Here is a 64,882-nt window from a genome sequence, read left to right as displayed (position 1 = left end):
CAGTTGTAAGATTAACTCGGCTACGACTTTTATGATCAAGCATAAAAATAGCATTGAATTCAATGTCATTCTAAAACTTGAGTTTTCTTAGTTTAAGTTCTGTTTGGTATATTGTAAACATTGGTTCATATTAACATGACTTTTATTTGTGTTTACCAGGCTAACCAAGCACCAAAACAGGGTCCCAGTGAGGAGGCTAAAAAAAAAAGAAAGAAATGGCAACAAGTATTAATATTAATGATAATTAACTGGTGTTTTTTTCTGAACTTGCACCTCTGGAGGTAACATCTGGAACAGATCATTTGTTAGTCAATCGGTGTCACTTTGCACAACAACGTTTAACTCTGCAAATGCTGCACTGCATCCATGAGGATTCGACCAGACCTGAAGACTCTTTTTGTGTTTTTGGCCCGGGTGCGAGTGCATGCAGGCTGCAGAGGAAGGTGCTAAGCTCGGGCCCTGCGGCTGCCATGCTTTCAGGCTTTGACTTAATGACGCCCTAATGCAGAAACCAGCAGCCGCAGCATTCCGACCACTGTCTGGCTGCCTGTTATTTCACAGCTTTAGCCAAACGTGTGGAGGAGCACTGAAGCGGATGAGGAGGATGAGAAGGAGCAGGAGGAGGAGGAGGAGGGGTAGCGGTGGGCTAGTGACCACATCCATTAAAGCAAATACGCTTTTTTTTTTTCTTAACAAAAAAAAAAGGCAACTGGGGCAGCAGCTCCCTCATACGCTGCAAATTCTTTTCCAGTCGGTGCTTTTCATCACGGGCCAGATGGAATTCTTTTAGCTCCCCGTCGCTCCCGCTCCCTCCAACTCCCCACTTTTTTTCCTCCTCCTTTGACGTAAGCCGCTCAACGTGATGACACAAGTAAAAAGGCCGCGCTTTGGGGCTCCAAGCACCGCAAGTGTTTGAATTGGGGCAGATATGTAAAAGAAGTCGAGGCTTTGGAAGGTTTGGGGGGGAAAGTATAAGTGCAGAGTGCCGGGATCAGTCGGTCGGACGGCCCTTTGAAAAACTTACTTAAAAAAGAGGGAGGAAGGACTGAAGCCAGGCGGAAGAAGAAGGAAGGGGGGGGTGGGGGGGGGAGGGGTGACCGAGCCGAGGAGCTCATTTTCTTTTTATCCCAACATCATGCGGCTGGGTGTACAGTATATGAAAAAACTCACTATCATAACCCCAAAGAAGATCTGTGCTCCTCATGTATTTTTTTTTCAGTAGAAGGAATGGAAAGATGAAGCCCTCAGAGGCGTCGCTGTTATAAAATGTTCTCCAAAATCTGCAAATGCAGCAGTGAGAAATGGCTGGAGGGTGGCGGTGGTGGTGGTTCATTGATTTGCAGTGAGGAGATAGAGAGGTGAGCCAAAGCCGTTGTCAGCAAGGCACTGTTCCAGGCATGTTCTGTTATTCTTAAAAAAAAAAAAGAAAAGAAATCATATCAGTAAACTCTCGGCACACTGACACAGCTTTTTATGATCTCCTGATTTACCAGCGCACGGAGGACAAGGTATAGTCCAAGCGACTGTTGTGCACTCCTGATGTGGAGCTGCTAGGTGTATTTATATAAGGGGCCCTGTGGCATTATAACCTAATAGATTCCATCCCTGAAACACTGACCTTGGAACCAGACAGCGCATGTCTGCTTTAAGGGCCGATTGGCTGGCTGCTTTTTGCACTCCACTGCCTGACGTAGTGTCAGAATATGTGGAGATGTGACTGTTGGAATGATTTGTCATTTTTGATTATTTTTGATTATTTCGTTTTGTTTGGCTTGATTAATATACCTTTAGTTTGAGCATAACATTCAGCATTGTTTGAGTTAATGCGAAGGCTTCTTCATTCTTTTATTCTTAAGGTAATATGGGTCTGCCAGGCATAGGGGGCAGCAGTGGGAAGGGTTCTGGTTTATTCACCAGGGCAGGAGAGATGGCGGCAGCCATTGTTCTGTTTGAAATGGAAGAATAAATCAACAGAAAACTTCAATTCTTGGCCTGGACGACGGACTCCGTAGCCTCCCTGCATGAATTCACTCCCTCGGTGTCTTAGTGGCCGTTTGATTTGATTTTGATTCATTTCATTTTGTTTGTTGTTCAGTTTGGATATCAAGGACAAAAGCAGAGAAAAGGCCTAATGGCCACTACAGTGACTGTTGATGCTGATGTTAATCTTGAGCCTTTCTTTCTGTCCCGAGATTTCGTGAGAAGGTAAATCCAAACGTCAAGGTCGGCTCTGCTTAGCAACCAGGTTGGTTCTGTGATATTGCGACTGGCTGAAAACTCTTCACTTTGGATCTTGGCGTGATGGATTGACACCGTCTTGAGACTCGCACTGCATCCGCTTCTTGTGTTCCCTGTGAAATTTATGCATCAGGAGTAAAATTTCAAGTCAGGTACCGAGCACCTCTGCATAGGAACCCCATCGTTACATCATTCGTGTCTTTATATCTGACTGAGCAGCAGTAATTGAGTCATTTGCCCTTCAGGGAATCTTCCAGAAAGGCTTTTCCTTCCCCCAAACCACAGTGACATCATTTTTTCTTTTTATTGATTTGTTTCTCAAAGAGTCAAACAAAGTCAGATGCACATCAACCCTAAATCGCTCTCGTTAGAATTGACGCTTCTTGCATCACGCCGCTTGAACACCTGGGAAACACTTTCTTTCTTCTGCAGCTCGCATATCAGAGCTGATACGATTATGCGGAGCTTGCAGCGCTCTGTCCCTGAAGAACGTTTGTGCATTTTTTCTTTTTTTTTGGTTGCACTTCTGCCGAGACTCTCGTCGGCCGCCTGCAGCCTTGATCGGTGCCAAGAGAAAATGGTTGAGGATTAGGCCTGGAGCTGTTTAAAGCCCTGGGCCCTGGCCTCACTGTGCCCATGGTGGAATTATTTCACATTCTACAACCGCTCCCATCTCACAGCATGCGGCCAAGGTATTTCTGCAGGCTCTGGTTTAGTTGCACAAATGACGAAAGGAGAGACGGGGAGATAAAAAAAATAAAAAATAAAACATCTGTGTGAGAAAAGAAAATAATCACAGGGCCTTTAAAAGCATCACCATCAGAGAGGGAAATCTGAAGGAGACAAACAAATCACATCAGGGTGAAAAAATAAAAAAAATTACAAATCCAAAAATAAACACAACTGGAACTAATTAAACTGAACCTTTGAGAATTAAGCATCAGCTCTTTGTGTGTGTCCATGCTTGTTCATTCAAACTAATCTTTTCATCTAGAAACAAGGGACTCCATCGTGTCCCATTGTTCAGGTGTCAATTACAGACGCTTCCCTTCATCGGAGGTAATTAAAATCAAATACAGCAGAAGAAGCAGCTCAACGTGGAGGAGATGATGGGAGTTAAAAATGGCTTGAGAGAAATCAACACACACCGAGCCAGGACCAATTCATCTCTCAATTTATCTTCTCAGCAAGGTAGGTGAGTCTCACCGTGCCACCCCCACCTCCCACACTGAAGCTTGAAAGTGTCACTTTCAAGCCTCTGCTGCCAGACGTTATCCGACCTGATTGTGTCTCTCTCAGAGGCGGAGAGCCACCAGCAGGAGGAAGAAGGTAAAGACCCAGCTTTCACGCGCATGTACCATCTTGTTCTGCGCCATGTCTGCTGTCAGCGATAAAAGCCCCGGCAAACTAGTCTTGCCTGGTTGTTTTCAGCTCCTCTCCTTTTCAGATGTGCCTCATCCAAAGAGCCGGAGAACAGCCGGAGAGACGACAGCACAATGGCAGACGTGGCAGAGCAAACAGATGTTACGGCAGGACTGAACAGCATTGCGGGCCGTTAGGCCTTGTAGGTGCAGGCTTGTAGAATGAGGGTTTTATTGTGTTCATAGTGTACAGCCTTTAATTCTGAATGGATGACCTATATTATGTTTATGCAAGTGGAATGTAAATAAAGTAGACCTTTTAATCAGTCAATTGGCTAATAAGCTGTGACAAGCAGGATGAACAAGTTGTTAGAAGCTCCAGACCCCCACGTGTGGAGAGGCGTCTGTATTGGTTCAAATATTCATTTTATTACTTTAATTTACTTCAAGTGAAATTCTGCCTTCATAAGCCCAATCTATCAAATCGTCACGTGCGCTTGTATTTTTAGAGGTTTTGTTTTCATACATCACAACCGTCAAGCCCGCCACAAAAAAAAAAAAGGGTTCAAAAGTGAAAAGCGCAGCAGCCTAAAAGCCAAGGAGGCTAATAACTAGGGAAATTCATATTGAATTTCTTTAATGCAGACATGGTAATAAGAAAAGAAAAAAAAAGCAGCAAGAACCCTATGTGAATTTGTGTCTTTGGTAGATGGTATATTGTATAACAATTTTGATGTCAGGCCAGGACTCAAGACCCAGCTCCTCAAGACAGGACTCAGACGCAGAGATCTTAGATAAATCAGTTTATTAGAATAACCACTGACCTCTTCACTGAGTGACAAAATAAAGGGCTATGAAAGTCCAACACTAACCTGGCTGGCTCTCAGAATAATGCAATAAGGATGACAGAAAATCTCTCCAGGAGGAAGACAATGGCTTATAATTTAAAGATAAGAAAATAAAGCAAACAGAAAACACTCCAACAGGAGTAATAAGGCTAAAGGCTATCGCTAAGAAATAAAATAAAAAAAATCAAAACAGGAAGTAAACCAGACTAAATGGGAAATATCCTAAAACAAGCACAAAAAACTCACATCTGAAAATGGAGGACCTTAGGAAGACTATGAAACTTTAACAATGAAATCAAAATCACTTGAGGAAAAAGAAACGGGCTATGAAAAGAAACTAGGATTTGAAATCTAAACTAAGCTATAAAGGTTTGTTTTTTGTTTGTTTTTTTTTCTAAAAACCCAAAGAAATTTTTGAAGGAACATTGGCTTACTTGCAGTGATCTCACTGGCTGTGACCATGTGCTGGGGGTGACCGACCAAACAGACACTCTGGCACAAGACGCAGACTATTTAAGCACATGGAGGGTAATGGGAACATGTGAAGACAATAGGTAATCAGGTCAGACACACAGGAGGAGAAGTGCTCTGAAACGAGAGGAGAGTTAGTTACTTTTCAAAATAAAACAGGAAATGACAGGACTAAATAAGAAAGACCAAGACAAGACAAGCCTCACCACGGTGTGGCACCATACAAATGAGGCATACTTCAAATATATCGTAGTAATTGCAGGCACTTTTGAGTGTCATGTAGTCACAAACCTATGAAAGTTATCGGTGAGGTGACAGTTCTCTCTGTGACATCACAAAGGGCTGTTTTTACGAAACAGCTTGTTGTTGTTTTTTCTGAAGTACAAGCAAGTACAATAATTAAAAGACCAACTGTTATCACTTTGGCTGTTTCGTTGACATGCCAGTGACTATTGGTTTGTTTTGTTTTTGTTGTCTGTTTTTTCAGTGGCAAATAGGCTTGCAGAATACGGGGCATCAAAAAAGAGATTAAAAGTATTTAATCACTATTCATAGTTGTGAAGAATGTAACAATGTGACACAGACAGTATTGCCCTGCTGTCATTTTCACTGAAGCTGGGGGGGATAAATAGAGAAGACAAGGCAAAGTCAGCCAGAAGCGGCTGATGACATCTGCCCCCCCCCCTTGTTGTTCTGTCTTGTGTCAAGGCGGCTGCTTTGATTTCTGACATGCTGCAAACAACTCTTGGGCTGCGTGTGTGATCCCAGGTCGTTTGCTGTTTTACAGCTTAGTTGTGAATGTCAGACACCACCACATTTCAGTTCCAGTGTCTCCAGAGAGCTGTTATCACATCTCTGAGAGTTTGACCAAATCCCGGCGCCGAGCCGGTGGCCAGACTATTATTGATCGGCTAATCCTTGTTTTGTTCACCCTGTCTGGGAGCCTCTCGACGTTTTTTGCTAAGTTAATAATTTGTTCATAATTATAGCTTCCTTTACGCTCCTGTAGTTGTTAGGAGCATAGCGTGCAGGTGATATATTCTCTGTTGGCCTCATTAATTTGCACTATGTTGCTTTTGTTTTGTAGGAGAAGCTCCAGGCGACATAGAATAACTGAGTGTTCCTCTCAGTGAGATTAATTATATTTGTTCAAGTAAAGGCAAAGTTCTAGTCTTACCCACAAATATTCAGTTTTGCAGTTTAACTATGTATACTGATGAAAGGATATACACAAAAAATGTAATTGATCTCTACTAATCAATCTCTTATATCTCAGTCATTCTAAAGTAAGTCACTGACATTGTAAACACTCTGACACAGTCCTCTTTGTATTCTCTCTCTTATTATACTGAGCTTTTGATTTTAAACTGCAGAGATGTGCCGTCTGAATATGATATAATAGACAGTATATACTTGCTACCCTGCTTTTGCCCTACAAGAGCTGGGATAGGCTGCAGCAGACCCCCATGGCCCCTGGATGGATGGATGAATTTATATGACTGGAAGTGCTTTTGCTTTAGTCAAGTTTAAAGTTAGAAAATACACACTTAGCTTATCAGTTATTTACGCTTTTTTGGTTTGCTGGAAAAAATTTAATTGTCCTTGATTCGTGTCACAATATGGTTTTCATTTGCCATCATGATAATTGTATTTCCATCATTTCAAGAGGAGGAACCTGCTGCAGAAGAAGGTAATGAATGAAAGATGATGCAGTGTTGTTTTAAATTTTACATCTGACTGTAATGCCACAATTTGATTTCAAGGCACAACTAAGGCTTTATTACTACGACTGTTCCGTTTAAAGAGCACACACATAATAATAATCTCAAATGCTGTTGTGCATATCCAGTGCAGCCACAAATACAGGGGGTCACAAATCCCCACATTTACACAGATGCAGATTGTATTGTATTTGCACAGTGCAAATCTACAAATGCTAAATGGGCCCACGCTCTCTTTCATGCACTGATTATGACTGATGTCGCTGCCTGTTGCCCTCGCAAAGACCCTACAGAAGAGGGTAACACACCTTCTCTTCTGCTCCGACCGGCCTGTTTGTGACTCACCAGCACAGGTTTGTGCACCGACCGTGTCGCACAGCTGCTTTGATGTGTTGGAGAGAGCAAGGCGCTGTGGTGTTTCTCCAAAATAATAGCAGTGATTTCAGATTGTTGCAGAGTCCTGTTGTGTAAAATGCCCCATAACAGTATTTGGACAAAAGAACTGTCTTTACTGGATGCACTCACTCCAAAGTAATGCTTTTTTTAATGTAGGGTAGAACTTGAACGCTCCCGTTCTGCCCATTTTGTGACAAATAAGCGCACCGCGCATGTGGAACCCCTCTAAAGGATCAGGATTAATAGCATTATTCGAATAGGAAATCCTACTTGTGTGCCACCGTATTCTCCATATACCACAAAAGTGCCCTCCCGGATGATGAAAGATAATTAATTGCACTATGCAGTGTCTCGGTGTGCAACAAATGTGATGAAAAGTCCCCCTGGGTGCACTTACAGGGGAGAATACACTTGTCTTCTCTATTTCAGACACTTATAAGAAGACAATTTTAATCGTGGTAGCATTTCCTTTTCTCTTTTTCTTTTTTGTTTTTGTTAAAAAGCTGTTGCAGAATCCCAGCTTGGTGCAGCTCCTCACCCCCAACTGTGTGAGTGTGCCAATATCCTGCAAGATCTATGGGGGGCAACGGTTGAACAGGGACAAAGTGCATCTGTCACTGTGCGTGTCCAGTGTGTTTGTCTTGTGTTGTTCAGCTAGTGAGGCTCATTAATTAATTACTGGTCTTTTGCTTCAATGAGTGGTCTGGAGTGGGCACTAGCAGTGCACTTAATCCACGAAGGCTAAGGCCGAACAAGTTTGACACAGTGGTAGTGAGACAAAAATTAAACCAACCCAAAGTTGTGTATGTTTTTTTTTTTCCAGATAACCCAAAAATGTCATTTCAGGACATTCAATCCACTGTGCCAAAGATGCCAGAGGGAGACAAGGTAGATTTCGATGTGAGTTATAGATTCTATTTTTGCTGCAGAGAGGCCTCAACAGTAAATAATGTCTGCAGCCACCTCTGTGTGTTTGTCTGTTTTTTGTTTTGTTGACAAAAATTGGGCTCCCAACTCTGTTTTGTTTTGAACCCCGAAGGACATCACACAGGAAGTGTCGAGAAAAGGGATCCGACTGAGCTGCAGCCTCTGACTGAGGCTCACTTCATCCGGAGGAAGAAGGACGAGGAGGAGCTGATGGCTCTGGTCAACAGGATCGTAAGTCTCTCCCGAAAAGCTTGTCCTCGCCATGATCAAGCATCCTGTGACAATTTGTGTGTGTGTGTGTGTGTGTGTGTGTGTGTGTGTGTGTGTGTGTGTGTGCAGGAGAAGTAGCATGCTGAGAGGGCCTAGCAGTGCCAGATTCGTGCTGAGAAGGAGAGGCAGGCTTGTCTAGCTGTGAGTTTCCTTTAATTATTGTTTTATGACTCACCAAACAAACAAAAAAATCAAAAGGGAGCCTATTACCACACAACAATGGATAACGACTTAAATTGGGGCTACCTATCCACCTGCCTTCATTGGATCTAACAAAGTAAAGAAAAAAAAAATAAATATATATATATATATATATATGTATATATATATATATATATATATATATATATATATATATATACATATATATATATATATATATATATATATATGTATGTATGTATGTATATATATATATATATATATATATATATATATATATATATGTATATATATATATATATATATATATATATACATATGTATATATGTATGTATGTATGTATATATATATATATATATATATATATATATATATATATATATACAAATATATATATATGTATATATATATATATATATAAATATATATATATATATATATATACAAATATATATATTTGTATATTGTATATATATATTGTTTGTTTAAAACAATACCTCCATCCCCACAATCTTACCTTTAATGTGCATTAAAGCGCTAATGCTGCTAAATCTGACTGCAGTCAGTGATGATGCCCCTTATTCAGCTACAGTTTTTGGTGAAAAGTTCTTCATCCACCTGAAGTGTATTTCTGACGTTTGTGACAGACAGACAAAACACACAGACTGCAAAAACGTTCGGGTAGAACGAACAATAACGATGTTAGTCGCGTTATCGACATTCGATTTAAAGCTTAAGCGTGTAATATTTGGAGATTTTGAAGAACGGCGACATCAAGTGGTTGCATTTTAGATTGCAGCGTCTTCCACTCGCTCCCCTTCCCGAGCCATCCCCGTGGCCTGCGCAACCAAACCAGGATACCACGTGCACTTTCTTCTTTGTTGGTTTATTTGAAGACGCGAGCAGTTAGCCTGATCACAAAACACGCTGCCAGGCTGCAAGACGGCAGCTAACTCGGAGCAACACCCTTGCTATATATTCTTATGCATACTCTATATGACACTGTTCTAAGGGTAGGAAAACCAAATTACTTTTATTGTACTGTAATTATACACTTTTATTAATGTATTTAGAGGCAGTATATTAAGTTTTTACCGATATAAAAATCACATATTGAAGCCAAATATTACACACTCGACCATTAATCTTTATTATTATTATTATTATTATTATTATTATTATTATTATTATTATTATTATTATTATTATTATTATTATTATTATTATGTATCAGAATACAGTAAGTGCCAACCAACAATGGCTTGTTAGCATATAGTCTTCTTGCACTTTGCCTTTTAGTGTTACATTATTTATTGCTATTTTATGTCTCTCTTTTATCTTTTTTACTTTTTTTCTTTCTTACTTATTGATTCTGTTGTGGCTGTATTAGTGGGGGCAACAGACGACTGCATAATTTCCTTCGGGATTATTAAAGTATTTATCTATTTATCCATCTATCATGGCACTCTCCCCAATGGATAGATGGACAGACTGTCTGGAAATCCAACTCTCATCATGTGCAGTATTTTCAATCCACGTCAGCTGGCTGCAAACTCGAGCAAGAGACTTTGCTTTCAGTCTTGAGTTGAGCTGTTGGAAGGTCAGAGGCAGGCAGGTGGTGCGTTACTTCCCCCCTTGAGCGCTCACTGTCACCTGTGAAACACAGATGTGGAGGAGAGGAGGAGGCAGGAGGACGACGCCAAGGAGGACGAGGCTCTGAAAGACATGACTCATCAGCGCGATGGCTTCCAACAGAGGCTCAGTCAAATATGGACACACACACACACACACACACACACGCACACGCGCACACACACACACACACACCAATGCAATATGAGAAGCTGACGTCGAAGACTGGAAAACAGTGTCTGTGTTTGCACTAATCTGCACTAGGGCCAGAGTTGAGGACTTTATTGTGACCTCTTTGATGGATTCCTCCGTTGTTTCAACACTTTCTTTTGGATCGTCACTCACCCGGCGAGATGGAAGGAGGGGCGCAAATAAAGCAGAATGAGCTGAGGTCCTGGCAGAGAGGAGAAACACTCTGAATATGGAACATCAGGGCGAGGATGAAGTGAAGTCAGCGCACTGTTCTATCTTTTTTTTTCTCCCTCTCTCGCTTTACTCTGCGACGTGAAAGTTCAGCAGACGGCCGCATATCCACATTTATACTCTGATGCGGGTGATTTGTTTGTGAATACACAGTTATCTACTTTTCATTCCCTGGGTTTGGCAATTTCTCACATGGCATTTTTAGCTTGTGGCCCATGACACACTCCTTCCTTCTTCTCAGCAGGAAGGAAGCAAATGAGCTGTGGCAGTGGCTGATGACAGCAGAGGCGGAGAAGCCCAAACTCATCGACAAACCGAGGAGATGGAAACATGGCGTGAGCGTTTTTTCCCCTGGTGTGCGTTCGCTTTGGCGAGCGCCCAGCAAAATGAGTGGGTAAATAAAACTTTCCAATTGTGTTTGACTTTCATCATTCCTTAGATTAGATTAGAAGACTGACAACATCTACTACTCTATTCTGTATTTTGCAGCTGTGAAGAATGATCTATATATCTCCATATTGACATCAGCATCAAACACAATGCCAAGCGTTCAATGAAAAAGCAGTTTTTAAAAGGCATTCATGTTAACTGTCTTTTTAAAGACTGCTAATTGACTTGAAGATGTATATTTGTATTATTTCTAATAAGATTAAAAGTTTATTCAAAGTGTTGGTGGGTTTCAGTCTGATTAAAGTTCTCTTTTTTTCCTAAAAAAAAAAAAAAACCCAGCTCTGTTACTTTCAGGATGAAAAAGTTAAGCTTGACCTTTTTCATTTTAGAGAAGACCGTAGCCTTGTACGACCTTATGGAACATTCCTGTCTTTGACTAACATTTAAGAAAACATGACTAATCCATCTTGAAAACATTCCCTTGAAGTGTTGTAATTGTAATGTGACAGCCAGCACAACTTGAAATCTGCCCTCTTTCCCACATTGACAGTGATTTAAAAAAAATTTTGCTGCTGATTCTGCATGTCTGATCATGATGCACTTGTTATGTTAACTAAACTCTTAATAAAATAAGAATAGATTTAAAAAAAAAAAAAACATGAGATTTTTTTTTCTGCAATTACCGCTGCAGTTCACGTGGTGGCGCTATTGAGCTCTTCGGCGAGTGAACCCAAAACAGATTAAATCCAACGAAGAAGACTGATTGACCAACCACAGGACTGCAACACTGTTTCGCTTTAAAATGCAGAGTTTACCCAGAACAGCAAAGGCAACAACGGTGTTCTTTTTCCTTTACTCTTTTTCTCTATCATGACAAGCGTTCGTACTAGTTCGTCGGCATTAAATCTACAGGGCAGCATGACTTGTTGGTCAGTTTTATGGCCGCAAACTTCAAAAAGTACGTGCTGGTGAACAACCACAACAAATGAGACGTGCCAGTCGTTTGCTCACCTGTAGCTGTGTTTTTAGAAAGGTTCATAGGGAAACATTTGCGTTTCCGAACCCAGCGTGAGGTGAGGTCTACTTTTCGCCTTTAATCGCTCGGGTTCGCTTCTGCAAACGGATGCTGTACTTAAATTGTTGACGCTTCACGCCGAGATTTGTGTCTTCCCTGCTAAAAAGAAAAACAACAAACAAACAAAAACAACCTCGGGACGAAAATGGAGGTGGCTGCAAAAGGTCAGTACAATGTTTCTGTTGTTGCTGTTGTTGGTCTATGGTTAATTTGGATTAAAGCGCCATACATTCCTTCTGTATTGTTCCGAGGAATGTTCGCTGCTAAGAACAGAATGTGGCTAGTCTTGCTGAACAGTTGTGATTGGAACACTCATTGCTGCTTATTTGCTTACGACCGTATTTTGCCTTGGTCACTAACGCATCAATTGGTCAGTGCCTGGTTGAATCAACACAATTGCATGTGTGGGTTCGACAGGGAAGGCTAAAAGGAGGCACTTGAACGCGACGGAATGTGTCGAGCTGGCTCAGAGTTCAAACGGCACGGATGCCCTCACTTGGCCCCACGTCGTCGACTCTGTCCGGGGCAAGCGTAACCCCGACCGCGGCCTCTACCCCAGGACACCCACCAAGCGACCGAGGCCAGGTAAGAGGCTAATGCCACCGACATTACACACTGTTTATGTTGTCAATCAGAATCAGAATTCCTTTATTAATCCCAAGGGGAAATTACTTTTTGTTGCGACAACAGCTCCAATTCAAAGTGTCCAAGTTAAAAAACAAAAACAAAACAAAAAACACAAGTATCGAAATATATGATAGTCAGTTAATGGTGCCAACTGGATTTATTATTTGCTCAAAAGCCTGTCACAGGAAACACTTCCGCACAATATGTAAAGTGTAATGTACAGAAGCGCATTGCATTCACTGGATAAAAAAAAATGAAAGGCACCTTATCTCGTAATTATGAGATCACAATCTCGTAATTACGAGATGAAATAATGAAAAAGGAAATGTCTGTAAATCCTTCAAAGGTGGGCGCTATCACAGGTAATCTGCTATTACTACCTTCTTGGTTTGAGACACTGGGAAATATTTGCATTTCCTAAAACGTGAGGATGGTATTAATATCAGTATGTCAACACTGCGCAGGCATCTCAAATCGTTAGGATTGTTCAGGCGGAAAGCCCAGTGTGACATGCTGGATGTCAGTTTGGTAGTGTGCTTCTTTTGAGTGAAGCTGTGGCCAATGTGGCACTTTTCCTCATCTTGAAATTATGAGATAAGGTGCCAATTATTTTTTTTTAATCCAGTGAATGCAATGCGCTTCCGTAGCATGTACCACGAGGAGGCTCATCCATTGTTTTCCACACCCGTTGACCGATTTAATGTTTCGCAAGGTTGATTCAGGGTGATGTACAGCCCCCGTTGAATTTGGAACCAGTTCACATCAAAGTCTTAAAATGGAATTGGAATTTGTTTTTTGTGGCCGTCAGGAACTTCCTCGGCGAGTCCTTCCAGCCAACAGAAGGGCATCGGCGACTTCTTCTCTGTGGCAGGAGTCATCCGTTCCAGTCCGACCAAATCCTCCCGGTCCTGCTCAGCGGCCCAGCCGAATACGGTCGATGTAAATTCTTCTCTCGAGAAGCGGCAAGCCTTTATGGAAGAGGATGACGATGACGATGATGACGTGAGCCTGTTGGCTGCAGCGGACGAGAACGACGACATCGACGACGAAAGCCTGTTGGCTGCAGTGGAGGACGACGACGACGATGACGTGAGCCTCCTGGCCACCGAGTCCGCAGCCAAGCAGGAGATGGCGGTGGATCACCTGGAGGGAATGACACCAGAGATGTTCGGTGCAGATGACGTGTTCGACGACGAGGACGATGACGTGGAAGCGCTCCCCGACGCCCACTACGGGCTGCTGGGTCGCAGAGAGGAGCTCCTGCAGCCTCAGGGCTGCATGGACGATCTCCCTGAGGAGATACTGAGGCAAATACTTTGTGAGATCCCCGCGAGGGACCTCTACTGCAACGTCAGCCTCGTTTGCCAACGCTGGAGGAACCTCATCCAAGACCCCAAGGTTCACACGCACCAGAAATTGCTCTCAGCGTGTTTTCATTTCGCATTAACGCTCACAGGCTAATGAGAAGCTTTGATTTGTGTGTTTCCATGTTGCAGTTTCTCCCCTTCAAGAAGCAGTACTACCGCTACGTGATGAAGGAGGAGACGACGGTGGCGGAGATCGGCCGCGTCCTGACTGACAGTCACATCCTTCATCCCACGACGTCACAGCACAGCGTGCGCAACCTCATCGCGTAAGTCTGCACAGCGTCCTTTTTGAGACTGCGGAAATGTTCCTGGGATGCTTGCAGGACAACAAAAATAAGCTGAAATATTCCTTCTCCCTGGAAGTGATATGTTGTGGCTGATTGTATTGGTCATGCCCTTTTTTCTTTTACAGCAAAGCCATTTCATAGTAATAACACAGGCGTACTGCAGTAGTTCCCATTTTGATCCACACTTTGCATTGAGTGCAGTTTGGATTTCAGTTCACTTTTCACGTCACAGGGTGGCAGTGTTGCTCTGAACATCCTTTATATAAAAAAAATCATCCTCTTTTTTTTTTTTTTTTTTTCTTTTTTCATAAATCCCTTCCTCCTTGTTATTCTTCCCATGTGATATTTATTTGCCTCTGCGTGTTTGGGTCAGTTTGATGGCTCAGTACGTCCCGGGAGAGCGAGTGAGGCCGGAGGACGTTCTGGAGCGCATCGCCAAGCACCGCCTCTTCCCTCACGCCGCGGCCTCCATAAGGTTACACATCCCGCACATTCAGAAGAACTTCAGCCTGGGCCTGCAGGTATGGCCCTCACTCACTCACTCACTCACTCACTCACTCACTCACTCACTCACTCGGATCCAGAAGCGAGCTATCAGGTTTTGTGCCCTCCTCCACCCTGACCCCACCCGCTTCGTCTCAAACTTTGCAGGGCCCGAACCCGTACGCCGCCATGGCTGTCATACTGGTCCTGAACGAGAATGTCAGCGACGTCCAGGCCCTGGTGTCCCTGCTCAGCGGGTGCATGTCGTCAACCGCCATCAAGGAGTACCTCAGCCGCATGGCCACCTTGCTGCTCGCCCTCATGAGGAACGAAATCAGAATCAGCAACAGGTGGGACCTTCGCACGCCGCCGCCACCGTCGCCTTCACCTCTCCCTCCTCGTCCCTCACCGTCCAGCCATGTGTGATTCTTCCCCCCACCAACTCACTCGCTCTTTTTTTCTTAGATTGCACTACAACATTTATTACGTACTGCACCTGATGGAAAACGGACCCTTCTGTGTGAACTCCGGACAGAGTGGCGGGTAAGAACCAAAATCTGAGTTCCAACGTCATTGCTGTGAAACAGGAAAATGTCTTTTTTGAGAAATGTATGTTGTGTGTATCAGAGCAGCTCCGCACGGCCTGATAGGAAGAAAAAAAAAAAAACAATAGGTCTCCACGACTCAGCAAATTTGACCGGGTGCACGAAGACCAGCTGTGGGTGTTGACACTGCCCTTCGTGACATCACAAAGAGCTAACCTCACAAACACCGCGTGTTCTCTGGAAATGGGGAGCAAGCAAAAGAAATAAATAATAAATAAGAGTAAAGGGGCAAGGAAGGCACGGAGCCTGGGAGTTATAGGCCCAAAAATCTATCACCAAAGTTTTAGCTAACCGATTGGGAATCAATCATACATCCTGATCAAACAGGTTTCATCCCGGCTAGATTCTCATTCTGTGATGTGCTTGGGCTACTTAACACCGTACACACTGACCATCCTGAGGACCCAAGCTAGAGCAGCTGTTTTGTCCTTAGATGCAGGCAAAGCATTCAACCAAATAGAGTGGCCTTTTATGTTTGAATCACTCAGAAGATTTGGAATTGAGGATGCTTTTATTACATTGGTTAAGATGTTATATCTCTGCCCAAAATCCTCCATCCTCACCAATAGTGATAAATCTGGACCTTCCAGGTGACACCGCAGGGTCAGACAAGGTGACCGCTTGTCACCTCTACTCTTTGACATTGCCCTAGAGCCTCTTGCAAACAGACATCAGGAGTCATCCTCTCATCAAGGGCATCCAGATAGGGGACATGGAAAGTCGTGTGGGGCTTTATGCAGACGACACATTGTTATATTTTGCGGATCCGGTGGTGTCTGTTCCCCCTTTACTTGACTTTATTGTATCCTTTGGCAAACTCTCTGGTGATACAATGAATTGGGGAAAAAGTGAATTCACGACCTTAACAGACAGACAGACACTCTACCTTTTACAATAGCAAAGGATGACTTCATATATCTAGGGCTTAGAATATCCCATGATCCTAAACATTTATTTAAATTTAACTACGCTGGCGCGATTTCAAAGCTCAAACTTAATATTGAGAAATGGAGAATCCATGGTAGGGCGTATTAATGCAATGAAGATGGTGACTCTCCCTATGTTTCTATACTTATTCCAAAACCTGCCACTTTTTCTCACCTCAAAATTCTTCAAGCAACTAGACTCAATTGTTCTTCCATTTGTTTGGGGTTAAAACTCACCTATAGAAGCCTACGGAGGAGGCGGGGATTCTGCCCTCCTGTCTTTAGGAATTTTTACTGGGCAGCCAATGCCAGGGCCCTGATGCACTGGCAGCAGGGACAGCCTGGTGATGCGGTCAACAACTCTCCTCAATGGCTAAATGTTGAAGCCGCAGCTGTAAAAGGCCCCTCCCTTTGTACTTTACCTTTTATATTTACATATAACTTCTCATCTCTCAGATAAATTCACATTTCCAGCAACTGAAATGCTTAGAATACAGGGACATGCATAAAAAGCAGTGCTAAAATTGATATTATGTCCGTAAGGCATGCGAGTTGCAACACTTAGTCATTCCTTCAAGACCGACCCACTCAATATTTGACCTTCCTGTTGTGTCCCGACCTCAGGCAGCCTCAGATCCACCTCACTATGGAGCAGCTGCAGATCCTCAGCCACAACATTCAGCTGCAGGACGTCATCAAGATCGTGGCATTTGCAGGTGCGCGCAGCCTTCCGTCGCTACACAGCTGGCCTTGTGCAAGCTGCAAGATGAGTTGCAGCTTTTGCAAAAGCTTTTTGACACTTCTGATGATCAGATTTTGTTTGTTTTTTTTTGTTTGTGCCCCGCAGGCACGGGCAAAACCACCACGCTGGTGAAGTATGCCGAGCAGCGGCCGCACCTCCGCTTCCTGTACGTGGCCTTCAACAAGTCGGTGGCGAACGAGGCGCAGCGCCGCTTCCCCAGCAACGTGATCAGCAAGACCGTCCACTCGTTGGCCTTTGCCGACATCGGCAGGAGGTGAGTGCCCTGGCGAGCGTCCTTAGGGGGGACTTTAAAAAAAACCAAACGGTCTCTTAAAGCCGAGCCGACGGCGGAAAAACCGATGTTGCGCTTTGTCTCCCGTCCGCCCGGCAGCTACACTAAGAAGTTGACCTTCTGCCTGAAGCCGTTCTCCGTCAGCAAGGTTCTCCCCGAAGGACGCGGCGGCTTCGCCAAAGCCAAGATTGTGACCACGACCCTCAACACGTTCATGGCATCTGCCGACCCGGAAATCTGTGATCGCCATGTCCCCCGCTACCGAGTGGTCAGGAAGGAGGGACCGCCAGTGACGCCTAATGCTCACTGTCTTCATCACCCCCCCATGGATGTCAAGGAATATGTCGACCCGAAGGAAATACCGGTATGGGCTCATTGAATGTATACACACACACACACACACACACACACACACACACACACACACACACACACACACACACACACACACACACACACACACAGACGCACACATGCGTGTTCAATAGTTTGGGGTCACTGACTCATTTCTGCATTGATTATAAGCAGCTTCATGAAATGATGTACTGGAACCAGTGCCAGTGCATACCAGTGCATGTAAATCAGTGGAGATGTGCTGAACACATTATGGGATGGCTGTGGGAGTTGCTGCCTTGATGTCTAATGGAATGTGATTTTAGAGAATGAATGTCAACTGTGCAACATGTGGCCGTCATGACAAGCTGAAAGATCTGATTTTGATTTATAGGAAGAAAAAAAAAGTAAAAAATTCTAAATCAAAGCTTTGCATTATAATCACTATTGGTTGTGTGTGCTACACAATCAAAGAGTAAACTAGCCGCATGGTTTATATTTCTTTGGAGACTTTGGAAATGGTTTTCATTAAACACTGGACTGTTCCCATACTTGTTCAGCACATCTTGACTTATGCTTTCACGGAGCACAATGCAAAAAGCGAGTGCAGTGACCCCAAACTTGAATGGTGGTGTTGGTGGGATGCTCTTGCGTGGAATTTTCATTGGAATTGCATTGAAATTTTCTTGCAGCTGTTTGTCCGCGATGCCAAAGACATCTGGAACAAAATGAAGGACCTTCATGAGAAAGAGAAAGACGCCCACTTCATGACCCACGACGGTACGTTCCGCCGCCTCCGTAGCACGTGTTCAGCCGAGCCACGCTGACACAGAGGCCAACTGTCCTCTGTCCCCAGGTTACCTGAAGCTGTGGCAGCTCCAAGACCCGAAGCCCCAGTTGTCTGACCAGTTCAACGCCATCATGATCGACGAGGCTCAGGACTGCAATCCGGGTAATTAGAGACCCACCCACCCACCACCACCACCATCACCACCAACCCCCCACTTCGGCGAGACAGAGCGGAATGGTTCTCACCCCGTGGCTTCACTCTCTGTTATCAGTCATCATGGACGTGATGCTGTCGCAGCACTGCAGTAAGATCCTGGTCGGAGATCCTCATCAGCAGATCTACACCTTCCGAGGAGCCGTGAACGCCCTGAAGCAAGTGGAGCACACGCACATCTACTACCTGACGCAGGTAGGAGCCAGTGGAGGAGCAGTAGTCTGAATGTGCTGACCAGGAGTCGGGTCATTCTTTCTTTGTTATTATATTAATATTATCCTGGGAAGGACAGGGAGAGAAATGGAGCATATAAAGGGGGATCTAGGTGAGGGTGGGGGGACGCAGAGAGCAACTGGCAACAAGATGCAATACTGTGGCAGACATTAAAGCACCGTTTCATAATGAACAGAATTAATAAGAAAGAATAAGAGAAACACATACATAAATACACAAATAAATAAAGATAACCATGAATAACTAAGTAACTAAATGTGTGTGAAGGCCAAGGAGTCTGATGAATGCAAAAATGGAATTGGAAAAAGTTTGTTTCGTACGGTGGCCGACAAGGGCCAAACACAATACCTAATGCGCCTTAGTCAGCGTAAACAGCTGCAGGTATGGAAACGATGCAAACTCACAAACGCAAGTCTAAACCAGGTACAGGAAGAGTCTGGACCTGGAAAGTTTCCAGCAATAACTGGCGTAAAGTCTACGTGAATAAAAGTCACATGACCGCGCTGAGCCACCTTCCCGGTGATGTTTGAAACACCGTCAACCAGCCAGCCGTCCTCACTTCGCCTGTGTGTCTCTCCATTGAGCTGTTCCGCTAAGAGCGCCGCCTGCAGGTTTGGAGTGTTGTGTCTGAAAGCCTCTTTTACAAAACGTCCTAAGCCATGGTAAATATGAAAACAGGATTAAACTGCAGTTAATCATGCCGTCTGTGACGGTTACTTCTAGCCAGAGGAAGCAACAATGTAAACTTAAAGGCAGAGGTTTCTCCAGCGTCCTACAACAGACAATATGTTTAACATTTCTCATGTATGTTCTGTGAGTTACCCCATCCTCTCTGTGACAGCCACTTGTACTCCCTTAAAAGGACACATTAACATCCGTTTGCATAAAACTGTGATGCTGGAGCCGAGCTCCCTCGGCCAGACCTGGGTGCCCGATCGATGCCTGACTTCTTTTTATAATCAACTTACTTCTATATACCGTATTTTCTGGACTATAAGCCTCTACTTTTTTCCCACACTTTGAACCATGCGGCTTATGCAAAGGTGCGGCTTTTCTGTGGATTTTACTTCACCAGCCAGGGGGCGCTTTAGCAGGAAGTGCAAAAGCGATGAAGTGATGAACAGTGACAGGTGGTTTCTGGGTTCAGTGTTCATGAAGCCACTTTAATGGTTCCAGTGCACATGAAGAAAAAGTGACAGCGGTTCGACATGTGTTCAGTGGGTTCAGTGCGCAACTTTTCTGTTTTGGCTCTCGTCTGTATGTTCTTTTGTCTTTATGCGCTCTGTCTTTGTGAGCTCCGGTGTGTCGCTGCCTCGAGTTTTTTTGTTTTTTGTTTTTTTTTCTCCTTTGTCCGGTCTGGCCATAATGACAGGCAGAAGTGTCTCTGAATGTCTATGATGGCTGACAGATTTTATTCTCAGAGGTAGATCTTGAGAGTGTGAGCCACATGGGTGGTTCCAGGAGCTACCTCTTGAGTGGTTTTATTATAATATTCTTGGTGACATTCTGGCCATAACCGGACTGAGGGAGGGATAGATAGGGGGGTGAGAGGAAAGTAGAGAGGGGAAATGAGTGTGTGTGTGTGTGGTGGGGGGGGGAGGGGGGGGGGGATGATGAGAGGGTTAGAGAGAGGAGTAGAGGAGGCAACTGGCAACAATATACAATTATTGTGTTAAAAGAGAACAAAACAGATCGTAAATTTGCAAAGCTAATTGTCAGATAGTGCATATATACCCATATAAACATACATGCGAGTACATATGATGATGATAATAATAATAGCGACGATAATAATAACAACGTTAATAGTAATAATAATAATATACCCAGCCCCTTCACCCACCGGGAGGTTCCCTTTGTGTTTTGTAAAAGAAGAAAATAAATAAATACATAAAATAAAAAGATAAAATTAAATAAACAACCTGTGGACCCTCACCCACCGCTGTCAGACCCCCGTGTCTCGGGTCGTCGCCGCCCAGCCGCCCCCGAGCGGCGCAGGGGGACCACCTGGGCAGCGGCCCAGTCCCAGGATTGGGGGAAGGGGGACCCCGCCGCAAGTGGCGAGGTCCCCATAGACCCAGCCGGTCACGCACCCCGGGGGCACCGGACTGCACAGGGCCCATCCAGGGTGGGAAAGATGTCAGTGGGTCATTGACTGCGTGGGGGCCAGATCCTTGCCAACAAAGGTGCAGTCGGTGCCCCATAGCAAGGGTGAGGAGACCGTACCGGGGGAAGGCCCACCGGGGACCCGGTCGCCGCCCCGCCAGAAGGCCGGGCAGCGACCACCCTAGACACAAATCCCCTGAGACAGAAGACAATAAATTAATAATTTAGGAAAGAAAAAAAAAAAACACCTATTATGTGACCAGGGGGGACTCCCGGTCAGGGCGCCCCCTCAGCGACATCGGGCCGGGGACACCACAGGGATCCAGGAGCCCCGCCCGAGGGCCCCGGGGCAGCGGCAGCGACCAGGGAGACGGAGGGCAAAGGTGGGGCAGAAGGCACCACCCGGGCCCACAGGAGCGGTAGCCGCCGGCCGCGCAGCCCCACCCCAGGCATGCGACCCCACCGCGTACGATCCAGCGCCAGTCCCCAGACACAAGGACGGACCAGCCCCCCCACCGACAAGGGGGCCCACGGCCCAGAGCCAGGCAGTGCAGGTGTTGTTTTGTGTTCCAGTTTGTGAGGATTGTTTTCTTAGCGATAGATAAGGAGGTGATCAGCATGCGAGATTCTGCCTTATCTGATTTGATATCACTGAGGTCCCCTAAGAGACAAAAAGAAGGAGTGGCTGTGATGGTGTAACCAACCTGTGCTGATAGATCATTGCATACTATCTGCCAGAATTTATTTACTGGTGGGCAATGCCATACAGCGTGTAGGTAATTATCTGGAACATTAACTGTGCAGTGTGAGCAGGTCTGAGAGGCGGTCATGCCCATCTGAAACATCCGCTGTCCAGTGTAGTGGATCCTGTGGAGTACTTTAAAATGTATTAATTGTAGATTAGGTTGTTTTATCAGTGAAAAGGTGTTCAGGCAAACTGTTCTCCAGAAATTAGAGTGGGGCTGGAGAGACAGGTCTCTTTCCCACTTAACAATGGGGATAGAAATAGTGCGATCTGTGTTTGTAAGGATTTTATATATCTTGGAAAGTAGTTTAGGAGGTGAGAAATTAAGGACCGACTGTACAGCCGGAGAGACCTCCATGTGTTTGTTCAAGTTTGAATCTTTTCTTAATTATGGACTTAATTTGCATGTATTCTAAGTAACACCTACTGTTAATTCCAAACTGTGTCACAAGCTCTTGAAATGGTCTAAAATTATTATTCTCTCTTATGTGTTTTACGTGAGTTATACCTTTATCTGCCCAATGTGTGAAGTTAAGTGCTTTTTTATTTTGTAGTAAATCAGGATTGTTCCAGATGGGCATACGACCGCACGGGAGAAGGGAGGAACCTGCGATTTTCAGAAATTCCATCCAAGCCGTCAGAGAGTGACTTATATTAACACTTTTCATGCAACTGTGGTGCTTTGGTGTGCTGATAAATGGCAAGTCTGCTAACTGAATATCACCACAATAGGCCTGTTCTATGACATGCCAGGATACATCATGTGGGCTAGGGTTGAACCACTTATGAATATACTTTATTCTGTTGGCAATATAGTAGTAATAAAAGTTTGCCAATTCTAGTCCCCCAGCGTCTTTCGCTTTTTGAAGCGTCTTCAGACTGATACGGGGTGGTTTGTTTTTCCATAGAAATATTGTGACGTTTGAGTTCAGGGTTTTAAACCACTGAGCAGGGGGTTGATGTGGAATCATTGAGAAAAGGTAGTTTAATTTAGGTAAAACCATCATTTTTACTGTTGCAACTTTCTCTAAAAGAGATATGGGTAAGTTTCTCCATCAAATTAGATCGTTTTCTATTTTCTTTAATAGCGGGATGAAATTGAGTTGTATTAATTAAGTCTGATAGGTTGGGAGAGAAGTTGATACCTAAGTATCGTATATTACCGGCATGCAATGGTGCTAGAGAGGTTTGTTTAAATGTACAATTAAGCGGTAGCACTGTGGATTTTGCCCAATTTATTGAATAGTCAGAAATACAAGAGAAATTGTCGATAAGGGTGATAACTTCAGCAAGTGAGGATTGTGGTCGGATGTTGAAGTTTGGACTCCTTTGATATTATCATTTTGCCGAATTGCAGCTGCCAGAGGTTCTATGAATATTGCAAATAGTGAAGGGGAGAGAGGGCAGCCCTGTCTGGTGCCTCGTTGCAGATTAAACCTTTGAGAGGTCTGGCTGTTCGTTCTAACTGAGGCGCACGGAGAGCAAGATAATGTTCGTATCCAGGATATAAACGAATTCCCGAAACCAAATTTTTGTAGTGTTGAGAATAAGAAACTCTAATTGACCCTGTCAAATGCTTTTTCTGCATCTAGCGAAACAATTGTTGTTTTTAGATTGTTGGCGTTAGTATAATCTATCAGATTGATAAATCTACGTACATTGGAGGTTGAGTCTCTACCTTTAATAAACCCTGTTTGGTCAGGGTGGATTATATATGGAGTAATTTTTTCTAGTCGTCTAGCTATTGCTTTACAAATAATTTTAAGATCAGTATTGATTAGCGATATTGGTCGGTAGCTAGTCGGAAGCGATGGGTCTTTGTCCGGTTTGAGTATGATGCTAATATTAGCAGAATTCATGTTTGATGAGAGAAGTCCAGTATTTAGGATCTCTCGAGCCATTCTATAATAGGTCGGACCAATAGTAGGCCAAAGTGCCTTATAAAATTCTACTGGGAAGCCATCAGGTCCTGGGGCTTTATTTACTGGCGTTTGTGCCAAGGCTTCTTCAAATTCCTCCTGAGTGAGATCTGCGTCCATTGTAGTAGCCTGTTCCTGATTTAATTTAGGGAGCACAATACTATTAAGAAAGTTATCTATTGAGGCTTCTGAAGGGTTATTATCGGAGGAATATCATTTTTTGTAGAAATCTCTGAAGCATTGGTTAATTTCTTCTGGGTTATGGGTTAGTTTGCCATCCAGGTTTTTGATGGAGGAGATTGTTGCTTTTTCTCTGTTTGACTTTAGCTGGTTCGCTAAAAATTTGCTAGAGTTATTATTGCATTCAAAATTTTCAAGGCGTAATCTTTGCATTTGGAACTTGGTTTTTTTATCTGTGAGTTTAGCTAATTCCGTTTTTAGTTTGCATAACTCTTTCCACACGTCTTCTTCCTGTTGGATGGCATATGAAGATTCTAATGTTTTAATATTATTAACTAATTCAGACTCCAGAGCTAGTTCCTTTTTTTTCTTGTGGCATGAATAAGATATTATTTTGACCCGCATTACTGCTTTAGCTGTTTCCCATAGAACATGTACAGGAGTTTCATGCAAGTCGTTAATTTGTAGGAATATTGTCCACTCCCTATTAAAGTATTTTATAAAATCTGAGTCTGTGAGTAATGACGTGTTCAGCCTCCAATTCCAGATCGGTGCTCTAGGTGCCTTTGTAGAGACGGAGATAGAGACAGGTGCATGATCACTAATAGTGATGGAGTGGATCCGGGCTTCCCGGATATCTGCCAAGAGTGAGTTGCTGGTGATAAAGTAGTCCAAGCGTGAGTATGAGTGGTGAACAGAAGAGAAAAAGGTGTACTCTCTGTGAGTTGGGTGGTTTGAACGCCAAGGGTCTGATAAACCAAAATCACTCATATACTGTTTTAATGTGTCTGCAGCTAATGAGTGTCGTTGGCTAGCTGAGGTGTTGGATCTATCAATATCAGAGTTTAACACTAGGTTGAAATCACCCCCTACTATGAGTGTTGTGTTGTCATGTGCAGAGAGTGACAAGAAAAAGGCATGATAGAAAGAGGGATCATCCACGTTTGGGCCATAAATACTAGCAATACAGTAATCTTTATTGTCGATGTTAGTGTTAATTATTATATATCTTCCATTAGGGTCAGATATTGTACTATTTATAATGAAATTAAGTCTCTTATTGATCAAGATAGCCACAACTCTCTGCTTCGAGTTGTAACTCGCCAAGTAGATGTTTGGAAAAAGGGTCGATTTTAGATTTTCTGCTGTAGTGTTTGTTAAGTGAGTTTCCTGTAGTAGGGCAATGTCGGCTTCAAGAAAATTCAAATGATTGAGAATTTAAATTTTCTTGTCCCTGGTACCTATACCCCGCACATTCCAAGTGACAAACTTAAGGGAGGACATGTTTACTATATAGACCTAGAGTGGCGTATGTGTGTGCTGCCTCGAGTTCTGGTCCGACTCCATGCCAATTAACCGAGGTGACCAGCGGAACCCCGCAAACAGGATCCGCGGTGCGAGTCCAGAGTTGCAGGCTCGTAGCCGCTGAACCGATCCGCTCCGCGGACCCGTTTCCTGACGAAACACCTGCGGCTTATCGTCCTTTTATGCAGCCTTTTATAGTCCGCTTTATGCAGCGGGTTTTTTTGTTTGCATGTGTTTTCTTGGTTTGCCTCCTTCGTGTTTTGCATCGCTTCTCCGTTTGCAGACCATTTGATGATTAAATATAGGCTTTTATGTCTTGCAGTATGTTTTCTGTTTGTGTTTGTTTTCGCACCTTCAGCTGTTTCCGTTCGCCAACCACGGCAATAAAAAATTCAGTAAAACCAACTTTGTGGTCCAGCTAGATTTCCTGTCCCTCCCTCTTAAACCACCGGAAGGAGAGAAAAAACAGGAAGTGACAGCAATTTACAAAATTAGAGTGGATGCTGCAGAGGCGACTATCTTTATCAAAATAAGTCTGCATTTTTTTTGCATTCACATCCTTTTGGTGATCATCACATCTCGGCTTGGTTTCCGACTGGCCTTTGCAAGAGTCTCGTTAAAGGGGAAAGGTAAAGACGGTCCGGTCATTTACTGTTCAGTTCAAAAACCCTTTTCTGACTTTTTATGGGAAACAAATAAAGTCATAATAATATCCTTCAATGAACGTCCATTCTGGAATTTGGACCAAAGTTTGACAGCTGTGGTATAGGAAATGTGGAAATGTGTTGGGGACACTGTATTTGGCATCCACTGAGATGACATTATTTCTTGGTTGCATTTAGTGTTCATTAAAGGAAATAAACCCACCCCCTTCCGCAACCCCCCCTGCTCCTAATGCACATGAACAGAGCTTTCGGTTCGGTGCCGAGATCGCCTACGTGGGGGCCACCATCCTGAGCGTGTGCAAAGGCGTGAACAAGATTTTAGTGGGAGGAAAGCAAAAAGGTAAAAAAAAAACAAAAAAAAATCAATTCAAATCAGCCCTTCTATCCAAATAAAAGGGCTTTGAGACTAGAACAACGCGGCTCCTCTCATCCCCCGCAGGCGGCGTGTGCGACCAGGCGGCGGACGACGTGCGCGCCGCCGTGCTCAGGGGCACCAGCCCCAGCCCGGGCGACACGGCCATCCTGGCCAGGAGCAACGTGACGGTGTTTAGCGAGGCCGTCCAGCTCACCATCAGGAACCCCAAGACCCGGATCCATTTCGTGGGGGTGAGCGAGTTGGAGACGGATGACGGCAGAGCAGTCTTCCTTTTTTTTTTTGTTGCAAAGAAAACGAGAAAAAGTTTAACCGTGTCCTGCATGCAGAGGGGGACAACAGTGCTGAATGGTTTGCGCTTTCTTACTCATCGTGTCATAATAAAAAGTGCGCCAAAACCAACCCCAAGAGAGCCACCTGAAGCTGTTAACTCCGACTGGAAGGGAAACATACTGGGTGTTTTTTGTAACTGCAGGGTGTGGAAGGTATTGGTCTGGACAGGATCCTGGACGTCTGGACTCTGTTCATGGGAGCCAAACAAAATAGATGTAAGTTGTTTCTTTTTTTTGTCGTCTGTCCCCTCACGTGTCACGTTCCACTTTTCCAAACAAATTCCGACGCCGACCTCGGCACCCCTGCAGACATCAAGGACCCTCTGCTTCGGGCCTTCGCAAAGGGCGAATGCCCGTTCAACACCCTGAGGTGCTACGCCGAGCAGACCCAAGACAACGAGCTGATGTCCAAAGTCGAGATCGTCAACAAGTACAAGTGTCACATTCCAGACATGGTGGCGCGTCTGAAAGAGTGCGCCGAGAGCAACCGCAGCAGGGCAGGTTTGTTGTGAGAAGAACAAGAAAAAACGTCTTGGTTAACTTCAGTGTTTTTGTGTGTAATATCTGCCGCTCTGCTTCAGACTTCATAATTGGGACGGTCCACAAGGCCAAAGGCCTGGAGTTCAACACCGTCATGGTCAGCGACGATTTCATCAAACTCCCCCTCGCCGGAGAGCCGCCGTGCTATTATTACAGACCCCAGTTCGGTGAGGCATCGCCCCCGGCCCCGTGGAACTGCAGTAGAACAGGAAGGCGGCGAATGAAAACAGGCAACAGTTTGTGTCAATCTGGGAGGTCGCATTAGGAAATAATACAAAAATATTAATTAGCTTATATGTTGCCTACACCCATTTTCCTTTATTCACAATGCCACACCAAAACAAAACATAAAGATGTAAAAATGAAGCAATATATTTACACCACAGTGCATAAACCAAATGCAACACTAACATAATGAGAGAATTTAAAAACAAAAAGACTTCATAAAGTGTTTCATGTCTTTCAGGTGGCATAAAGTTGCTGGAAGTTATAAAAGGGGGGGGGGGGTGCTAAAAACCAAAAACAGAACAGCTGCTAAAAACTCCTCGAGGCTTGTAGTTATTAGATCAGGTTCATAATCACGCTAACCCTAATCTGTTTGAGGACTTCCTCCAAAGTTTGATGAATAAATGAATCCACTTTGTCCAAGGAGGGTTCGAGCCCTGAGGTTGCACTCAGCCATGATCTCCGCCCTGCAGGTAAAATCCCAGAGGACGAGCTGAACCTGCTCTACGTGGCCGTGACGCGCGCCAAGACCACGCTGATCATCACCAAGAACATCCGCCGCATCCTGACCCTGGCCGGGGTAAGACCACCCGTTGGCCCCGCTTGCGTTCAAACACATTTGGAAACTCGGATCTCCGTCTCTGAGCTGCCAAATACTGACAGACCTCCCCGACCCTCTGAACTCATCCTCCCTTTCCCACCCCGTCACATGACTCCTGGTCAGCTCGGCTGTATCCCCCCCCCCCCCACCGCCTCCAACTTGACTTTTGACTCACTGAAGCGGTTTGACGATTTAGAAACTGGAGTTGGGAAGCTGCCTCACTGCAGAAGAGCACAATGCAGAAACCACTCGTGTCTCACCACAAATAGCTGGAAAACAGGTGTGAACAGCGTTTGTTTTGTTTTTTCTGTAGATGGTGTTGACTGATACCGCAACCGTAAATAAATAGCCCTAAATAGTCTCACAATGTGCTAGATGAGTGCCGCTGAAGCAGAGGGCCGTTCATTTCATCAAATTTGTGACCAGTTGATTTTTTTTCAAACAATTCAAAATCTAAAATTCTAAAATTTTCAACGCACATGTCCAACTGCCGCAGTGTCCCAGCCCTCGTTGCTCGACATGCTTCCGTGACACAATGCCGCCATAACATGAACACAAACGTGCAAATCCCACCAAAGTTGAACATCTCATTTCTTTTTGCGCGTCGCGTGGAAACGCCTGAAATACCAAGATGAGATGATCGGGTGAGCGCGGCGCTGATGCGGCCCTCAGTGGAAACAAGCACCACCCTCGACGCTGATGAATTATTTCCAAGACGCCTGTCACTTCAGCTTTCATTTCCCCTCAGTTTGCAACGCTTCAGCCAGCCACATGAAGGAAGAATGTCACTGCTGGCTGCTTAGCTCTCTGGGAACTTCCATGCAGGGAGAGATGACGGCCACGGTCACGCAAGAAGGCAGAGAAACAGGTGGCAGCAGAAATCCAACTCGATTAGGAGTTTCTAAACTTCTCTGTCTGGGTTTTTTCCCTTCTTCGTTCCCTTTTTTCAGCGGATGTGTCATCCGCTATTACTAGCCTCTTCTCCACTAAAATTAGAGCATTGACACTGTTTGTTTTTTTTTAACGCGGGACAACGCTCAATCGATCGGCATTTAGTTCCCTCCTGCTGGCCAACCCCGGAAGTGACGTTTTCATAGCATCAAGCTAACCATTGGTTCGCCATCCAACGATGGCGTTGGGTGTTCAGATAAGTAAAAACCCTAGGTTAAAAACACATTACTTTATGTGAAATTTGAATACTTAAATTTATACGTCATGTCTTTGCCAGTAGATGCTGCAATTTGAGCTGACTTCCCAGGATCCCAGGATGCTTTGCATGCTGCAAAGCATCCTGGGATACAGAAGGACGCAAAGGGTACTAGCGGTGTATCCTTCAGGTGAGCACTTTTGGCTTACAGTGTCGTTCACGCCAGACTTGAAGCGGCGCTCGCCGTGCAGCGATCCTTTCGCTGTCTGGTCTATTTTGTGCACGAGGCGCGAGCAAAAGCCAGAGGACCTCCGCATCAGTACGTGATAGACGCCGCGACTGGCGTGATATTATGACTTAGCGCACGTAGCGCTGAGCGTCATCCCGTGCAGCAGGTAAAAGATGTGACGTCGTCGCGGGTGTCCCAATTCCACCGCAAGCCGATTGGAGCCGATTTCAACCCAGGTCCCAACACGGCAAGGGAGCCTGCTCCACTGCCACCAAAGTGGGCAATGATGCCGCTATCGCAGTTAAACAGATGAATCTTGACTGACAACAAAGAATGTCAATATAAATGTGAAACCAAGTACAGAGAAAAGCGAGTCTACAGAAATGACGCTGACGAAAACATCGTCCCGCTTTACCGCATCGACTCCGCCCACGGTCTCGTAATCACAGAGCCAATGAAAACACAATCGTACCGTGGCGAGGCGAGGCGAGGCACTGTAAACACGCCCCTAGTTTCCCTCTTGTGCTCAGTGATTACTGTAATGCTTGGTATACACAGAGCAAGCGGAAAGCGAGCGCCTGCTGGCTCGACCGCTTTTGCCAAACTGTTGGTTGTTCTGACAACAGTTCGAGAACGTCAGAACAATCCTAACTATTTGAGATGGCTGCGCAGTGTAGACATTCTAATATTAATACCATCCTCAGTTTTCAGAAAAGTATTTCCCAGTGTCAATAGCAGATTAACTGCGATAGCGAAGAGTTTTAGCAGAAGAGTGCTGATTTTATCTTTAGTATGCAAATTCAGAATACAAGTATACAGAGCTCTGGATCGAGTTCAAGCCTAACATCAACAAGTGCTATCAGGTCCTGAAGTCGTCAGTCTTTTTAGATAGAGAAGATCCAGCTCAGATTACGTCCTCCTCTGATTGGCTGTCTGGTCTCCGCACCCGTCTCATTGGATGTTGCCGCTGCCTTTGTTCCCAGATGTAGGCTGAGGTCCGAGGTATAGATGCTCGGTAGAGAGATGCTGGATGCTCTCTCGGCCTGGTACTACAGGTCACCTAAGGTCACTGTTTTACCATGGGCGCATTCCTGTCTCTTCTCTTAGGTATCCTGTTACTCTGCACAGAATCTTATAGAGTGTGTTAAGCATAGATTGCCCATCTTTAAGAATACATTGACTTGTTTAAACATATTCATATCAATGATGATATGATTATGCATATTTCTATCGTGAGGCACAAGCATCAAGATTAAATGTAATATTACATTCACATGAAAACAGTGTGTTGGAGGGGTTTTTTGAGCTTTTATGCTGGACTTTGTGTTTTCCAGTGCAGTAATAAATCCTCTGTGTTCTCTCCTGACTCCGCCCCCGCCGTGTCCAGGAGTACTTCCTCAAGTCGGAGCTGCCCGCCTCCTTCACAGCAGTGGCAGTGGGGGCGGAAGCGGCGGCCAAACCTCCCGCGTGCACCACCTCCAGGTGCCCCAACAGAGTGGCGCTCGACTCGGCCTTCGTCATGTGCAGGCGACGCATGAAATGCGTAAGCAGCACCGTCCGTCGACCTCGTGATCCGTTTCACCTCGAGAAAACACTCCGGTTTACACGATGTCCCTCTTTCCCAGACCGATGGCGTGACCAAGGAGGGGCCGCTGTGCAGCAGGTGCGCCTGGTCCTGCGTCGGACCGACCGCCTTCCTCATGTCCGACAAACCGCTCTCCCTCCCAGCCATCCCCCTGCCGCCAGAGCTGCGGGTCTGGCCCGTCTACCACCACGTATTCCTGGACATCTTCCAGTATTTGCACTCACGGAACTGAAGGGTTTTAGTTCTAATGTTTGTTACTTTGTTTTTGTTTTTTTTTACTACTGGCCAAAGAAACGCAGTTGTTTACAGTTTCCATTTAATCTGCTGTTGATGTTTGTGTGTTGTTCAAATTGTATGCCAGATAAACCTGTTGAAAGACTCTAAATGCGATTGACGGGGTTTCATTCCCGGAGACATTCGTCACGAGCCGCTCCCGAGTTCATTAGCATTTTGGGTTATTTCACAAGAGGTTCAGTTTCCCGGAAGTGGGTCGGCGCCAAACAAATCCGCCACCTATGTTGTATCACTGTTGGGAGTTTCTCCACACACTGGCCGTGCTGCATCCCAGAAGCAGAGGAGTCATCGGGAGTCATGTGCGAGATTGCACCCCAGGAAACCTGCGTTTTTCTCATGCGACAGCACCGAAAGGGAAGGCCAGAAGTGTCACAGGAAGTGCGTGGGCCTCTTGGAAATATTTATGAAATGATGACGTTTGCATTCAAGTGCGCTGAAAAACAGATTTTTAATAAACCTGGATCGACCACGGGAAGGAGGGGCAGAGAGACAGAGACTGGAAGAACACACAAGGGGACTGACATGGCAAACAATACTGACAAGAAGATTTGACTTTTTCCTTTTCAAAATAAATTACATTCCACACACACTTGCACACAATTTATAAATATTTCACAGGAATTTTGTAAAATAAAAAATTCAGGGTAGGGATTTTAACAGTGCTGATTGACAGCATTCTTCATTGTATTTTTTCAAAGAACAGAAACTTGTGTTAATTTTTCACAAAACGTTTTGATAGCAAGCAATTACACTACAGGTCTGTTTAAAAAGAAGGGCATAGGCAGTCATTTAATGTCATAGGCAGTGCAAATAGACATGGGCATTCTTTGTATTTTAATGTAAAACTGACCTTTTTGGACAGATTACACAATGATTCACATCCGCCTGATTGGATCAGGGTCTGACACACAGAGGCTCGTTCACGAAGAGGCTGAGTTCATATTCATATTTATCAGAGTACATCCTGTTTGACCTTCCACACAGCATTCAAGAAGAAGGAACAGTTCAAGCACTTGTCCTCAGAGGTATTGGCTCGCTCTTCCACTGCACTCTTCAAGTCCCTTCAGCTGTTGTTGATTCAGCTTCACACCCACGTCGGCGTCTTCCGCCCCTGCTGCCTGAGGCTGGCCCCTCCCCGCTCTCCTGAAGCATTTGGAAAACAGCCACGACATGAGGGAGTTGATTTGACGTTGAGTGCCTCTTTCAACGCTCCCCGCCCAGCTTACCTTTTGTAGCAAAGGATGGCAAGTCCGATCAGTGCACCGGCGACCAAAATGCTGATGACGACGGGGATCGTGACGCTGACGTGATCTGGAAATCAGAGCAGCCGCCTGTCAGGAAAACGCTGGAGGAGAATTAAGAGATGTGACCCCTGAAAATGGTGACGTGGTTTTTGGATGTGCGGTTACCTGCTGGGCTTTGCCCTCCGTCTCTTTGGCGGTTGCCGTGCCACTGATTTTCTGTTCACGTAGGACACAGAAAAAAAGGGCTCTTCGTTAGCCCAATAATTCAAAATAATGTCTATTTAAAATACAAAATATGAAAAATATAACAGGAAACCAAAGAAATGCCCCAAACTGCCTTTTCCGACCTTTTTTTCTCAGCGTGACATCAAAACGATAAACTGTCGCACTAGTGTGACGAGGTTATCGGATGGATTGCCGTTTCCTCTTCAATACTGACAAAACCCTTTTGGGTCGGTGTCGTCACTTGTGCAACCAATATGCAATCTTGCTGTCTTCATCTGCTGAAACCGTTAATACCACGGCCACAGAACGACCCTGAAGAGCCCAACCCATCTTTCCTCAGAGGATGCAGGAAATAATAATTTCATTCCGTGCACCGTTATTGTTTCACTTTCACTGGCCAGGTTCCCTTATTTATTTATTTTTAATCGCTACTCAATAATATTAGCCACTGGAAAAAAAATGGCACCAGTGAAGGGGAGATTTATGCATTTATGTGTTGGTATTGTTTTTTTTCTCTCGAATGTATATCTTTTTTGTGTTTAAAAAAAAAACAACCTATGCACAATGGATGAAGGTTGACTCACAGAATCACAGGATAGATTTGAAGGGATTTGAAGTGAGTTTGGTACTTTAGGCTGCCTCGCGAGGTGAGCGCGATGGCAATGAAGCATTTTATTGGGGCTTGACGAGAGACATGGCTCGAAAGTCCCATGGTTTTCAAATGTTCATTATCATTATTATTATTCTGTTTTCGAGCCACATCTCTCGCAAGGGTGAAAGACCCATCGGTTTTCGAATGTTTATTATTATTATCAATCTGTCTTGAATTTGGAATCTGGGGGCTGAGGAGTCGGGCTGGGAAACTGGCACAGTGCCAGGAATGCTGTCCAGCAAACGCTGTACCAAGAGATTCAGGGGGTACTCAGTTCACACTACTTTATAATTTGAATTTAGTCTCAATATTTACTGACACAGAGACAAATCAAATTGACTCAAGTTGTCCTTAGATTGAGACGCATTTGTTTACTTCTAAGTATGCGACCGGCTCACGCGAAGCACTTGAAATCTCAAAGTGAATACGTGTACTTGCCTGGAGGCGGGACACAGTTCTTCTAAGATTTGCACGTGTGTTAAAAATGCAATCCAAATCAGGTCAGCTGATACGGATCAGCCACGGACAGAAAGAAAAGCAGACATTTGGGCTGCACGTGTGGGGACTGCAAGTGGTTTACCAGTTGTTTGATTTGGTTGTACGGGCTGGCTGGTTGAGGTCGGGCTTCCTCCCCCTTTCTCTCCCGCAGTCGTCGAACCGTGGTCATCCCCTGGTGCAGTGGGAGCCGCAGCTGCCAGGAGGAAAATTCACTTATCGTTACACTCGCAAGCACACAGCTGTTTTTGTTTATCTGCCATCAGAGCGGCCATGGGAATCCTGATTCACCAGTCCTCTGCACAATGAGCCGAGGTTGTGGAGAAAGAAAAGCCTACATGTTCTGAAAGTTCTGTTTGCAGTGGATTAATACTGATTCCTGGTGAACTTCTTTCTGTTTCATTTGGGATTTATGGCTGTTTAAGTGCATCATGATGAGAGACAACATTACAAGGTCATGCAATGAAGCAATATATATCTATAGTAATAGTCAACACACTCACGTTTCGGAGTTGCTGGCTGCGCTGGCGGCACACTCGCGTTGGCTAAAACACAAAGCGTGGTCTTTAAAATGTGGTCATCATCATTTCAGTTAAGTTCTAGCTTCCCAGCTAATCTTTCAGATTTATATATAATAACAATAATAAAAAAAAAGAAGAAAAAGGAAAAAAAACAAAAACAGAACAAAACCACAGAGCTGCCAGGCATAAAAAAGTGTTATGTCTACATACAAGTTGCTGTTTACAAGATGAGGTATTACAGAAATACCACAAGAGTCAAAATGAACTTTCAAAAAAATGATTACTTTCTAAGATGGTCAACGAATGGGCCCCAAGTGTCCAAAAATGTGTTTTCTGCTTTGGAGCGTATCCTTTCCATTTGGATAATATTTGTCATTTCCTTGAGCCATTTTCTGAAGCACGGGGGTTTCTGGGGGTTTTCCAGTCCAGAAGAATAATCTTCTTTGCAGCAACCATACCAAGCATTAGCGTCTATCGTACCACAGATGAATAACTGCGAGTCGACTCTGAGCACGCAAACAGAGCCAGCTCTGTTTCAGGGTCAATGTTTAACTCATATGCTGCACTAAACCATTGAATTATTTCACACCAAGATGGTGGAAATGAATGGTTGTGGCATATAGGAGTGAGTACAGATACATCTGGCAAGTTGTTCACATTTCTTATCTGGTTCAGGATTCTGAGTTGAGAGTTTCTCAATACAAAGTTGTTACCAATTAGTTCCTGAAGTGATTCTGTCCTAGAGGAAAGGTAATGCACAAAGGGAGGAGCCTTTTACAGCTGCAGCTTCAATGTTTAGCCATCACCAGCCTGTTCCTGCTGCCAGTACATCAGGGCCCGGGCATTGGCTGCCCAGTAAGAACCACAAAGCCACAAAACAAAAAACAAAAAAAGGATAAAGTGCAAGTTCGAGAAGGAGCTGAAAGAAGCAAGGCTTATGATAATCACCTCCTTCAAAGAAGGAACTATCACTATTGGTGAGGATGGAGGATTTCGGGCAGAGATATAACATCTTAACCCATGTAATAAAAGCATCCTCAATTCCAAATCTTCTGAGTGATTCAAACATAAAAGGCCACTCTATTTGGTTGAATGCATGAGCTGTGTAGAAATCTGTGTAGAAATCTTTAAAGCGAGAGTTTATTTCTCTAGGATTAACCAGCAAATCTCCCCTTCTGGATTTAATTTTACAAATGGCACAGTTTGCCTGAGCACCTTTCAACTGTCTAGCAAACAGCCTCACTGGTTCGTTCAAAAATTCAAAGTATTTTTCTTTGACCTTTAGTAGCAGTATGTTAATGGTTCCTCAAAGAATCTTGACAGTGTTTTTTAAACACTTGTGATCATCAACCCAATCTTCTGAAAATATTTTCGTTTTGGAGCGGGGACAAAGTGGTCAGAGTGCATTTTGTTGACATGATTCAAAACAACTCTTCAACGACGACAGAAATCAGCTCTTTGTTGAAGATTCTGGACTTTCAGTTTGTCACTAATGAACCCAGCATGCTCCTCTCTGTAATTGAGAACCTTCTCCAATGGCCTCCTGCGGACAGTGGAATTTGAGCATGTGGTCGTGAGCCGCACCAAAGTGCAGAGCTACAGAAACGCTCCCTTCTTTGTTCCTTACGCTACTTTGTTTTCACTTCAAAGTCATTTTTCAATTCCCTTTTATTTTCACCTGCCGGTCATCAGTTCACTGCTGCTTTTTTTTTTTCTTTTCTTTTGTTTCAAAAGACACAGACAGTACCTTCACATTAACAGAAAACTTAACATAACATAAATATCAGTGACTAAAGATGGAACATATTTCTGTCAGCACATGGTATTTGAAATAAAAAATCTCTTCCAATCAGGTGGTATTGCCAGCAGCAGCTAGATTATAGACGCAAAGCATCTCATACTGATAAAATTTCAATCCATCCATTTTTTTCATTTAGATTTTTCATTCTTGTGAAATATTCCATGTCTAACATTGTTTTATAAGTCAAATAGGAAAGTTCCCATCATGACCACCGCCGCCCTGCACTAGATACCAGCTGCCGTGTCGCGTTGATGGTGACTGCTTTTTCCCCCTCTGATCTGATCTGAATCTGATCTGTTTCCTCAAACGTAAGCAGGGCTGTGCCTTTATACACAAATCTGTAAATGTGCAGTTGGCAACTGGTTTGCTGAGCCTGTCAAATTCACAGGCGTGGCTGCTGAAGACGCAAACCTCTGAGTAGGAGCCCTGTCACTCAAGTATGTACTGGGTTAACATGTTTGTCTGAAAGACGACTGAAAGACAGCATTCTCATACCTGTGGGAGTACTGTACTGCAGTTCTTTTTTCTTTTTTGAAGAATAAGAGAAATACTCACGTATGCACTGCAGTGTGGGTGCCGACCACTTGGCAACACCGTCCTGTCGCACACACTTGATGAGGTTTGAGGTCCCCGCCTGCCTCAAGTAACCCACGACACATGTGTAGCGAAAAGTGCCCCCAATTGCACTGCATCTGCTTGGTGGGGGATTGGTACGGTTCATAGGTGGGATTTGTAGACAATCACAGCTGGTGGTTGGGTCTGCAGGGGAAGACATGATGATGTGATGGGGACGGGACAGAACATACTCAGGGGATTCATGCAGTGATGGCAATTGAAATTAAACCTGCGAGCAGGATCGATGGGGCTGAGGTGGGGCTGTGCGATTCATCCATTTGAAATCAAAATCGGATTTATGAGACAAGCCGATGTTAAAAACTTACGAAAATCTTCAAGTCAATTTTCTTCTCCCTTGCTCCCCCTTTAATTTCACAAAATGTGAAAGTTTTGCACTTTATTCATTCATCGTTGTTCAAGACGTTTTACTTTTGAAGTGATGTTTGGTGGAAGACAGTTAAGGTTGTCACTTTATCCACAGGGGCATTCATTTGTGTTTGCTTCTTTTAATAAAGATGTATTTCTTTATTCCCAAGTAAGGGAACTTCATCTTTGTTTATGAAGAACCTGTTCATTTTCAAGTGAAGTTTGGTGAAAGTGAGGTTCTCACTTCATTAATATCAAGGGATTCATCTTTGTTTGGTCAAGAAGACTGTAAAGCCAAGGAGCCACGGAGGATTTACAGTACAGTTGCACTTCATTCTCAAAAGAATTCTCAAAAAATAAAGATTAAAAAAAATTCAAATAATTTATTCCGCAGCGCATCCCACCGCGTGCGTGTGCAGGTGTGCGCCTCACACACACACGCGCGCGCGCACACACACACACACACACATTATTTTTCCTTTGAATTAAACTAAGTAAACGGTTTCGGAAGGGGGTTCAGAAAGAATGGTGTGGTAGTTACTGCTAGGCGGGGGGGGCGAGGAACAGGTTTCCACTGGGGAGAGTCATGCAGTAGAAGAAGTGGTTGGCACGGCATTTCACTCAATCAGTCAACCAACTTTTATGTATTTATTGATTTATACTTTTATTTATGAAGCAGCGAAACACATTTAAACGTGTTTCAAGGCGAATTGAGTTCAGTTTCGATGTGCTACCCACCACCACACACACACACACACACACACACACACACACACACACACACACACACACACACACACACACACACACACACACACACCCTTTTAATGCACCATCGACGTTTCTATTTTGGTCAATGTCAACACAAATGTAATCATTTATGCTGCAGTACATGTATATAGAGAAAATACTTTTCCTTAGTTTTGTTATTACCTTAAATGGCATGTTAATGAGCAGCGGGCTGAGCGAGGAAACACTCACCTCCGTAGGGAAGCGGCGCGATCACCCCCGCGCAGAGTAAAAACGAAAGAAATCCCAGATCCATGTGACGGCTCGGTGCGACACCTCGACTGGAATATGTTGCCCGGAGAGACGACGGTCGTGAAGGGCGGACGGTCCATTCCCCTTCTCACATTACTGCTGTGCGGGACACTTTCTCTTTCATAGATGGTCCATCCTTGATAGTGAGTCACGTGATGTACATCTCACCTCACGCGTATCCGGCTTGAATTGTTCTTTTTGTTTGTTTGTTTGACAAGGTAGAAGGAACCAACAACTGGATCCGCATGGCGTTTAGAGTGGAGAACAAATGTTCTACATAGCGTGATAGTTTAACGTGAAAATGATACGGAAATGACGTAATAGTTCCACGCTAAATGCAAAATTATCCCCTAAAACGTGAAACTTTCACGAAAACTCGTGGTAGTTCCGCGGTTTAAAGCGAAAATTATCACGTAAAACACGAAAATTTTACGTTATAACGTGATACTGACTCGTGTTCACATTAAAGTGTGGCAGCAATGCGCTTCCGTACTTCCGTGTGTAATTTTTAATCTATAAAACGTGAGACGTAATTTATAGGCAATAAAGTCGTGTTATTCCGCCACGACGCTAGGCGGCGCACGGGCCAACAGTGTGGCCAAGTGGGGCCGTGTTCAGTTTCTCATGTTGTACTTCCTGCGCTCGCATAGTAGCGAGGGGCTAATTGCAGCAAATGTGCCGTGACAGTCGTTAGTGCTTTAGTTTGTTATATTTTATTCAGGGTGTGTTCATAATTTCGTTCAAAGGTAACTTGGCAAGTAGCTGCAACAGAATGTTTTCTTGTCTCATTCTTCATTCACAGACGCGAGTGTTTTCTAAAGTGGTATTGTTAGCATGAGCAAACGTTAGCCAGATTCAATATTACATAGGTTCCTAGGACTAAATGAATTGCAAACTTTTTAAAACTGAAAGCGCACTGCTATGTAGGATAAAATAGGGGCCATTTATTTACGTAGTCAACAAGGAGTAATTATTTCAATGTATGATTGGATGTAGCATAACGAACAATTGGAATTGAAATAGTTGCGTCTGTTTCGTTTACGTTCAGGAACTACAATGTCGTTGTATGATGACCTCGGCGTGGGTGCAAGTGACACCAAGACCGAAGGCTGGTCCAAAAATTTCAAGCTCCTACAGTCCCAACTAAAGGTGAAGAAGGCAGCTTTGACCCAAGCAAAGGTAGGACAAAATCGATGGTACACTGTTATTGATAGTGGGTTTTTTTTTGTGTTGTTGTTTTATTTAGAAAAATGCTTGTAAGTATGACAACTCGATCAGGATTCTCATTTTTATGTAAAACGTGTATCTGTACATAATCTATGATGTGTTTTGTGTGCTTAGACCCAGCGTATGAAGCAGACCACTGTCTTGGCTCCTGTGATTGACCTAAAGAGGGGTGGCTCCAGTGATGAGAGACAGATCTCAGACACTCCTCCACATGCTGCTGCTGGAATTAAGGTTGGTCATCTCTAATGTAACTTTCTGGTCATTACCCCAGATTTTCACAGTCTCTCAAGAGCTTAAACTCTAAAGGAACAAGTTTTTCTTTTTATTTATCGTGTCACAATCAAAGTGAAAAGATCTATTTGCAGGACATGTGCATTTCTTCATCTGTCCAGCAGACGCCACATGTGTCTGTCCATATCCATATGTGTCTTTTTGTTAACATTTCATGTATTATTCAGGACTCGGTACCCAGTGGTTTCTCCTCCGGCGACGTACTCATCCCGTTGGCAGACGAGTACGACCCAATGTTCCCCAACGATTATGAGAAGGTGGTGAAGCGACACAGAGAGGAGCGGCAGCGACAGAGGGAGCAGGAGCGACAGAAGGAGATTGATGAAAGAGAAAAGTATGACCAAACTTACTTATTTTAAAAGCAATAACATTAAGTGGACATGTAGAAGGGTCAAGTTGCAGCAACTGGACTTGTGCTTGCGATCTTGAAGACGTTTCGCCTCTCATTCAAAAGGCACCTTCAGTTCTGAGTGGGCTTATTATTGCAAAAGGAACGTGGCAGTATAATATTGGAAAATATCTCCCCTGAACACAGGCCGTTCTTCAATCTTGGTCTTGATCCCATGTTGCAGGAAGTGGAAAGACAGGCACGAGACCGCCGCTCCCAGTGGGTTTTCGCGCTTCCCCGCAGCAGAGGGTGAATCAGATGATGAAGACGACTACGAGAAAGAACGGCGAAAACGAAGTCAGTAGAGTTGCTGTTAATAAATTATTGGGTCTTTTTTATTTATTTATTTATTTATTTTTTAACCGGCCCTTAATATTGACAGAACATATATAAGCATTGCAAGTATTTTGTAATGGCAATAAATGCTATATATCTTACATCAATACAGACTTCATTTAACAATGCAGACACGTTGGTATTGCCAATGCATTGTATTCACGTTTTTAATATTGCAGTAACAATCAAATTTGGATATATTGTGCAGTCCTAAGTTGTATTTTCATCGTTTCTGCACCAAACTGGAGCATTGCTCAGTGGTAGAGAATTTCAGAATTGGATGAGAATTTCACAGTAAGAGGTCAACCAGGAGATGACCTCAAACCAAAAATGAAGAAACTTTACGACTAGTAATTCTGTTGTTCTACTAATAACTTTAAAGCTAGGCAGGATGGTTAAGATTTGCTGAATTAAGGGATCATTTCTAAAGTGCCAGTCCAGGCTTTGCTCATAAGTTTGGGACAGCTTGACCATAAAATGAAATATAAATACTACAGCAAGGTATTGCACTATTTAAACATTATCTTTATCACTTTGTCATAGCTATTTTCTCATCCCTCTTTTCCTCTCCCTCCCTCTCTCTCACTAAGGCATGGGTGGAGCAGCCATCGCGCCACCCTCGTCACTTGTGGACAGAGACGGTAGGTGTTGCGATTCATCAGTCTCCGCTCTTTTGGTTTTACCCCAGCAGCAGGATTAAAGCACAGTATGAACAGCTGAGAAACAGCAGAGTACCTGTTTGTTGAAGATTTGGAGGGAAAAAACAAATCAGATATTTATTTATGAAGAACTGATCTGGCAGCCAAGTTTAACCTGCGACAACTCCTCTCATGCCCCAGTACCTCAGCGTGAGGTAAAAAAAACAAAACAGTTTGGAGTAGGATTCCCAACAGTTCTGATTTGTAATCTGTCAGCAGAACAGCAGGGGGCAGCATTGATTCATCTCCACAATAGCTTGCTGACCTACCACATGTAAAAAATAGTAGAAGTAAGATCAAAAACAAATACCAAGCTGTTTTTCTTTTTGTTTTTTTTAAAGCGCCATTGCTATTATAACTGTGACAAACCTGCCATTATGTATCAGCAGCAAAAACGAGTCTCCAAAAACATCCCAAAATAATAACGGGCTGAAATATCGCCATGTCAGAGTGAAAATGACCTCACAAGTAAACGGCCAATGTGGTCGCGCTCCTCCCTCTGCACACTTAATGACAAAGTTAAATATTTTTTTAGGTTCAGCATCGTTCAACTATGAAGATGATGCTCGCCCAGCCAGAGGATCGAAAGCCGCCATCCCTCCGCCCATGTTTGAAGACTCCGACCGGCCGCGTTCTCCGCCGGCACCAACCAGCTCCTTCCTGGCGAACATGGGGTGGGTGTGCAGCGACAGTGCACAGTGACAGGCCAAAAAAGTTTACTGTTATAAGTTATTTAGAATTGCTATTTAATGTAAGCTTTTATCTGAATTCACGTTGAAACAAACTACCCAGTCTAAGATGCAAAGTACAAGACAAATCAAAGAAAAGAGCTGCATATATGAGTCAATATTTGCTGGACCTTTGGCAAAAGGCTGAGTTCATTGTCATTATTTAAAGATTCTTGTTTGAATTGTGGATAAAACACTTTTAAGAGTACAAAGTATACCAATTCCGAGCTCTCTTCTTCCCCCCCGCCCCCCACGCAGAGGTACGGTGGCCCACAAGATCATGCAGAAGTACGGTTTCAAAGAAGGCCAGGGTCTGGGAAAGCACGAGCAGGGCCTCAGCACAGCGCTCTCGGTGGAGAAGACCAGCAAAAGAGGCGGAAAGATCATCATAGGCGACGCTGCGGAGAAACGTGAGCGCCGTCGTGTCTGTTCCCATCGTACATAATCCCACCAAGCATTCCTCTGATGATTTAATGACTCGTCTCATCTCCGTGTCCCGCTAAAGCTCTTGGCCTCACTGTTCATCCGCGTGTGTTCAGCTCTCTCAGCTCATGTCTCTGTTCTCTTTCTCACCGGTGCACGTGACTCAGCAGCTGGCTCCAGTCCAGGCTCTGCTGAGACGCCAGGAAGCTCCGCAGGTTGGCCTCTCAACTCATTTTCTCTCTCACCATTACGCAGCACATTTTGACAGGGACTTTCTTACTTACTTACTTTCTTACTTACTTACCTAATTTATTTTCATTTATTTTAGGGCTGTAACGATTAATCGACGTAATCGATAAATTGCTGAATGATAAAAACGCACTGCAGCCGCTACATGCCCATTTGTACCTGCAGTGCAGTACTGAGGGTGGTGTCGCTCGTTGTTTACATCCTGCAAAAACAGAGAAGAAGAACGGCTTCTTCTCAAAAAAAGCTGGAAAACTCTGACCCAAAGTTTCAAAAGTTTACAAATATTTCATAGAAAGCGAAGCAGCGAAACACATTGGGTGCAAACTCTGTGAAGCTGACCTAGCATTCCATGGCAACACTCCGGCGAAACCTTAAAAGCCGACTATGACGCAAGTACATAGTGCGTTTTTTCGCACGTCGGAAATCAAGGAACAAGCTAGCTTAGCGAACGATTGTTTACTTAGCGAAGTGCGTACTTTACGGCAATAATTAGTGAATTACAGCCCCTGTCAATACCGGCGTTTCTACTGAATTGTAACACTCTGTCACTTATCAACTGTGTGATTTAGGACTTATTAGTTCGATGTTTAAGTTGTCTCTAAGAAATCTCTTTAAGGTATATGATGTCAGAGTACAACAGTATAACAGGTGTGAAGATTTAAGCAAATCAGGTTAAAAAGATATCCAGAATAGGTGGTGAAATATAATTGAAAAGATAATTGGTAGATTAGTCGACAAACAAAAATAATTGTTAGTTGCAGCCCTAATTTATTTATTTATTTATTTACATTTAAAGAAAGAGTGACACAAACATAATGTAAAAAATATACACGGCAGGTTTTCAAGCTTTTCAGCTCGAGCGTGTTTTAGGGCCTGAGCGCTTTCGTCCTGAACTCTCCCAGTGTTCACTTCCGGAGGCTGAAACGTGCAAAGACGTCACAAAGTTTTGCAATAACATCGCACACCTACATCCTGTGTCGCCACATGGCTCCCTGCACATATTAGAAATGTTTAAGCGAAGTGCAGAAAAATGTTGAAAATAACAAATTTAGTATTTTCAAACTCCACATGAGGCGGCCGTTCTGTTTTCGTCTTGCTTATTTTCTATTTTATCCCTTCAAGTGTCACGACAGCCTTTTACTCTGATCTGCAACAGCGCACTCAGTCACAAGACACAGCCTCTGATAAATGATCTGCGCATTAGACGGCTGCCGTGAGCTCAAGGGTCGCACGGTAAAGGGAACATAAAAATGAGTCACTGTGCGCCGCGATGCACACGATGGTTTCGCTCGCAGTTGAGACGCAGTGAAAGAAATACTTCATTTCCTGCCTGTCCCAAGAGGAGGTCCGATAAACATCTTTGCACAATCAAACGCCCTCATCGTGGACGACCGCCGTCTTCTTTTGCCCTCAGTCACTGCAAATCATTTGGCCGGTGATTTTCTTTGCAGGGTTAACAGAAAACTCCTCGGTGGGGCTTTTATCCTTGTAGGAAAATCCCAGATAGTTTAGACGCGGCCTGAATCTAAACAACACATTTATTTATTTTTTTGTTGAGAATTTCCGATGAGCTAAAGGACGCCCTTCAACCAACTGTCTGAAAATGTTTTAAATTTCCTACCATAAACGACAATTTTGTTATTAAATTGTCCAATAAATACAATTTATTTTGATTTGTTCTTTCTGTTTCTCAGTTTTGAAACCACAGATTTCCCCCTGAAACACAGAGTGACACACATCATTCCTCTGCTTAGTCACTGGTCCTCCGCTACCAGCAGCCTTCTGCCTCCAGAGTGACCCTTCGTGTGTGTGTGTGTGTGTGTGTGTGTGTGTGTGTGTGTGTGTGTGTGTGTGTGTGTGTGTGTGTGTGTGTGTGTGTGTGTGTGTGTGTGTGTGTGTGTGTGTGTGTGTGTGTGCGCGCGCGCGCGCGCGCGCAACACAAAATAAAAACCAGTTCCCAGAAAAAGAAACCAGCAGACGCTTCAATGCGTCAGCCATTTGGACAAACACAGTCGGAATCCGTCACGTTCATCACAACTGTGGGCTCGATATGAAAGGATAACACTCGGCCTCAGATATCGACCTCGCTTGCTCCATCTCTCTAATCTGCTGCTTGTTTTTCTCTCTCTCTCTCTCGTTCGCCCGACCAGCCGACCCTTCCAAGAAGTCGGAGGCCAACCCATTGACGGAGATCCTGAAAAACCCCACCAAAGTCGTCCTCCTCAGGGTTTGTAACACTTGTCATGCGTCGGTGACCTCTTTGCCCGGAGCATCCAGTGCGTGGGATGGATGGGAAACACCGTTTTCACAGTTTTGTTTTTTTTTTAATCTTGTGTTCTGTACAAACTGATTTTTAGGTCACTAAGAGTGGCGCTGTGGGAAATTCCATTGGCGGTGAAAATGTTTGTAAAGCTGCAAAGCAGCCGGGGATAGTGAAATTGTTACGGAAGCATGTGCCCAGCTGCTGCTCTCTAACAAGGCGGTGAAGTCTCAGACCCATGAATCAGTTTGACAGTTTGATTCCAAGCAGTCTTCATCACAGCGTTCAAATTTTCAGTGGTGCAATATTTCTTTTTTTTTTTTAGTCCTGCAGCTTTCAGGACACGGCCGTGTCTGAGTGTGCAATCAGGGTGTCAGATTCCCTCAGAATTATTTCAAACACTTTTTAAGATTATTTAGCATTTATTTTTTGCATCCCATTTAACACATGCAGGTCAAGTCCTTCCACCAGCAGTTAAAATCTTCAAGTGATGTTTTCAAATAATGTCCAATTGCGAGTTCCAAGATGGGATGGGGAGCGTGTTGTCTGGTTATCTTGTTGTTGATGGATACCTTGTGCAACTCCTCTGCCGTCTGCCGCAGCTCTCCATAAGAATCTGCTCTGACTCAAACCTTGACCAAATATTCCCCGAAAAACACAAAATAAATCCCTTCAAAGTGGTTTGTATAAGCGTCTCTCCAAGAAAAACTCAACCTTGCTCCACTTTTTAATGGTAATCTCCCTTTTCTTTGTAGCAGGAATATGAAAAGGATTCTTTGTCAAGCATCGAGCTCGTTCGTAACGGCCGGCCGTTTCTTCAGTGTCTCCAATGTCTCTCGTGTGCGTCTTGCAGAACATGGTGGGCCGAGGAGAGGTGGACGAGGACCTGGAGGGGGAGACGAAGGAGGAGTGCGAGAAATACGGCAAAGTGGTCAAGTGTGTCATTTTTGAGGTGAGGAGGCCGGACGAGTCGACGGGGCGCGAGCTCGATTCACCGCAGCGTGCGCGGCGCTCACGGCTCTCCCCTCTCCTCAGATCGCCGAGGTTTTCGACGACGAGGCCGTCAGGATATTCCTGGAGTTCGAGAGGGTGGAGTCGGCCATCAAAGGTCAGTGGCGCCCCGCCGACAATAAGGTCCTGCTTCCGCCGCTTTTCCCTGCTGTGTCTTCTTGGGAGCAGGGAAGTTGCCGCGGCGCCGTCAGCGTCTCCCAACTATTGTGTAACCGCTCTAATAATCTAAATGGGGTCGACCCAGATCGGAAACCAGGTGAGACTCGGCTCCCCGCGGCGTTACATCACACGCGGCCCCGGCAACCTCGCCGCCTCCCCCCAGCGGCCCTCCGGCGCTTACATCACTGACTCTCGGATAAAACAGGACAGACACTCGGAGAGCGGCGCCGTTTCCAACGGTGACGGCACCACGCGAACATGTCAAGACGCTTGGCTGACACGGTGACAGAAAATCAATTTTATGGCTGAAAAATTTGAAATGCCCTCTCCAATTTGGTGATGGGGTAATATGACAAAAGCCTCTTGTCAAAGCCTGCCATCATTTCTTTCTTTCTTTTTTTTAACGTTTGTTTGCTTCCAGACATTACACGATCAAGTTTTTTTTTCTTTTTACAAAACTGTACAAAAAATCAGGTATGTTATTTTTGAAAACTTTTAACACAATGGGGAAGACGGGTATGTGTGAGGGAGTGAAAAGAAAGAAAGAAAGGTCTGCCAGTCCGTTTTAACATCAAATATGAGCATTACAAACAAATTATTAGGCTCACCAAGACCGTCCTTCCATTTATAGGATACCAACATCCAACCCACTTGGTCCAGCGTTTAATAAAAATGCCTTTCTAAAGGCGCAGGAGAGTTTGTCAAGATACCAAATAGATATTCGTCTGACCTGCGAATCCAAAATTCCTAAAAAAAAAAAAAAGAAGAAATAACGTGGGAAAACTGGATATTTAAACTGCAAATTTAACTGGTTTTAAATAAGCCTCTTAATATTTCATGAAGTTCTGTCCAGAAGGCCTTAACCACTGGACATTCCCAAAACAAGACATTGACTGGCTTCCATTTGTGCGCGCTGTCTGTCAAGAAACGAAGCATCAACACTTCCATCCAAACTCCCGCCACACCTGAGCATTGCTGCATTCCCACAGGGTTTGGCAAGTGTTCAGCCAGTCCTCTTCAGATATTAATAAATGACCCTCAGTCTCCCACTGTTCTTGAACGTTATCTTATACTGTGGGACTTCTTCAGTAAGCCTTTAAAGATCCTGGAGATAACGCCCTTACTTGTCTTCGGTAAGCATCAATAAAAGTGATCAGTATCGGGTCATTTAGACCCGTTTCCTCTCTGATGTTGTGATCAAATCGATTACGGAATTGGAGAAATCTAAAAAAAATCACTTCCTTCAAGAAAAGTCAGTCTTCTCTCAACTTTTCAAAGTTTTTAAATTGTCCCTTTTCTGTAAGAGTAGTATGTTGTTATTCCTTTTGAAATCCATGATATAAATCCCTTGTCTATTGTATTAGCATGCCATCATTTCATACTTTTGTGCTATTATCGTAACATATTTTAGCTCAGCATAAAATTTGTCGTCAATATCCGTCCAGTTTAAAGACGATGGAAGAGATGGCAAATGGTGGCCTTGATCACCTCGGAAACAAAATCCCAAAAGCTTCTTCAAGTGACTCTGATGGCCCGCCGTTCGTCAACATTCTTGTGACTCAGGTGTCGTAAGATCAAAGCTGAATAATATATATATTTTTTTTTTTTTATGACGACTCACATGTCGTGTTGAAGGGTGTCGACAGAGGAATCATAAATGGCCCACAGAGGTTATCGTTGTGTGGCTCCCAGTGTTGCTCAATTTGTCACCGTCGCGGCCAGACTGGGGAGAAAGGAAGCTCCTTGACTCAGCTGCGTTTTACAGCCCTCCAGTGTCTCAATCTGTCTTGGGGGGGCGGCAGGATTCAGAATTTTTATTTCTGGTAAGCAGCTCTGATGTTGCGCTGTCCCCCCTTTGCGCTCGGAACTGCCAGAGGTGCAGACTTGTTTTTCTCTGTAGAGTGTTATACATCTGCCGGTGGTCACATCACTGTTTCACATGAAGCGGATCTGCTCTTAAAGAGAAATAAAAGCTTTAGGCTTTTGAAACAATGACCCCCTTTCAGTCCCTTTCTTTTAAATATATATATATATATATATACATATATATATATGTGTGTGTGTGTGCTTAAACACACGGTACCTGACGGCTCCCTTTGTGACCTCACGAGGGGTTGAGGGAAACCTACCAGAGTTCTCGGCCGTCTGACCTGTGTCGTCTTCTTTCCTCCGCAGCTGTGGTCGATCTGAATGGACGTTATTTCGGGGGGCGGGTCGTCAAAGCCTGCTTCTACAATCTGGACAAGTTTCGGGTGTTGGACCTCGGGGAGCAGGTCTGACCAGCAGTAACACATCCACTCCCCCCGGCTGTACATACTAAACCTTTTATTTCTTTTTTTTTTATATAATTCCCGAACAACATTGAAGTGTCCATATGTAGTCACATGCCTGTGATGTTTTTCCTCTGTAATTAAAAAATACATTTATGTGACAAATAAAGTGTGTAACCCGTATTGTTTTTTATGATGTTTCATTTTCTATAGAAATTCACCCTTATATTATTACAACCTGTATTATGTCGAGTTACATCCAAGTTAAACTTTTCAACTTGTCAAAACGAGCCAAGTCATGCTGAATGGACTTTGTATTCTTTTCGCCTCAGAATGTAAAATATTCCACGACAGTATAAACACTTACCAGCGAGCTCACATCCTGTCGCAGAACAATCCTTCATATCAAAGAAGCCCAGTTTCCCTTTGAAATTTGTCTGACATAACGGCCTCCTCGGCGGTGTTCTCACGTCCCCGGGGGCCACACAGTCCTAACTTAGCCCTGATGGATCATGGGAAGGGGACCTGTACGGTGAACGCAGCCTCAACCTCATTCAAAACTTATGTAAGTGAGCCAGAAGGACCCCTGGAGGTTTCAGCGATAGAACCGTCAGAAGTGTCCATCCCACCGGGCCAGGTTTAATTGGGCTCAGGCAAACGGGTTGGCTGAAGGGACAGATTGAGGGGGGGATAAGATGTCGTTCATTCAGCAGGCGCAAAAATGGATCAAAGACAGAAACAGGAAGTCATCCTAGCTCAGAGACGTACTTCCATCAATTCAGGTGCTGAGCTGAAAAAAACAGCTCTGTTGCAAAATAGCATAGTATCATTCGATAACCCGACTTCTTGTCAACAAACATCGCAACAGGCTTCTTTCTAATACTTCCTTTTTGCTGCAAAGCTGTTCCAGCTGCATCTCTGAACGTGAAGTTTGTCGATGTGCCTTGAACGGAGCCACTGTGTCACAACGTTACGTTTGCCTCTTGGTTTGAGAAGTTTGGGTTTTTTTGCGTGAGAACTAGAAAGGTGCAGATGAAACTTCTGCAAACTACACTGCATCCTGGGAAAGGGCAGCCGAAACGTGTGACACAAAAACCTGAGGGTTACTGGGTCAACTGCGTGTCGGCTTTGCCTCCAGCCAGCCCTGATGTGTTTGTGTGCGTGCGTGTGTATAATACACACGTTGGGCTGGGCGTGGGAGGCCGACGCAAGGAGCATGCCGCGCACATGCACAGCAAGGAGAGAATTTGATTGGCTGAAAGAGGCCTTTTAACCCCCTGGCCTACATACCAGTGTGAGACCTGAGACGGGGTCAAGAGGTCACCACACATGTGGCTTAACATGGCTGAGAGGTGCCTGTGAGTTTTGACCCGTTTATGAAGATCTTACATAAACTCCCGTTTGCAAAGGGTCAAGCCAACCTTGGGACGTTCCATTGTCTTGGAAGCACAGTAGGTTTCTGTGACCCAGATAGCCGTGGTATGGCACATGAAAGTCCATAGCATAAGCATTTGAAAAGGTTTAGAATGTGTGCAACACTGACATCTTTACATTGGATGATTGCCACTGATGAACCAGCGCAGTAGCGATTGAGACTGGTGAATGCAGAGCAGCGTTTAGATTTCACTTTCTTTCCAGTATGTGCTTTCAGTGAGCTCGGTGCAGAAGCAGGAAGAAGATCCCGCTGAACATCTAACATGAATTTTAGGGAACTTTCTTTAACTTTTGCTTTGAGTTTTTGGATCCTTATTCTGTTTTATTGAATACGTAACGCAGCCCGATCACCGACAACTCAAGTTGAAACCTTACTTGTTTGTCTTGTCCAGTCTGAACAGTGCCCAGCTGATTGGACCTTCGCGCATTGAGGTACCATTCGGCAAGCAGAAAATTGGATACTTGGGATGAATCCAATCCGGGAGACACTCACTGGCAGTTTTAAGGCACAAGAAAAATCCGATTGGTCCACCGTGAATGTATTTTACAGAAGTTATGTCCTTTTGACTGGATGAATATGTAAAATTGAATACAACAGATTTAGGAAATGATGGGGAAAGTGTTGGGAAACGTTCAACGTGACGTGTCAAGTTATCCGTCCATCCATCTAACCAATCTATCTGTCCGTCCCAGCAGGAAAAAACCCAACAATAACAACAGTGCACTCTCGCTGGCAATATTTGGGTACAACAAATGCCTTCAGGGACATGCAAGCAAATTTCATTACTAAAGCTCCATTAATTACCTTCCACAGTATAGAGCCCCAAATGAGTTACAGCAATGTTTAAATTAGTATGGCCAAGCAGTTCATTCTCCCGAGGCCAAACAATGCAGCCCACGCAGTCTCGCAGTGAAAGTGAGCTGTGAAAACAAGCCAATCTTTTATTTGCATTGCAACACAGAGTTTATATCAAAATTGCAAAAGCGAGCGTTTATATAGGCATTCTGTTCATCTTTCTTCCCTCCAGGCTTTACTCAAGGGGGGTGATAATCTAATCCTTGTGAAAACCTCCCCAAACTGCTTCACTGTATTATACTCTCTTAGGCAAAGTTTGAAAAAAAAAAAAAAAAGTGTTTCACTATCAGGAAAAACACATGACACATATCAAGTTCAGTTTCACAATGACAGTATTTCCACTGGAGAAGTTCCAACTCAGACTGCAACATCTTCGGGTCACGGAGACGTCTTGTGACTTTTTTTTCCGCTTCATATTCTGTAGAAGAAAGTTAAAACAAATAAAAAAAAACTGCATTTGTTTTGTGTTTGAGAAGGATGTTCAAACTTGTAAATGGCACCAGTGTTTTCTTGAAACTCACATACATTCTTTGTTCCAGGGGGGAAAGTGTGATAAATTGAACTCCAGGAGAAATAAACAGGACATTATCTGGAATGCAACACAGATATGAGAATGTTTCGTCGAAAGGGTTGGGAAAAGTTCAGAGGGTGCGAAGGATGCTAAGTCTTTAAAAAAAGAAATATGTTCCCATATTCCGTTTGATTGGTTTATTTGTTTATTTTTTTAATGGACATGGATCACTCGTTTTGTTGTGTTGTGTTGTGCCGATGCTTTGGACTGTAATCTTTCTCAACTCTTAACTTTAAGCAGCTCGTAGACATATTCAGGCTTTAGGTACATCTACGAAAAACGTGTGTTCCATCGAGAGGTTGGCAGGAGGTCAGAGAGTTTTCAAAACCCAAGCTGGGCAATAAAGGAACTTTAGTGCACCAGTGTAAGCAGTGCAGAGTACTTTTTTGCCTGCGCACAATTACACTGTCATAATAATGTACATTTAGGTTAGGTTTAATCAGTACATCTCACAATATTAAAATTAATTCATAAGTTCAAGTTGATTTACGTTGATTTATATTCTGTGTGTGTGTGTGTGTGTGTGTGTGTGTGTGTAAGAGAAATTGAGGTTAGAGATATCCTTGTGTGACCTCTGCAGCTCAGTGTCACAGGGTCAGGATGAAATTGTAAACCAGTCAAACCATTCTGCTATTTATAGACTTTGCTGGATGCTCTGAGAAACTGCTTCAAGTCTCTCCAAAGGGAAGAGATGTGGTGAATTTAGACCGATGTGTACATACTATATACTATACTATACTATACTATACTATATATATATATATATATATATATATATATATATATATATATATATATATATATATATATATATATACATATATATATATATATATATATATATACATATATATATATATATATACATATATATATATATATATATATATATATATATACATATATATATATATACATATGATATTATGTTTATGAGATCAACTGATTTGAGTAAATCCTGAAAGGTAGACTTGCATGTTAGCACCCTAAATAATAAATAATACATACATACATACATACATACATACATACATACATACATACATACAAACAATTGAATATAAATCCTAAATATGATAATTTAATTCTATTCTTAGTGTGGGTCTGCTTTTCCTACCGCCACAACAATTTGTCTGCAAAATTATTGGTCCACGTCTATCAAAACATGTTTTGGTTCGCATGTGCTTTTTGATGTTCATCCCACAATCACTATTTATAGCCCTGGGTAATCATGCCAATCCTGAGTCAGGAAGGCAACCCAGCATTAGGGAAGCGCAACCAGGTGATGTGACACTCAGCATGTTTCCTCCGCACTCCGTCTTCTACTCAGACTGAATCAACAGAGGTCGATTCCGCGTGATGCAAGCCAAAGGAAACATTGCGGCTGGGTGTGAAGCGCAAGAACACACACACGTGTCCGTAGAAAGTCGGGGGAAATTAAGGGAAACTGCGACTTCTGCGACTCTGACGAGAACCAACAAAACACCAATTTGAAAGAAAAGAAAACATGACATTACAATATGTATACGCATGGAAATCCATTTTTAAATAAAAGAACAGCCGCTAATAAGTCACATATAGTAATTAAGAGTAACTGTAATTTTAGACGATAAAGCGCTATCAACCTTCACCACATGGGGGCGACGTGTGTGTGTGTGTGTGTGTGTGTGTGTGTGTGTGTGTGTGTGTGTGTGTGTGTGTGTGTGTGTGTGTGTGTGTGTGTGTGTGTGTGTGTGTGTGTGGCTCTCGCCGGTGTATGTCGTCACCGCAGTTACGTTGCTTCCCGGCTGGGCGGGCGGGCGGGGTTAAATAGCGGATGTGTACCGCAGACCGGCAGATTAGCTCGGCTCAGCGCGCCCTGCAAACCCCGTGAACACAGCGGCACCACTACCACCACCACCACCTCACAGCGTTTCCGACTTTTGGACGGAGGCGACTCGTCGGTACCGAGGAGAACATAGTATTCCTGTGCCCCTCTGTGTCCTCGGATACAGCGCCGTCTTTTGTTTTTATTTCGCCTCTCGCCATTCTCCGAGGAATGCCCAGGGAGCTGACCCAGAATAGGATCCAAAAAATCTGGATTCCCACCAAGGATGACAAACCGGCGTGCCGGCGAGGTAAGAGCACCACATATTGTTTTTAATCCACTTGTGTTTTTTCTTTTTTTCTTCTTACAACTCACCCTTTTTTTCTACACTCCAGCCGACAGCGATAGGATTTCTTGCTTACAGTTTGCGTTGCGTTTATTCAAACGTGTATATCTTTATTATTCCCCTGACTATCATATTGTTTTATCTAATCTAAGTTTTAAACTAGGTCACGTCTGCGCTCTGCTGTCTCATATAGTCAGTCGCACCTGCCTCATCTGACTCATTTGTCCCTCCTTCGATTGGTGGTCTCCATCAGCACGCGCATCACGTAGCTAGCCGCCCCACTCTCCCTCCTCTTCCTCAACAGCGCGTGCCTGACGCCTCTGGAGCGATTTTTCCAATTGGTGGGCTGGCAGCACGTGTGCATCGTGCGACCTCGTTACTGTGTGTCACCCAGAGAGGGAGACCACCACCACCACCACAGCCGCCCACCCCCGGCAGGCCGCGCGAGTCGCATTAGGGGCGACGATACAAAGATACACTCGGTGTAGACACAAACTAGAGTTTATTTAGCTTTTTGCCTTGGTGGGCCGCAATGGGTTCTAAAATGTAACAGAGGGGGCTGGAGCAGATGGATGGAGTGTTATGGTGACCCACCTCAGAGGAAGAAACAATATATCATGGGATACGTAGAACACATGTGCTTTAATGTCACAAAATTAAAGTTGCAACAGAATATGTGTCTTTGAAGCTCCACGGAATTTTGCTCTTTATTGAAATTACTCTAAGAACATTGATAAAAATGGATGAAATACAGCTATTTTATGACTTGCATATTAGTGTCCTTTCTTCAAGTTTGTCAGGCCGCATTAAAAAGCATAACGGATTGCATATGGGCCCCGGGCCATAGTTTGCCCATGCCTGTTCTAAGACGGTGTATTACATTAATTTTAATTAATGAAATGAAGTTGGAAAAACAAAATCTGCACATTTTTTTCCCTCTCTTCTTTTTGTACTGGATAATTATTTGGACATTAGGGTTGTTTTGAAGTGCTTTATAAAACTGCTGGATTGGATAGGATTGTTGTTGTTGTGTTTTTTTTTTTGTTTTTTTTTTTAAAAAAGGTGAAACTCGAAGCCACTTTATGTGGTCAAAGAAGGCTGCTCCTCATCCATAAAGAGCTACATGTTCATGATGTTTTCAGTTCTCCAGTACTACTTCTACCTCATTTTGATCATTTTCTTTTTTAGCTGGAAAGCTGCACGTGTCCTCATGTGTCTTTCATTAATGCCTTTACTGAACAATAACTCTAAAAGTGCGCAGCCCGTCCCGAAGGAAACTTTCTCTCCCATCATCCCAGTTGCAGGAAGTCTGGCTGAATATTTTACTATTGCTCTGGCACAACTGTGGCAAGGATGCGCTAGCGTGAACCAGATGCCTCGGGACCAACTTGGACTCTGATCCGTTTTTCCGTTCAAGTGACCAGGCTCCCGTGTTATGAAAACAAGATTAGTGGCGTAAATTAGCTCTCATTGCGTTAGCCAGGGATTGAGTAACGACGTTCGCCCGAGGCTTTGAGCACAGAGAACACTGCTCACCTGGCAACGTTCCAATCTAACCAGAACCTGCCAAATACAAATTGCTTTGACACCTGCCTGGGTGATGTGGAAGCATTTGGATACGTGAGAATGACTCCTCCCCACTTCATGTATATAGGTTTATCAGAAGTGGGTCAATGTGCACTCTAATGGAAGTGAAAGTCTGGCTGCAGCTGTCTGTCTGAGTCATAGACACAATCATTTGTGCCACATTTCCTTATATGGGGCATTTGCTGATAATCCCAGATGTACATCATTTAGCTATTAAAACCTCTAAACAGCAGCTGCTCTGGTGATGCTGTTTTAACGCACTCTGCTCCTGTCAGCAGGTGGGGCCCCCCACTTTGCCAACCCGCCCACAGTCATCGTGATGGTGGGTCTCCCGGCTCGGGGCAAGACCTACATTTCCAAGAAGCTCACGCGATACCTCAACTGGATTGGCATGCCCACCAAAGGTATGCCACGTACTTATGAATATAAAGGCGTCTTCCCAAACAGCCACAGGGCGACGCGCCGCTCCCTCAGAGAGGCAACGCTAGCTTCTGACCTCATGGTGCCGTTGCCTGTGCCTTGTTGCAGTCTTCAATGTCGGCGAGTACCGCAGGGAGGCGGTCAAGAACTACAGCTCCTACGACTTCTTCAAGCCTGATAATGAATGTGCTGTGAAAATCAGGCAGTAAGTCCCAGCACAGAGGCGGCCGCGACCTCAGACATGTTTTCCCACATTTTAACATGGTGGCATATGATTAATATCCCTGTCCTCCTCAGGCAATGTGCCTTAGCAGCCCTGAGGGATGTCAAGTCGTACCTGAAGGACGAGGGAGGCCAAGTAGCGGTAAGCTTCCCATCAGGAATTATTTCCAGTCTGGAAGACGGTGGCCCATCGCGAGTCCACGGTCGGCACATTTGTCACACGCGACTGTTGCACGTCCGTTCCAGGTCTTCGACGCCACGAACACAACTAGGGACAGGCGAGACATGATCCTCAAGTTTGGCGCCGAGAACGACTTCAAGGTCTGTGTTGTCGCTGGCGAGCTTTGTAGGGGGGAGCCTCGTGCTCGCGGAGGAAAGCGGTGAATTCAAACCTCGCTCCCCTTTATGTCTCTGCCCAGATTTTCTTCATCGAGTCCGTGTGCGACGACCCCGACGTGATCGCCTCCAACATCATGGTGAGCCGCAGACACGGGGACAGCCAGCCCCAACCCTCAGCCGTGACGTTGGTTAACGACCCCCCCCCCCATCCCCCCTCCCTTCTGCCCCGCTACAGGAAGTGAAGGTGTCGTGTCCAGACTACCGTGACTGCAACAAGACCGAGGCCGTCTTGGATTTCCAGAAGAGAATTGAATGTTACAAAACCAGCTACCAGCCTCTGGACCCCGACCAACATGACCGGTAAATGATCGGCAATGATCGGGCTCGTGTTTGCAGTCAAGACCGCACCAACCCAGACCAAGACATTAGCAAGACCAGAGAGTATCGAGATCAAGACAAGACCAATACTTTATATATCAAAGAAACATCGCAACAAACCAGAAAAAAATTACCAGTATCTTTTTTTAAAGTCAAGTTTGCTTCTAAATCGACCAGACACCTCATTTCAGCAAGGTATCTTTTCACCATTTTCTAAAAACATTGTGCTGCTTTGCCAACTATTTTGAACCATTTTCAAAAAACGACTTTGCTTTATAAAATTGAAAAATAAACTAACTAGGAATAAGGGGGTGCGTCACTCTGGGTGTCAACATCGCATAAGCAGTCTCGACCGGTCTTGATCAGAAATCCCGAGTTGGCCCAGTCCAAGACCAAGACCCTACAACAGAGGATCAGTCAGTCAGTCAATCGGGAGTTGCTTACCGGGCTGCTCCCTCTCCCGCCAGGGACCTCTCGTTCATCAAGGTGATAGACGTGGGACGCCGCTACCTCGTCAACCGCATCCAGGATCACATCCAGAGCAAGATCGTCTACTACCTGATGAACATCCACGTCCAGCCGCGCACCATCTACCTGTGCCGACACGGCGAGAGCACCGACAACCTGGAGGGGCGTCTGGGCGGCGACGCGGGCCTCTCGCCGCGCGGCCGACAGGTACCGGCCCGCCTCCAGACTCGAGCGACTGTCGCGGATCAGCAACGGGCGCCCGTCGAACCCCGTCTCCCCCTCTCTGCCGCAGTTCTCGGCCACCCTGGCGCGTTTCGTGGGGGAGCAGCAGCTGCAGGACCTGAAGGTGTGGACGAGCCAGCTGTGCCGCAGCATCCAGACGGCGGAGGAGCTGGGCGTCCCGTACGAGCAGTGGAAGGCCCTGAACGAAATCGACGCCGTGAGTTTCCTTGCTCGGGGTGGCGGCGTGGAGTGTCTGCCGCCGTCAAACTGGAACTCACGGGTGTGTCGTGTTGTCCCCCGCGCAGGGCGTGTGCGAGGAGATGACGTACGACGAGGTGAAAGAGAGATTTCCGGAGGAGTTTGCTTTGAGGGATGAGAACAAATACTACTATCGCTACCCTGCCGGGGAGGTAAACACACCGTGCACTCAGCAACCATCAGCATTGGAGTGAATAGATGCCACTGTTTTGTTGTTGTTGTTGTTGTTGTTTTTCAACTATACAATGGCCTTTCTGCGTTGGATGTAGATATAGATGTATAGTATGTAGAAAATGGCTTTAAATTCCAAGTTAAGTTTCACAAGTAAAATAATACTTTAAAAATGTTAAGGTTTGATATAAAAGCCAGACCTTTGTTACTGGAGTGTTAATTTGACAATCGCTATGGTTACATGCGCACATTTCTCCAATTCCAAATCCACTGTGATCCGATGGTGACGTGCGTATACATGCACCAAGTGTTTAATCAGAACGAATCATCTGGGCAGGTGCGGAGTTGTCCAATTTTCCCGATGTAGTAGCAGAAGAAGAAGCTGTGCTTCCGCCTCTGTTGTGAATAAACGCTGCGTTGTCCGCAGGTCCTCGGCTCGTTCACTCAGTCCCTTCACACAATCTTCCCATTGACGCGTTTACATGAAGCACTTTTAATCTGATCGGACCTTTATTCCGATTACTTGTGTCCATGTAAACGCAGCTAATGACTAAAAAAAACGTGAGGAATGGAAAGTCAAGCTGTGCCTGTCGTTGCAGTCCTACCAGGACCTGGTGCAGCGGGTGGAGCCCGTCATCATGGAGATGGAGCGACAGGAGAACGTGCTGGTCATCTGCCACCAGGCGGTCATGCGCTGCCTGTTGGCCTACTTCCTGGATAAAAGTGCCGGTCGGTACAACAGCTGGCACAGTTTGAGTTTTCATCTCAAGTAAAGAAAATGCAATGCAACAAAATGTTCATGCAACCTTTTCCTCTTCCTCTCGCCCCCCCAGACGAGATGCCCTACCTGAAGTGTCCCCTCCACACCGTGCTCAAGCTCACGCCGGTCGCCTACGGCTGCAAAGTGGAGTCCATCTACTTGAACGTGGAGGCGGTGAACACCCACCGGGACCGACCCGAGGTGAGGCCCGGCGCCGACTCGCGGCTCCTCCGTCACGTTGCGTGGGAAAAGGAGGTGGCGCGAACCCCCGTGTCTTCCCTCTCGTGTGCCGCAGGAGGTGAAGAGGGGCCCGGCCTCCCTGATCAGGAGGAACAGCGTGACGCCCCTGACCAGCCCGGAGTCCAACATCAAGAAGCCGCGCATCGATGACTTGGACGAGCCGCCCATCCAGGAGCTGCCTCCGTCGGTGGCCTCCATGGCTCTCTGCAGTCCCTCCAGCCTCCCGCTGGCCATGGCTGGCCAGGTACGTTCTCGCTCAAACCCCCCCCAACCCCCAAAACTTAATACCAGCTCGAATTGATCCTGAAATTTCCAAAAGTGGAAATCAACAAACACTAGCTAGCTTATGGACGGATGAAAATGCTGGCAGCGAGTTTCCTTTGGATGGAAGCGTCTGGACTTGCTTTGCTCACTCTCTTGCTCTCCTCCTCTCCTCTGCTGCACCTCACAGCACTGGCTGGGCAAAGTTTGCCTGTAAGTATTTTGGACACTTTGCTCTCTGTGGCTGTTTTAGCACCTCCCCCTCCCCAGTGGCCGGTCTCTTCCTGTTTGCCGTGTCATTGTTCTTGTTTCATTCGCGGCTTGGGAATTCTGCACATTTCCGTCAAAGCGTGCGTGTACGACAAGATTACAGAACTGCAATTGGGACACATTGAAAAACGTGAATCCTAGTCGCAGTCTTCCAGCGACGTTCATTGCAGTCACTGGAGCCGTCTGCCAAGTAACGTCATCATAATATCATGTCAACACAGGCGTGGTGGAGTTCCTCCTCTGGATCAGAAAAACCCAACAACGTGGAGGAACTTCGTTTTACTCTTGTTGACATTCCTGCGATTCCCGCTTGCGCTCGTCAGCGCTGCTGCGTGCTCGCGGTTCCGCCGTGATTCATGCTGACTCTTCCTGTTCTTGTCTCTGTTTTGTTTGCCTCACTCTTTCTTTCCCCCCCTGTCTGCTTAAAGACGAGCCGTCCTCCAGTATCTGAAAGTGGTTTCACTCTTAGTCTTTCAAAGGTAAACACACTGTAGAGGCCTAGCGGTCGCTTCCTAGTCCTGCCAGCGGCTGCGTCTGACAGAGAGAACTACGGGTCATCTCTGATAGAGCACGCTTTCCCAGAATGCATTTCCCACAGACAGGTTTTTGTAAGCCCACCACTCAGACGTAGCGCCGACGCTAACTGTGTCTCAAAGGAATTTATCCTGCTCAGCAAATACTTAAAATTAGAATTTGCATTCATGTAGATAACTGTAAATAAAACAAATGTACATTCCTTTCCTACCCGAGAATTTTTTTTTTTCTCTCTGTATTTCTTTTTACTATACCACTGCTGTAATTATACAAATTCCCGTAGCCATCCATCCATCCATCCATTCATCCACCTTCAATACCCGCCTCTTCATAAAGGCATTCTATTCTATTCCCTTAGTTCCTACTAGTGTAGTAGTCCTAGCTCCCAAATGAAAATCCAGTCAATATTCACATTAAGGAACTTGGATAGCGACCGTCGGACTCTATTGATCAAAGGGGGTGCGGGAGGGGCGGCAGGTCAGCTCCAGTTTCGCTGGTGCAGCGGAAAAGCACGGCTGGATTACCATGTGGTGTGTGAGGATCTTGTCGGGTTCATTCATAATCACCTGGGGATTAGCAGGCAGGTAGGCAGGCATGCGCAGCCAGCGAGGCAGGCAGGCAGGCAGGCAGGCAGGCAGGCAGGCAACCGGTGTACCGTTCATGCATGCGTTCAGCAGTTTTCACACCTTCTAAAAATACCGGTGAGCCGAGCGGAGCGGCGCAGGTTCAGACTTTGAGGGATTACTCACCATGACTCAGACGTTTGTCTCGGAGACGCACGTTCATGTTTGAATGGAGAGATAAATACTTTATTCATCCCCAAGGGAATTCATTTTCTCAGCTGCACAATCAGTCATCAGCGATCAGTTCATAAATATTTGCACAGAGAGTGAAAGAATGATTAAGACCAGGACTGAGATTACAAAAAGCGACGATGCCTGTGGTGCCGAGGTCCAAAAATGCAAAATGCAGAATTGCAAAGTGCGTGAATGTGAATGCATGTTTGTTCCCTGCTTTTTTTTTGTTCTGTATCGAAGTTGAATTTCTCACAGCAAAGTGAATCGCGACTAAATTTGCTCCTGTGTGTTTTCGCAGAACCTGAAGAGAAAGTCGAGCGGCCGCCACGACGTCCTGCAGCCGTGCCAGTGAAAACCGCCCGTCTGACGCAGCGGATCACAGAGGGGGAGTCGCCGACGCCGAGTCTGCCACAAGGAATCAGTCGTAGAAATGCCAGACGCGTTCTCTCGCTCAAAGCGGACATTGTTTGATGATTTCCCGTCCTCATCAGATGTGGACGTTGTAAAGTTTCAGAGCAAGCCCAGTCAGTCTGTTTTTTTTCTCCTGTCTTTCCTGGGAGACTTTCAACATCGCGTGTACGAAGCGAGCTGCGACTCAAATCAAAACATCCCTCTCACAGCTGAGAGGGATGATCCTGCTGGAAACTGGTTTCTTCTGCTTCAGTGGAAGAACCATTCTGATGCATTTTTTTTTTATTTGTATCTTTTGCAATATACAACATGTGGTTGAACTTTTGATTTAAAAAAAAAAAAAAAGGACTTCACGTTTACGTTGTAAACTCTCGGACACTTTTTTTTTTTTTGGCATTCCCCCAATCCCCGAAAGAATGACTTAACTGACTTCACTACTAATGATACTCTTATCAAAGATGCAATTGTTTTGCACAGAGGGGGACACGTTTTCACTTTTGTCCTTTGCGCTTTTCTGCTTGGTTGTTTTCCTTGTAACTGGACCGTGATTGGTGGGATTGGACTCCCAGTGTTGCCGTAGAGTGCCTGTAGTGCTTGTTCTGGCAAGCCCCATGCTGCTTCTCTTTGCCGTTTCTCTAGGATGAAATTGTGAAGGGGAGGAGCCACTCTTCACCTAATAGCTCCACACATCGTGTCCTAATTTGATACTTTGATCATTTATTAGTATTATTTTTTTTTTAGTCTGTTTAGTTTCACTGCTGCATTAACCGTTGAGCACCTGAGTCAATGCCACCCAAGGGGAAGCTTAATTTAATTTTTTTATCACTCCCTGATTACTGCAATTTGCTGTCTGTGTCTGCTACGCACAAATTTACAAGCACTTCTATTTTTATTGTGTCAATGCGTGCTATTAATAATTACCTTGTAAATGTCGGTGTACAGATGAAAACTGGAAATGAACAAGAGGCGAAGCTCTCCTAATGAGTATGTGGGTTAGTGTTTTTCTACTAAAAAAAACCATGATCCCTTTGGAAAGAGGCGGGTGCTTCCCGCTCTCTGTTAATACCTTCATTAAAGATACTTGAAGATTTCTTTTTGTAAAAAAAACAACAACAAAAACCTGTTCTATTCTTCTATTTATTTGTATGTAGTTTTGAATGACTGCTTTAAGTGCACTATGTTTTAATCAGAGCACCGGCATAGCAGGACATTATGTTGTACAGTTATTTCAAATTTATTTTCTTTTTTTGCATCTGCTGGACCAATAAAATAGCTCCAGGGAAAAATCACCTCGTACAGGTTGCCTCTTGCTTTTGTTATTCCAGCTTTGTGTGTGTGTGTGTGTTCCATATATGGAGCTTATCGGGAGTATATGCACAGCATGTCCCGCTTTCACAATCATAGCCATTCACATGATCTGTGACTCACACAGTTAGAATTGTGCACCGGCAGGATGTTGCCAGGGCATTGCATCAGAGAGGATGACGGGACATCCAGGGGACAAGTTAAGGGAGTGTTTAGTCATTGTGAATTCAGGTTTTTCCAGGACATGTTTGTTTATGAGAAGCAGAAAGTTTATATTTGGAGATTTTGAGAAGAAACTTGGAAATCAGGTGCTTACATTTCAGATTGCAGCGCTCTCCCTCTCCCAAGCTTTCCAGTGAACTATGGTAACCTGCGCACACAAACCTGGCTACCTCGTCCACTTCCTTCTTCGTTGGTTTATTTTACAACGGGAGCAGTCACCCTAAATACACGTGCTGTAACGCAAGCTGGATTGTCCACACCAGGCTCCCTTAGAAATACGGCGGTGCAAGATGGCAACTAACGGGGAGCAAGACCCTTGCTATATACAGTATATACACACTTTTATTAATGTATTGATGGGCAGGATATTAAGCTTTTACCAATATAAAAATCATAAATCAGGCCAAATCTTACACACTTGACCTTCAGGGTGTGTTCCGCTTGTGATTGAATCATGTGTTTTCCCTGAAAATAATAAATGATAAACAAAAAAAAAACAAAACAATGTGGGCCAAATAGCAAACAGCAAAGTTCACAGAATAAGTGTCCCCAGAAGAAGGTGACGATACCCTGAGGTTTTGTTAAGAACTTGACGTCGAAGCGCACCTGTTTGACACCTCCTGTAAAATGTTGTGCTAGGTTGGCAAGTTTAAATCATTCTGACAGCAGTCCTCTCTTTAAACCTATTTAAACCCCTTACAAATTATTTTTGACCGGGTCGAAGGATTACATGATGTATCGCAGAACCAGTCGGAAAATCAAATCATACACATTTGTTTGGTGCTAAGATCCATATTATCCCAAAGATATGGACAATAATGAATGGTAATTTCTATCAATGAATCCTATCTGGTATCAACTCAACATCTTACACTGTTGTCTCAGCTTAAGTACAGGCATCCACCTTTAAAACCAGATGACATAAATATCTTCTCCCACCTTCTCTCCCCTGTTTCTATGTGGTATTTCCTCTGGCCTTGAGTCATCAGGCCTCACCGCCAGACTGAGTGTCTTGGCTCAGGCTGCCCGTCACGTCGCCAGCCTGGCTATGTGACTGCAGTCAGGTCAGGTCCAAGAACTGGCTGCTGCTGCTACGCTCTTACATGCACGCATGCAAAGATTCCTCAATTCATTGTTTGGATGTGACTCAAGCCTCAAATAAAAAGTCCAGTGACACATCATAAACCTCTTGTGGGCTGAGGGGTCTCTGTGTGTGTGTGTGTGTGTGTGTGTGTGTGTGTGTGTGTGTGTGAGTGAAGAGAGAGAGAGAGAGAGAGAGAGAGAGAGAACTCTGTGGGATAGAGGAGTACAGCGATTATTAGACCCTGCATAAGCCTCCATAAATAGATGCTGCAGTTCCTCAAAGGCATACTCAGGATAAATGAACGCTGCTTCTTCTAGCAGCTCCATGCCATGCATGCTGTCTGCAGACTGGTTTTTCCCGCCGCCTCACCTGGACGTTATCTCTCATGACTCAGCAGCTCGTTCCCAGCGACCCGCTTGAGCTCTTCCCCTTTAGCCGATCATGTGTCCCCGTCTCATTTAGAGCTCAGAGTAATCCTGGACGCTTGTACCCACCGCGTACCGAGTACACCGAAGGCACACATGCGCAGCCTTGAACACACACACACACACACACACACACACACACACACACAAACACACACACACCACACACACACACACACACACACACACACACGCACGGATACGTCATGGCAGCCCACATCAATGGCCGGTGCTGGGTGATGTGAATCTTTCTGGGAAAAGTCTGGAGGAAATTGAACAGTGTCCCTCTGATGCAACTTCTTCTTCTTTTCATGTCTTTGAAGCTGGTTCATTAACTTACAGTTTCCCATTTCTTGACGCAGTCTTTTGCATGTAACTTTGCATGTTCTGATGTAACTGTGGAATATGTAATAAAAAAAACAGACAGTCATTAGTGTGGGAACAAAGGTCCCCCTGAAAGCGAAACTCACTTTACCAATTTTTTCTAACCTTCCTTTCGCTTGCTCCACCTCTCAGAAAGTGCGCACAAAAAACAATAAATGGAATTCGGCCCTTTGTGACATCTGAGATCACTGAAAGCGACAGTGGCTCATGGCACAGCCTTTTGCCACCTTCTTTTTGTCCCCTTCCAAAAAAAAAAAAAAAGAGCAGAAGAAAAACAACAAAGCATCAGATTTAGCAGTGAGTGAGGCCGTAACCAGGGGGTCAAATATTGCTTTCATAGTTCATTGTCGGATCCTCTGACCTGTTCTGACTTTTCAAGTGTTTTAGTTCGACAAGAATACCCTTCAAATTCTCAGGTCAACCATTGCCAAACTTATCAGCAGCACCTCTCCTGCTTTTATAATTAATTATTATTATTTTTTTTTAATCAATCTTGCGTCCAGCAGTCCATAGGTGGTAAGCTCCCTGTTACCGGCGTGTGCTGAGTCACATACATTTATGCCTTTGCAACTGCTGGGCATCAGCAATGAAATGGCACATTCTCTGCCTGCTTTCCTGTGATGTCAGGATAATGTGCGGATGCTCACCAAGTCAAATGCATTCAGAGGTTTTCACGGCTCCAGCGCAGCTTCTCTTTGTTTCGAGACAGGACAATTCTTTTTGTTTTTTGGGTTGTTTTTTTTTTAAACAAACGCCACATAGGACAGGCAAAAACGTTCCGTCCACCCCCTATGATGGGCTCTCCATGAACCTGAGCTGACACTAGGGAGAGCGTGCGTGTGCGCCCGTGCTCAAGTTTGACTGTGCGCTTTTCCTTTCTGTTTTGGTGAAGAATGCATTGCTGTGCGACAGAGTGAAAAACTCATCCTTGTCCCTTTGTGCCCAGGCCATTGATGGGCAGATTTTCGCTCTGAATGGAGGGGATAAGTCATCCAGCGGGCCTTGAATGGAGCGGAGTGGATTAAATAGGCCGTGTGTGATCCCTGCTTA

At 44.6% G+C, this 64,882-nt stretch overlaps 4 protein-coding genes and 2 long non-coding RNA genes across 14 annotated transcripts; 4 read left to right on the top strand and 2 right to left on the bottom strand.

Moving 5' to 3' along the window:
• The first annotated feature begins 10,174 nt into the window (after positions 1-10,174).
• LOC142877293 (uncharacterized) lies at positions 10,175-11,120 on the top strand. The gene is made up of 2 exons (XR_012923814.1): positions 10,175-10,580; positions 10,695-11,120. It is a non-coding gene; the product is annotated as an uncharacterized LOC142877293 (long non-coding RNA).
• Positions 11,121-11,608: 488 nt separating this feature from the next.
• On the top strand, positions 11,609-31,151 carry fbxo18 (F-box DNA helicase 1). Its single transcript, XM_076011455.1, has 21 exons — positions 11,609-12,079; positions 12,333-12,500; positions 13,351-13,940; positions 14,039-14,175; positions 14,570-14,717; positions 14,848-15,029; positions 15,145-15,222; positions 16,835-16,926; positions 17,058-17,226; positions 17,344-17,608; positions 18,270-18,357; positions 18,434-18,529; positions 18,639-18,775; positions 25,978-26,074; positions 26,174-26,340; positions 26,583-26,655; positions 26,749-26,940; positions 27,021-27,146; positions 27,678-27,784; positions 30,569-30,724; positions 30,807-31,151. Exons 1-21 carry the CDS (start codon positions 12,061-12,063, stop codon positions 30,996-30,998), a joined length of 3,279 nt encoding a protein of 1,092 aa, XP_075867570.1. The 5' UTR covers positions 11,609-12,060; the 3' UTR covers positions 30,999-31,151.
• On the bottom strand, positions 14,507-16,151 carry LOC142877086 (uncharacterized). Its single transcript, XR_012923780.1, has 2 exons — positions 15,425-16,151; positions 14,507-15,255 (listed from the first exon to the last, which is right to left on the bottom strand). It is a non-coding gene; the product is annotated as an uncharacterized LOC142877086 (long non-coding RNA).
• Positions 31,152-31,489: 338 nt separating the features above from the next.
• Positions 31,490-38,095, bottom strand: il15ra (interleukin 15 receptor subunit alpha). Of its 3 annotated transcripts, none has more exons than XM_076011452.1 (7): positions 37,961-38,095; positions 36,554-36,757; positions 34,180-34,221; positions 33,762-33,872; positions 32,470-32,520; positions 32,287-32,371; positions 31,490-32,203 (listed from the first exon to the last, which is right to left on the bottom strand). In XM_076011452.1, exons 1-7 carry the CDS (start codon positions 38,022-38,024, stop codon positions 32,080-32,082), a joined length of 681 nt encoding a protein of 226 aa, XP_075867567.1. In that variant the 5' UTR covers positions 38,025-38,095; the 3' UTR covers positions 31,490-32,079. The 3 variants fall into 3 exon arrangements, with proteins under 3 accessions (XP_075867567.1, XP_075867568.1, XP_075867569.1); XM_076011453.1 differs by having other exon boundaries at positions 33,762-33,869; XM_076011454.1 differs by lacking the exon at positions 34,180-34,221.
• rbm17 (RNA binding motif protein 17) lies at positions 38,002-48,243 on the top strand. 3 transcript variants are annotated; one of them, XM_076011450.1, is made up of 13 exons: positions 38,002-38,121; positions 39,069-39,199; positions 39,362-39,478; positions 39,706-39,872; positions 40,111-40,223; positions 40,853-40,903; positions 41,496-41,634; positions 41,947-42,098; positions 42,282-42,326; positions 44,511-44,587; positions 45,474-45,572; positions 45,656-45,728; positions 47,966-48,243. In XM_076011450.1, exons 2-13 carry the CDS (start codon positions 39,077-39,079, stop codon positions 48,067-48,069), a joined length of 1,260 nt encoding a protein of 419 aa, XP_075867565.1. In that variant the 5' UTR covers positions 38,002-38,121; positions 39,069-39,076; the 3' UTR covers positions 48,070-48,243. The 3 variants fall into 3 exon arrangements, with proteins under 3 accessions (XP_075867565.1, XP_075867564.1, XP_075867563.1); XM_076011449.1 differs by having other exon boundaries at positions 38,025-38,163; XM_076011448.1 differs by lacking the exon at positions 38,002-38,121 and adding an exon at positions 38,618-38,766.
• A 4,531-nt stretch (positions 48,244-52,774) lies between these two features.
• pfkfb3 (6-phosphofructo-2-kinase/fructose-2,6-biphosphatase 3) lies at positions 52,775-61,701 on the top strand. Of its 5 annotated transcripts, none has more exons than XM_076011447.1 (15): positions 52,775-53,038; positions 54,937-55,065; positions 55,190-55,286; positions 55,379-55,445; positions 55,550-55,624; positions 55,723-55,779; positions 55,878-56,002; positions 56,488-56,695; positions 56,781-56,927; positions 57,016-57,120; positions 57,739-57,868; positions 57,973-58,100; positions 58,195-58,383; positions 58,591-58,613; positions 59,099-59,317. In XM_076011447.1, the coding sequence occupies exons 1-15, from the start codon at positions 52,960-52,962 to the stop codon at positions 59,151-59,153; spliced, it is 1,614 nt and encodes a 537-aa protein (XP_075867562.1). In that variant the 5' UTR covers positions 52,775-52,959; the 3' UTR covers positions 59,154-59,317. The 5 variants fall into 5 exon arrangements, with proteins under 5 accessions (XP_075867562.1, XP_075867560.1, XP_075867559.1 ...); XM_076011445.1 differs by lacking the exon at positions 59,099-59,317 and adding an exon at positions 60,300-61,701 and having other exon boundaries at positions 52,776-53,038; XM_076011444.1 differs by lacking the exons at positions 58,591-58,613; positions 59,099-59,317 and adding an exon at positions 60,300-61,701 and having other exon boundaries at positions 52,776-53,038; positions 54,940-55,065.
• The last annotated feature ends 3,181 nt before the right edge of the window (positions 61,702-64,882 follow it).

The sequence above is a fragment of the Nelusetta ayraudi genome, unplaced genomic scaffold, assembly GCF_046127955.1.
Source record: "Nelusetta ayraudi isolate G7.1 ecotype Tasmania unplaced genomic scaffold, CSIRO-AGI_Nayr_v1 ptg000135l, whole genome shotgun sequence".
In the NCBI taxonomy this organism is placed as follows: domain Eukaryota; kingdom Metazoa; phylum Chordata; class Actinopteri; order Tetraodontiformes; family Monacanthidae; genus Nelusetta; species Nelusetta ayraudi.
This window is presented reverse-complemented; position numbering and strand designations above follow the sequence as displayed.

What these genes read in the sequence shown, in the direction of transcription:
- fbxo18 (XM_076011455.1), top strand. An exon ending in GAGCAACCGCAGCAGGGCAG is followed by an intron (nt 26,941 to 27,020) that starts GTTTGTTGTGAG and finishes GCTCTGCTTCAG; the next exon opens with ACTTCATAATTGGGACGGTC. An exon ending in GCATCCTGACCCTGGCCGGG is followed by an intron (nt 27,785 to 30,568) that starts GTAAGACCACCC and finishes CGCCGTGTCCAG; the next exon opens with GAGTACTTCCTCAAGTCGGA.
- pfkfb3 (XM_076011447.1), top strand. Translation starts at nt 52,960, where the DNA reads ATGCCCAGGGAGCTGACCCAGAATAGGATCCAAAAAATCTGGATTCCC. An exon ending in TGATCGCCTCCAACATCATG is followed by an intron (nt 55,780 to 55,877) that starts GTGAGCCGCAGA and finishes GCCCCGCTACAG; the next exon opens with GAAGTGAAGGTGTCGTGTCC. An exon ending in CGCTGGCCATGGCTGGCCAG is followed by an intron (nt 58,384 to 58,590) that starts GTACGTTCTCGC and finishes TGCACCTCACAG; the next exon opens with CACTGGCTGGGCAAAGTTTG.
- rbm17 (XM_076011450.1), top strand. Translation starts at nt 39,077, where the DNA reads ATGTCGTTGTATGATGACCTCGGCGTGGGTGCAAGTGACACCAAGACC. An exon ending in ATGCTGCTGCTGGAATTAAG is followed by an intron (nt 39,479 to 39,705) that starts GTTGGTCATCTC and finishes TGTATTATTCAG; the next exon opens with GACTCGGTACCCAGTGGTTT. An exon ending in TCCTTCCTGGCGAACATGGG is followed by an intron (nt 41,635 to 41,946) that starts GTGGGTGTGCAG and finishes CCCCCCACGCAG; the next exon opens with AGGTACGGTGGCCCACAAGA.
- il15ra (XM_076011452.1), bottom strand. Translation starts at nt 38,024, where the DNA reads ATGGATCTGGGATTTCTTTCGTTTTTACTCTGCGCGGGGGTGATCGCG. An exon ending in CGCGCCGCTTCCCTACGGAG is followed by an intron (nt 36,758 to 37,960) that starts GTGAGTGTTTCC and finishes CTTCCCCTGCAG; the next exon opens with ACCCAACCACCAGCTGTGAT. An exon ending in CGGAGGGCAAAGCCCAGCAG is followed by an intron (nt 32,372 to 32,469) that starts GTAACCGCACAT and finishes TCTGATTTCCAG; the next exon opens with ATCACGTCAGCGTCACGATC.